Raw genomic sequence first — 72,089 nt, 5'->3', positions numbered from 1 at the left:
GCTTAAAAGTGGATGTGATTGATTCCGCGGTTACTTCGGAACTCGAGCACATGCTAATGTCTGATGCATTGGAAAAGGCCTTAGTGGGGGAATTTGACAGTGATGATGAAGATAGCAACGAGCAATTAAAATATCTGAACGCTTCTCCCTGGAAGCGAAAGCTGGACATACCATTTGAATCTCTTGGTACTTCTGACCTTAAGAATGCTGAAGGGAAGCTCAAACCATCAATAGAGGAAGCACCTATTTTGGAGCTCAAACCATTACCTGAACACTTGAGGTATGCTTTTTTAGGTGATTCATCTACGCTACCTGTTATTATTTCAGCTGACCTTTCAGGTATTGAGGAAGACAAGCTCTTAAGAATTTTGAGAGAATTCAAATCGGCTATAGGATGGACCATAGCAGACATCAAGGGGATAAGTCCTTCATATTGTATGCATAAAATTATGTTAGAGGAAGGTAGTAAGCCAACTGTGGAATAGCAGCGAAGACTGAACCCGATCATGAAGGAGGTGGTGAAGAAAGAAATTCTGAAATGGCTAGATGCAGGCATCATTTATCCTATTTCTGACAGCTCGTGGGTGAGCCCCGTACAATGTGTACCTAAGAAAGGAGGTATCACTGTGGTCGCAAATGAAAAGAATGAGCTCATCCCTACTCGAACAGTTACAGGATGGAGAGTGTGCATGGATTATAGGAAATTGAACAAAGCCACAAGGAAGGATCACTTTCCTCTTCCATTCATTGATCAAATGCTTGACAGATTGGCGGGACATGAGTATTTTTGTCTTCTGGATGGTTATTCCGGGTATAATTAGATTTGTATTGCACCAGAGGATCAGGAAAAGACTACCTTCACTTGTCCATTTGGCACATTTGCTTTTCGTAGAGTTTCGTTTGGGTCATGTGGCGCCCCGGCCACCTTTCAGAGATGTATGATGGCTATATTCTCTGACATGATTGGAAATAACGTCGAAGTGTTCATGGATGACTTCTCCGTCTTTGGACACTCATATGATGAATGTTTGAATAATCTGCGCGCCGTACTCAAAAGATGCGTGGAAACTAATTTGGTGCTTAATTGGGAGAAATGTCATTTTATGGTGCGTAAAGGCATTATCCTTGGCCATAAGGTCTCTAGCAAGGGTCTGGAGGTGGACAAGGCCAAGGTGGGAGTCATTGAAAATCTTCCCCCACCCAATTCTGTGAAAGGAATCCGTAGTTTTCTTGGTCATGCGGGTTTTTATCGGCGATTCATCAAGGACTTTTCAAAGATATCTAAGCCGTTGTGCAATTTGCTTGAGAAAGATGTGTCTTTCAAATTTGATGATGAATGTTTGGCAGCATTCGAGACTCTCAAGAAGAGTTTGATCACTGCACCAGTTATTACAGCACCAGATTGGACAGAACCGTTTGAGATGATGTGTGATGCGAGTGATTATGCGGTAGGTACAGTTCTGGGACAGCGCAAGAAAAATCTCTTCCATGTGGTCTACTATGCGAGTAAGACTTTAAATGGTGCCCAATTGAACTACACCACTACTGAGAAGGAGCTTTTGGCTATAGTCTTTGGCTTTGAGAAATTTCGATCTTATCTGCTTGGTACGAAAGTAACAGTATTCACTGATCATGCAGCTATTCGCTATTTGGTTTCTAAGAAGGATTCGAAGCCGAGACTCATTCGTTGGGTGCTTTTACTTCAGGAATTTGAGTTAGAGATCAAAGATAGAAAAGGTACCGAGAATCAAGTAGCTGACCATCTCTCTAGGTAGGAGAATCCCGATTCTACTTCACAAGATAGGACGTTAATCAATGAATCTTTTCCGGATGAGCAGTTGTTTGCAATTCAGGAGGAAGAACCATGGTTTGCAGATATTGTAAACTATCTTGTCAGCAATATAATGCCTCTTAATTTGACATCCGCGCAAAAGAAGAAGTTTCTGCATGAGGTGAAGTGGTATATGTGGGATGAACCATATTTGTTTAGACAGGGAGCTGACCAGATCATCAGGAGATGTATCCCGTTCTGTGAGACAGAGGGGATATTACGAGACTGCCATTCCACGGTTTATGGTGGACACTATGGAGGTGAGAAGACGGCAGCTCGTATTCTGCAAGCAGGCTTTTTCTGGCCTACTTTGTTCAAGGATGCTCATCAGTTTGTTTTAAGGTGTGATCGTTTCCAAAGAGTGGGAAATTTGTCAAGGAAGGATGAGATGCCATTAAATGTGATACTTGAAGTCGAGGTCTTTGATATGTGGGGAATCGATTTCATGGGGCCTTTTATCTCATCTTACAATAATCAGTACATCTTGCTGGCAGTCGATTATGTCTCAAAATGGGTCGAAGTTAAAGCTTTACCGACAAATGATGCAAAGGTAGTACTAAATTTTCTTCATAAGCAAATTTTCACAAGGTTTAGAACACCTCGGGTAATCATAAGTGATGAAGGATCGCATTTTTGCAACCGTAAGTTCACTTCTATGATGCAGCGTTATAATATGAATCATCGAGTAGCTACTGCCTATCATCCGCAAACAAATGGTCAAGCGGAAGTTTCTAACAGAGAGATAAAGCGCATTCTAGAGAAGGTTGTTTGTCCGTCAAGGAAGGATTGGTCTTTAAAGCTCGATGAAGCTGTTTGGGCTTACAGAACAGCATACAAAACTCCACTAGGGATGTCACCGTTTCAGTTGGTGTACGGTAAGGGATGTCATCTACCAGCGGAGCTTGAGCATAAGGCCTACTGGGCATTGAAGAAATTGAACCTGGATTTAGATGCAGCTGGTAAGAAAAGAATGCTTCAGCTTAATGAACTTGATGAATTTCGACTTCAAACGTATGAGAATAACAAAATGTATAAGGAAAAGGTGAAGAGGTGGCACGATAGGAAGCTACATCCTAAGTTATTTGTGCCAGGGCAACAAGTTCTTTTATTCAACTCTCGGCTCCGACTTTTTCCTGGGAAGTTGAAATCAAGGTGGTCTGGACCTTTTATTGTCAAAACTGTGTTTCCACATGGAGCGGTGGAAATTTTTGAGAATGATTCGGACCAAGCATTCAAGGTTAACGGTCAGCGGTTGAAGCACTACTATGGGGACATGGCAAACCGAGAGGTGGTTAGTGCCATTTTGTTAACTACTTGAGAAAGGTACGGAACGTCAAGCTAATGACGAAAAAGAAGCGCTGCGTGGGAGGCAACCCATGAATTGTTGTTACAGCTTGCTGCGTGCCCGCGCAGAAATGCTGAGCGGCCGCGCAGGGGTCGAGTTCCAGAAAATTTTTTGCAGTTCAGAAAAAAAAAATAATAATAATAATAAAAACACAAAAACAGTTTTAGCCCATAAACCCACGAATTGTTCCCACTACCCCATGATTTTATCCCTTAATTCCCAAACCCTAATCTAATCCAAACCCTATATATACATACACCTATCCTACATATCTCCCACAAAACTTCCTACACTTAAACCCTCTCACAAACATCAAAAATCAGTTCTTACACACTTCTATTCACGAATCAATGGCACCCAAGAGAGCACGCACTATTGACAGCAGCAGCACAGTTCCTACTGCTGATTCATCGAGGGGCACTGCTGCAAGGCCTCGGTTAACTGACAGAGCTGCGGAGGAGGAGTACACTAGGCTGTTGGGGAAGCCGATTCTGAAGGAGAGGGGGTTTTTACCATCAGGGAGGGATGGTGAGTTGTTGCCCATGATTGCAGAGAAGGGGTGGATAGCTTTTTGTGAGTCACCCGAAGCAGTACCGATGAGCGTTGTTCGCGAGTTCTACGCGAACGCGAAGGCTGAAAATAATGGGTTTTCTGTAGTCCGTGGGCTGACGGTTGATTATCATCCTGCGGCGATTCGCCGTGTGATTGGACAGCGAGAGAGGAAGCCCGAGGAGGAGAACTGGAATGAAAAGACTGCTGAGGATTTTGACTTGGATTTGATTTGTGCGACTCTCTGTCGACCGGGCACAGTTTGGAACCGCAGTCCAGCCAATAATGAGTATCGTCACTTTCCGGCGATCGCCATGAACAGGTATGCCCGTGCATGGAATGCATTTATATGTGCTAATATTTTTCCTTCTTCACATGCACACGAGGTCACAGTTGAGAGAGCACAGCTGTTTGGGGAATTCTGAATGAGGAATACTATGTGGACCTTGGTGAGTTTATCTACCAAGGGATTCTGAAGTTTTTGAGGGGAGCAAAGCATATGAACATCCCTTATGCATCCACGGTTACGAAGCTATGCCGAGCAGTGGGAGTGAACTGGCCGGCTCATGAGCAGTTGCAGTTGCCAGCAGCTCCGATAGATTCTGGCACTCTGAATGGGATGCAGAAGTGGACCGGTGGTGAGCCTGAGGAGCATGGGCTGGGTTATCGTCTTCCAGGAGGGCGTCCAGCACGAGGTGCTACTATGGCTAGGCCAGGGCATGGTGAGGCTGGTTCATCGAGAGCTCAGGAGGGTGCTGGGATGGGTGATGCCCAGTATAGGAGGCTTTCACGGCGGATGGATGCCATGTATGAGACGCAGAGTAGGTTTGCTCAGGAGCTCACCCTTGCGTTAGGGACTGCTTTTTGAGGCCTTGGAGCGGATATCCAGTGACCAGTTTTTGGTGAGGACTCTGCATACCCGCCGCCTGATACTCCACCCGCTGAGGGTGATGATGATGACTCCGAGTAGGTATACCCTGTGTTCCTTTCTACTACTTTCACTAAGGACAGTGAAGATTTTTAGTTTGGGGGTGGTAGTTAAAGGAATATTGTGTGTGTGTCATTTAGTTGCATATTCATGATAGTTAGTTCATATAGTTACATAATTTATGTCATATAGTTTTTTTTTTATGAATGTCATGTATCTCATGCATTTACTATGATCCCTTTTGCAATGATTTTTCGACTGAATTGTGATATTGATGCGAGTGTAGTGATAGCATTAAAGTGATATTAAGTTGTGTAGGTTGATATGCATGCTAGAAACAATTGTAAATCCACTGAGTCTTAAAGAATGCGTAAGGGCTAGATTGTTGTTATGATTTGGTTGTTTTCAAGGTCAATCTATTTATTATGCTTAGAATTCGATTATAGGTTCTTAGTGATAAAAACATGAAAAAGAAATATTTTTTGGAGAAAAAAAAATATGGAAGTTGTTGCTAGTTGTGGCTAGGCGTCAAATAGCTAGTAGCTGGCTCGCTTATGTTGCGAGTAGTCTAGGGTTGAGTAAGATGGAGCGAAACGCACTTGCTCAGAAGTTATGAAAAAAAAAAAATTCTGCATAATTGATCAAGAGTGGGCTCTTTGGTATTCGAGTTATTAAGTTCTTAGGGGACTTCGTGCCTAGTGACCTAAGGCTTTTAGAGTCTGGGATCCGCTAACCTAACGCTCGTTACATGGATACCATTGTATAAGTCTTTTGGGGACCTCACTCATTGCACGGTCAAATAAGCATTTGAGTTGTAAATAAAAAGCACAATTCCGTAGTAAGCTCCAGAGTTCTTGTAGTGTTGTATATCACTTTGTGCCTAGAATTTTTATTCTTTTTATTCTTTGTGCCTAGAGTTCCGTAGTAATTGGTCTAGTTCCGAAGCATATCTGTTAAGCATTTGCACACACCACGTTTCTGGCTGTTTGTCCGGTTGCATGAGTTTATTGATCTTTAGATGTCTAACTGCATTCGTTGAGATGTGACAATTTGGTTGGTTAATTGTAGTAAGGGGGATCGTTGCATTTTCATATAGATTGCATTCATGCATATTTTTATTTGTTTTGAGTTTGTGACGCTTGAGGACAAGCATCGATTTAAGTTTGGGGGTGTGATAAGTGGCATTTTATACCACTTAGAACGTCTTAAAATGACTTAAATTGGTGTCTTGAAATCAAGTATTTTGTGTATTTGATGCGTTTTTCTAGTGTTTATGCATTTCAGGGTATTAGTTGCATTTCGGGGGAGGAATCATCAAGAATAAGCCTTGGCATGTGTTCACCATTGCGAGAGGAAAGGAATGGGCAGATTACGGCGAAGAAACGGAGCAAGCTTGGAATTTTTCCAGTAGGGTCCTGCGCACCCGCGCAGCAATGCTGAGCGGCCGCGCAGCAGCCTGCGCGCCCGCGCAGAAATGCTGAGCGGCCGCGCAGGGTCGGGGGAAAAAGCTGAATTATTTTAGACTTCTACTTCTGTGTGGCTTCCAACTTCTATGTAATCTGAGTTTTATGGGACTATTATATAGGTAGATTTGAGACGTTTTCATAGAGAGTATTAAGGAGATTATGTTTTAGATTGTGTTTTACGCAAGGAGCAAAGGAGATAAGGAAGAAGACCGATTTAGCACACCGCAACGAAGAGGAAGCATATATTCTTGTGATTCTTGTTTCGTTGTAACGTTGGATGCTAGTTTTCTTGCTTTGACTTATTTACTCTTGTGACGTATTCTGTTTTAATATAATTAGTTTAGTTATTATTTTCTTGTGTTTGTTTATCATGATTTCATATGAACCCATGATGGCGATGAGTTCTATTATGGGCTAATCGTGATCATGGGGTTACAACGGATTTATTATGGAATTCTTTAGTTAATTGTTTAATACTTTAGTGTGTGATGATTGCATGATATCTAGTATTGGTTGTGCATATTCGTCTTATGTGCGTCGCGAACATATAAGATAGGGTGTTAATCTCTTGTGAAGCGACGGTGGATCTTGAGATTTAGAACTTGCCATGCTAGCATAGGTTCATGTACGTTGTGCATGATTAGTGGGTAACTCTAACAGTTTTATTTGCCCTATGTAATGAAAAGGAATAACTTGTGCTTAAATCGTTGTGTTGTCAATTTCTGTAGACATATAGGAACTCAACATAATTGATGACTATTCAACTTCTATCTTAATTGTGGATGCTTGGTAGAATGGTATTAGTACAATGAAAGTTGGCTTTTATCAGTTTCGTGTTATTCGATTAATGTCATCACTGTCACATGCTAAAGGTAATAACAATGGCTATAGAAGGAAGTAATAATGAAGTTGTGATCTCATGGGTGTTTTATTATTGATAAATTGAAGTGTGAGTTAAGTGGTTAATTAAGTAGTTAATTATAGTTAATATTTGATCAACAATTTTAAGTGTTATTATCTTAACATTGAGAAGTAATCATACATTGGTGAGTGAGTTTAATTAGACAATAAATTAGTCTGAGTCTCTGAGGGAACGAACTAGAAAGTATTCTATATTACTTGCGAACGCGTATACTTGCGTGAATATTAGTGTGTGTTTTCGCCCTAACAATATCATGCTATATTTTATGACAGATGGGAGGGTATTCCAAATTAGAAAGAATGCTATTCGTTTGAAGTACTTTGAAGAATTGCAACATGTGTTATTTCTACTTCAAGTGAAAAACAGATCAACAGATGGTGCTGCCAGTTACTTAAAATCTGATATTTAAAAGCAAAAAAAACTTTACTCTGGAGTTTGACAGGCCATACTATCCTAAGTACAGAGCTCACAATGGTGATATTCTTGAGATGAAGCCTAATACCGCCAAAATCATCACTATATTTCTTGGTATTAAGGGACTTGAATTCAATCTAGAGTCTGATAAAGCCTATGTCATTATACTGGATCAGGATATAAGGAAAGAAAAAATAAATGATCTCAGGGCTGCTATCTTTCAAACAGGTGAAGATACAGTTGAACTTAAAGATGCAAAAAGAAGGATGCAGAATGAACTTGAATATGCTGAGAGAAGTCTTTTGAAGAACTATCTCAGAACAACTCCTGATAATAGAGAGATTACACACTGAAGCCAAGTCAAGAACTACAACTGTTAAATTCTAAAGGTTATACATGCTAAAGCTGATATCAAACTTTAAGGATGGTAAAAGCTAAAAGGATTGTGAGTTGTAGTTACTTAGTCAAATTCTCATATGCATTTGTACTTAATGTTTTTGACATCATCAAATATCTATTGAACTTGTAAATTAGCATATTTGTGATATCATGTCTAATAATGATTTGTGTTTAGTTTTTAGATCTTAACTAACAGGACAAATCAGGACTTAACTGGAAATCAGTACTTATACTGAAGGTAGAACTTAAGATATCAGAACTTAAGTTATCAGAACTTAAGATATCAGAAGATATTTATCAAGAGATAATATCAGGACTTAAGAAGACATTCAGATGAGGACGATGACTGATTGAAGGATAGAAGATTAAGGCAAACATAAGAAGAGATATGCATGGAGAAGAATTCTATGAAGAATAGAATACTTGGAAGAAAAGATAACTAGTTGATATATTTTAGGATGCAGACTTATGTTCGATATTAATTAAAAGTTTATCTTGTAACTATGTGTCTATATAAACACAGCATAGGGTTTACACTATAAGTATTATCTTAATCGAGAATATTATTCATTGTAACCCTAGCAGCTCTCGTGATATTTGTTCATCACTGAGAGTGTGTGTGACCTAACAGAAGTTCAAGTTGGAGTCTTCCTGATCATATTCTTTGTCAACCAGAGACAATTCATTGATCAGCTTTTGAAATCTGTCATAGTTTTCAGTCCAAGACTCATCAAATTTTGAGTCAAAGTGTTCATACTCCTGAGTAAGTACTGGCTTTAAGTTCTTCTTAATAGCAGCGGTTCTTTGACACTTGACTTTCAAAGTGTCCCAATTTTTTTTGGCAATTTTACATCCAATAACTCTGCTAGACATAACACTATCAAGACTGTTGTGAAGAATATGTCTCACTTTTGCATCTTTCATAATATATGAAAGATCTTTAGGTGAATAGTCCTTCTTATCTTTATTAATCATCTTTTCTTCTTGGCCAACAACAACAACAGCTAGCTTCATTGGCCTATGAGGACCATCATAAATCATGTTCAGATATTCAGGATTTGTTGCTTCCAGACACATGGCCATCTTCACCTTCCAGATTGGATATTCATAGATCTTCGGGATTGGAACTTTGATAGACTTATATTTGCTTATATTATGATTGATCGGTTGATTGGCTGGTGAAGGAGGCGGAAATTCTGTTAAGGTTCTTTATCTGCCATTATAAATTAACTTTAGATCTTAAACTGTTTCTACATCAACAACAAGCTCTGATACCAATTGTTAGGTCCTTAATATAACTATAGAGGGGGTGAATACAGTTTATGAAGATAAATCGAATTAACTACTCAAAGGATGTACAATTTTGTATTGATTAATAAAAACTGATTACAAACTAGTCTCTCCAAGGATGAACACATATCCTTGATAGCTGCTAGGTTACACAAAAAGATATATCAATACACGACACATAAATTGTTAACCTAATATGTGCTTACATATTGCACAACTACACAATTAAATAAGAAAATCCAATTCTATTATGTTAGATATATTTGATAATGTCATGGCTAATATGTTTTATGTTTAGCTTTCAGATCTTACGTGAACAGGATAAATCAGTACTTAACTGTTGATCAGTACTTATACCGGAAGTCAGGACTTAAGGATATCAGTACTTATATTATCAGGAGATAATCATCAGAAGATAGATATCAGAACTTAAGTGCTGAAGGACAATCAGATAAGGACAGTAGCTGATTAAAGGAAAGAAGATCGAGATAAACATAAGAAGAGATATGCATGAAGAAGGAATTCCGTGAAGAATGGAATACTTGGAAGAAAAGATATCCGATTGATATATTTTAGGAAGCAGAATTATATTCCATATCAATTAGCGATTATCTTGTAACTGTGTAGTATATAAACACAGACATAGGGTTTACACTACAAGTGTTATCATTATTAGAAAAGATTATTCATTGTAACCCTTGCAGCTCTCGTGATATTTGTTCATCACTGAGAGGTAACAGTTCCATACTGTAACAGAGTTTATTGTTTCAATAAAGTTTGTTTTCTGTTACTTCAGTTCTTAAAGTTCGATTTGAGTGTACTATACATTGTATTCACCCCCTCTATAGTGTGTGTGTGACCTAACAATTGGTATCAGAGCCTATCTGTTAACATACATACAGTTAAAGATCCAAACACAATCATGTCGGACACAGAAACTCCAACTAAGCCTACCACAACTGAGGAACCACCAAAGACACAAATTCAGAGTCGGTATGAGACCATCAGAGTCCCCATACTGAGACCATCTGAATATCCCATATGGAAGGTAAGGATGACCATGTTCCTGGAAGCAACAGATCCAGAATACCTTGATAGAATCAAGGAAGGTCCTCACAAACCAACCAAACTCGCTGTTGCAGTTGCAGGTGAAGCAGCAAAGACCGTACCAAAGGAGAAGAGTGATTATACTACTGAGGACATAGCATCAATTGCTAAGGATGCTAAGGTACGACACTTACTGCATAGTTCCATTGATAATGTAATGTCAAACAGGGTAATCAACTGCAAGACTGCTAAGGAGATATGGGATGCTCTGGAAACAAGGTGTCAGGGAACTGACACAATTAAGAAGAACAGGAAGACAATACTCACTCAAGAGTATGAACACTTTGACTCAAACACTAATGAGTCATTGAATGATTTATATGATAGATTTGTCAAACTTTTGAATGATTTGTCATTGGTTGATAAAGAGTATGATCTTGAAGATTCAAACCTTAAGTTCCTGTTAGCTCTTCCTGAATGCTGGGATTTGAAGGCAACGACAATAAGAGACAACTACAATCTTGATGAAACAACTCTTGACGAAATCTATGGAATGCTCAAGACTCATGAGCTGGAGATGGAACAAAGAAACAAGAGGAAAGGAGGAAAGTCAAGGACAGTTGCTCTTAAGGCTGAAGAAGAATTCCCCAAAGCAGCTTCCTCAAAGAAAGACAAGGGTAAAGCTCTTTTCATAAAGTCTGATACTGAGTCATCAAGTTCTGAGAGTGATGATGACTCAGATTCTGAAAGCTTGCCTGAGACTGATGCTGATGAGGAGATGATGAAGCTGTGTGCTCTTATGGTGAAAGGAATCACAAAGATTGCATACAGGAAGTTCAGGAAGGGAAAGAAGTTTTCCAGGAAAAGCATAAGTTCTGATAAGAAGAATTTCAGAAGATCTGAAGGCAGAGGAGGAAAGTCTGACAAAGGAGATTACACCAATGTTAAATGCTATAACTGTGGTGAGAAAGGCCACATATCTCCTGACTACAAGAAGGTAAAGGGTGACAAAGGCAAGGCTCTTGTCACAAAGCAGAAAAGCTGGACAGACACCTCAGACTCTGAAAGTGAGGAAAACTATGCATTGATGGCAAATGCTGATAAAGAAAGTGCTGAGAGCAGTTCTGAAGCTGCTAAAACAAAGGTACCTCAAACTACTTATGCTTTTCATACTGATGATATTAATGAGTTGAGAAGATATCTTAAAACCATGTTTGTTAGCTATAGAGATCAAACTTTAACATGTGAAAGATTAACTTCTGAAAATCTTGCATTTAAGAAAAGGAATGATTTCTTAGAAAAAGAGTTAGTCATGTTCCATCAAACTCAGAAGGATAGAGATGATGCTTTTTATGTTAGGAATGAAGTGCTAAAATTAAATGAATCTCTAAAAACTGAGTTAGAAAAGGAAAGAGAGATTATCAGGACTTGGACTAACTCTGGCAAAACAACTCAAAATTTGTTAAGTAGTGGAAACTGGAAAGAGGGCTTAGGTTATGGAGAAGATAAGAATGATAAAGGAACTGAAGAAATTAAGCCTGTTGTTAAGAAAAAGCCAAAGTTTAAACCTGTTAAGTTTATAACTATAAAGTCTGAAAATGAGAAATTAGAAGTTAAAGAGGAATTAACTTCTGACAAACTAAAACAGGAAAAGACAGCTGAAGTGAACATAGGCTTAATGACAAAGAAGCAGCTTAAGCATAAGCTGAAAGATGTCAAGAATACAAACAAGGTAAAATCACCTAGGAAAAATAGGAATGGAAAGGAAGGTGTGAATAAAAGCAATGATTATAAACCTGTTCCTGATGCTCCTAGGAAAACATGTCATAACTGTGGAAGTTCTAACCATCTGGCTTCTTTTTGCAGGAAGAATAAGAATATTAACTCCTTACCTTCAAAATCAGGAGTTAAGAGTCAGTCTGTTAGCTACAAACCACAAAATCCTTGTTTTCATTGTGGTAGTTTATGGCATTCCATTTATACTTGTAAGGAATATCATAGTTTGTACTATGATTATTATCAAATAAAACCTTCTTTGAAGAAAGTTTCCATTGTTCCTTCTAGTGTAAATTCTGATTCAAAGTCTGATAGTGTAAGTTCTGATAAGAAAAATGTTAACATAAACTCTGATGCTAAATCCGCTGCAAATGTTAACAAACTTAATAAGGCCAAAGGATCCAAGCAAGTCTGGGTCCTTAAAACTAATAATTAGTGGTCTTTGTGATTGCAGGGCAACAGGAAAAATATTCTAGTTCTGGACAGTTGATGTTCAGGACATATGACTGGAAATAAGGCCCTGCTATCAGACTTTGTGGAGAAAGCTGGCCCAAGTGTTTCTTATGGAGATGGCAACATTGGAAAAACATTGGGATATGGCAATATCAATCTTGGAAATGTCATAATTAAACAAGTAGCTCTGGTCTCAGGACTTAAACACAACCTACTGAGTATAAGTCAAATCTGTGACAGAGGTTATCATGTTGATTTCTTTGAAGAACACTGTGAAATTGTGAGTAAATCTAAAGGCAAAGTTGTTCTGAAAGGATACAGACGTGGTAACATTTATGAAGCTAAGCTTTCAACAAGTACTGATGGTTCTGCAATCTGTCTGTTAAGTAGAGCATCAATTGAAGAAAGCTGGAATTGGCATAAGAAACTCTCTCATTTAAATTTCAACAATATAAATGAACTGGTCAAGAAAGATCTTGTGAGAGGATTGCCAAACACAGTATTTGCTCCTGATGGTCTTTGTGATTCATGTCAGAAAGCCAAACAAAGAAAATCTTCATTCAAGAGCAAGACTGATTCATCAATTCTTGAGCCTTATCATCTTATACATGTTGATCTATTTGGTCCAGTAAATGTCATGTCTATTGCAAAAAAGAAGTATGCGTTGGTCATAGTGGATGAGTTCACCAGATACACATGGGTGTATTTCTTGCACACAAAAAGTGAAACTGCATCTATCTTGATTGATCATGTCAAACAGCTGGATAAAATGGTCAAAGATTCTGTGAAAAATTTAAGGAGTGATAATGGCACTGAGTTCAAGAATTTGATAATGGAAGAGTTCTGCAAAAACCATGGAATAAAGCAGGAATTTTCTGCTCCTGGAACTTCACAGCAAAATGGAGTTGTTGAAAGGAAGAATAGAACTCTCATTGAAGCTGCACGTACAATGCTTGAAGAAGCAAAGCTTCCAACCTATTTCTGGGCTGAAGCTGTGCAGACTGCTTGTTTTACTCAAAATGCAACACTCATTAACAAGCATGGAAAAACACCATATGAGATGGTGAAGAAAAAGAAGCCAAATCTGAAATATTTATATGTATTTGGATGCAAGTGTTTTGTTCTCAAGACTCATCCTGAACATCTATCAAAGTTTGATCTAAAAGCTGATGAAGGAATCTTTGTTGGATATCCACTTTCCACAAAAGCCTTCAGAGTCTATAATTTGAGAACAAAAGTGATCATGGAATCTATCAATGTCTCTTTTGATGACAAGAAGATCACTGGTCTTAAAGAATTCATTGACCATGATCAGCTGAGATTTGAAAATGAAGACTCATATTCTGATACTGAAAATCCTGACAGTCTAAGTCCTGATACTGCAAACTCTGATGGATTAAACTCTGATGTTATTGAAACTGTGGTGACTACGTTAAAGGAAGATGCACCTATGCAGGGGGAGCATACTCAAGATTCTACCACATCTCAAGAAACATCAGAACATGCATCTGGCTCTTCAAGTTCTGATTCGTCAAGTTCTGATAAGCCAAGTTCTGATAGTGCTGAAAATCTAAATAATGAAGAATCCAACTCAGAGAGCATAGTTTCAGGGGGAGCATCAGAAAATGAAAATAAAGATAGCATGGATCATGGGGGAGCATCCAGTTCTAGAGAAAACCTTCCATCTGCAAGGAAGTGGATAAAATCACATACACCTGATTTGATAATTGGAAATCCTGATGCAGGTGTCAGAACTAGAACAGGTACTTCTAATGAGTGTCTTTACAATTCTTTTCTCTCTCAGACTGAGCCAAAGAAAGTGGAAGAAGCTCTTCAAGATGCTGATTGGGTGCAAGCAATGCAGGAAGAGTTGAATGAATTTGAAAGAAACAAAGTCTGGACCCTAGTGCCAAGACCAAAGAATAGATCTGTTGTTGGTACAAAGTGGGTATTCAGAGACAAAATTGACAGTGATGGCATAATTATAAGGAATAAGGCAAGACTGGTTGCAAAAGGATATTCTCAACAGGAGGGAGTTGATTATGATGAAACATTTGCACCAGTTGCTAGGTTAGAAGCCATAAGGATATTTTTGGCTTATACTGCTCACAAAAAGTTTACTGTCTTTCAAATGGATGTGAAAAGTGCTTTTCTCAATGGAGAATTGGAGGAAGAGGTATATGTTGAACAACCTCCAGGTTTTATAGATACCAAACATCCAGATTATGTCTACAGGCTTGATAAAGCACTTTATGGACTTAAGCAAGCTCCTAGAGCATGGTATGAGACTTTAGCTCAGTTTCTTCTGGAAAGTGGATTCAACAGAGGGATAATAGACAAAACACTGTTCTACCTCAACCATGGAAAGGACTTACTTCTAGTCCAGATTTATGTTGATGATATCATTTTTGGATCTACAAATGACAAACTTTGCAAGAAGTTTGCCAAACTAATGCAGTCAAGATATCAGATGAGTATGATGGGGGAACTTAGCTATTTTCTGGGCCTTCAAGTCAAGCAGAATGAGGAAGGCACTTTTATTTGTCAAACCAAGTACACCAGAAACTTGCTAAAGAAATTTGGAATGCAAGATTGTTCAAGTGCATCCATTCCAATGGCCAGTGCGACAAAACTGGATAAGGATACTGGTAAATCAGTAGATATTACTGACTACAGAGGTATGATTGGCTCTCTACTCTATCTAACTGCTAGTAGACCTGATATCATGTATGCTACCTGTCTTTGTGCAAGATTTCAAGCAGATCCAAGAGAACCTCACTTAACAGCTGTAAAAAGAATCTTTAAGTATCTTAAAGGAACAGCTGCTCTGGGATTATGGTATCCTAGAGAATCAGATTTTAAACTAATAGGTTACTCAGATGCAGATTTTGCATGTTGCAAAATTGACAGGAAAAGCATAAGTGGAAGCTGCCAATTTCTTGGAGGTAGATTGGTTTCTTGGTACAGCAAGAAACAAAAGTCAATTTCCACATCAACTGCAGAAGCAGAGTATATTGCTGTAGGAAGCTGTTGTGCACAGATTCTTTGGATGAAGAATCAGTTACTGGATTATGGGTTAACATATTTCAAAATCCCTATTTACTGTGATAATCAAAGTGCTATTGCTATGACAGGTAATCCAGTTCAACACTCAATGATAAAGCACATCAGCATCAGGTACCACTTCATCAGGGAACATGTGGATGAAGGTACAGTGGAATTGCATTTTGTTCCCACAGATCAACAATTGGCAGATATCTTCACAAAACCATTATGTGAAGCTACTTTCACAAGATTGGTAAATGAACTTGGAATGGTTTCAGGTTCTTTCTCTAAATCTGCTTAGACTTGTTCTGTGTTATCAGACTTTATGCTCAGTATTTACAGAATTAATTTCATTGTATATTCTGTGCTTAATTGATAAATGTCTTTAAGTACTGACTGTTGTCTGATATATGTTTCTAAACTCTGATAAGTGATATGTTTGTTCTAGTACCTATTCAATCCTATGAGGATAACTGTGCTAGATAACTGACCTAGTAGTCTTCAATAAATAAATGATTCCATGTAAGAAGTAATTATTTCGGTGGAAATCTTATGACACTAGCAAATTCTGATAATTGAGCTTAGTTAAGTTTACTTTGTATATCTTATTACTAAGTCACAAATTAGAATAATGCTACTCATCTGTTAAGTTCTGATACTAGTAAAACTGTTGAATGTACTAAGTGCTGATAAACCTCACTTATCAAAAGAAAAAGCAAAAAGATCAAAGAATAAAATCAGGTACTCCTTTGAGATCTAGAGTAAAAATGTGGACGGGACGACCCAAGTGCATTGCTGGTATTAAGTAAATATGCATTAGAAAAGCAAAATATTTTCTTGGTGACTTTTCACACTCTATGATTACTGGAGAAATACTCTGAAAATAGCATAAATTCTGATAAACAGTCGTGACTCACTTACACTGAGAAGCCACTGTAAAATAGAATTGCAAAAGATGCATAAAATTATCACAAAACAGTTGAGATGAACTCAAGCATGAACTCATTCATCAGTAGGTTTCAGGACAATGACAGATCTTTAGCAAAATTTTAGTTATGCCTTATTTCTAAGATGTACTGAAGTGAATCAGACTTTACTCTTTGTCTGTTTTTAGCTTAATGCACACACTAATCACTCCATCTGAATGATGAAAATTTCTGTGGTGGTCTATGTTATTTTAGATAAACAGTCATAGTGTCATTATTGCACAAATTTTGAGGACAAGTTCTAAGTTACACGTTCTGATGATTAAGTTCTGACATCCATAACTCAGAACTTGTATGAGTATTTACTAAGATGGGCATTCCTTTTTCGAGTTAAGAAATTATGTTTTGATGACTGTTAAGTTCTGGTATAGGTCTAAGTTCTAATTTCTCAGTCTAATCCTTTACTTGGCTTATCTGTGAATAAAATTTGATAACAGTCTCAGTTCGAACTAGAATATGTTGAAGTGGAAGATTAATAGTCACTATGATTAGGATTAATGGTATTTGTACTTGAGCAGTCCACTGTTTCTTGTGTCTTGTGCGGTCTAGACCATGATTCCTCTTTCCAATGACTGTTATTTTTTCAAAGTCTAGGGAGACGAGGTAGAATTAATTCTACCTGTCAGCATTAAATATCTTTGTGTCTCTTGGCATTCTCTTGCCTATATAAGCAACCACTTCACATAAGTCTTTCCATCATATTCTTCTTACACACTTATCCTCTTTTTTCTGTCAAAAACACAATGGTCCGATACAACATGTTTTTGAACTACCAAACCTTCAATATGGAGCTAAGTCGTGTCGAGTGGCAGCAGGAGTGGCATGTAACAGCCATTCCTGAGGAGATCTGGGATTCTATCCCACAGGAGGTGCTGACTCACCTTCTATTCTTCTATATGGATTACCATCGCCATCTGGAGCGATTGGAGGAGGAAAGGCGGGAAGCTATCCGTCAACAAGAGCGAATCATACGACTCGCCATCTTGTTCGTCGAAGATAGGAAGAGGAAGATGACTTAATCTTGTCTTCTTCCTGTTCTTCTTCATCCTCAGCTTTGTCAGGCTTCTTAGCTAGGACTAAAGCTGTTGATGTTAGGATTAGGAGCTTAGGGAAAATCTTGTATAAGTATTGATGTAATTTCCATTTCATAAATGTATTGTCTTGATATATTAATGAAAATTGTTTTTACTTCAAGATTTTGTCTCTGAGTTATTTTATCTTGTGTTGATAAATCCTGATTGATATTCTGATGACCATATAACTTTTGTTTTATATTAAGTTCTGATTCATTTTCAGCACTTACATATCTAATTTATCTTGGTCATTTTCATGTGATGTATTTTCAGAATTTCAATGATGTAGTGAAAAATAATTCAATCAGTGCTAACGGTTTAAATTTTGAATTAAAACTGTTTCTCTTGATAAATGGAACGGTTTTTCCTTGAAACTAGGCAACTGGGTAAGTAATGATTCCTGTTTTCTCGAGCCCAGTAACTGTTCGTTATTATTGCATGTCTGACAGGTGTCCAACGGTAACATTTTTTGTTCAGAGTATAAGTACAACAGAGAGAAGATTTCTTTAATCTTTTATTTTCTTTATACTTTATCTCTCTCCTTACTTTTACTCTCTTTCTCCTTCTTTCTCACGTTGGTTTTTCATACAGACATTATCTCAAACACCTAACAGGCATACTTGAATCTCAATATTTTTTCACATGGCACCAAAGGATTTAATCATTGATGGAGCAAAGTTTGTTCCAAACAACTATGCTACAATTCTTGATCATGTTGAAGCTCCATCTGAATTGCATTTTGTGCAAGATCTTCTTGCACGCAGTGAGATTGGGTACGCATTAACACAGCCTGAAGTCTTTTCGAGTCAACAAGTTCTGACGTTTTGGCGGACTGGGCACTTTGATGATGGTGGTAAACATGGCACTCCCAGTATTGTTTTTGAAGTGGGTGATTCATCTTATGTAGTCACTCCTGGTACAATACGCAAAGCTCTACATCTCCCAGAAAATTGTACTTTTTCAACTCCAGAGGAATCAGCACTTCAGGAGTTAATGGCTGATTTGGGATATGAAAAGAGTTTGGCAAAGCTTGGGCAGTTAAAAAGGGCTAATATCAGAAGAGAATGGAGTTTCTTCTTTGACTGCATCACCAAAGCTTTTGGGAACAAATGTTCGAATTTTGATGCTATCCCAATTCTGAGTCAGCACATAGGGTATGCCATTATTCATCAAACTCATTTTGATTTTGCAACTGGAATAATTGGTTTTATTGGGGATAGGATGACAGAGAATAGAAATATTGTCTATTTTGCTAGATTCTGTCAAATTCTATATACTTTTTGTACTGATGAACCTCAATTAGTCAGTTCCTCAACCCTACCTTTTAGAGTTGCAAAATGATACTTTAATGATCTGGTAAATGTTGATACAAAGAAAAAAGTGGTTAGACCATTACAGATTCCTCAGTCTGTAAAACAGATCCTAGTAAATGTTGATCCTGATACTTATAGATCTGTTTACTTTGATTTCCAACCAACCACAAACACCCAAAAACCATCTTCCTCAGCACCTACCACTCATTCTACTCAACCTACCCTTAGAACTTATCTCAAATCCTATCACTCCACTTCACAGACTGCTCAACCTTCTTCTTCAGCACCTACTGTGAAGCCTACATCCTCTAAGCCAAAGAGAACAAAGACTGTTCCTCAAACACCTCAAAAGAGGAGGAGAATTACTTTGAGAGATTAATCAGATTCTGAGGAACAGATTCCTTCTTCAGAACCTGTGGTAAATGAAGCTGAGAAAGCAACTTCTCAGAAGGATTTTGAAATTGGGGGTTCTAGGCTTTTCAAGAGGCTTAGACGAATGGTAGTTCCTGACACTCCCAAGGAATTCAAATCAACAAGGAAGTACAAGAAATAGAGGCCAGTTTCAGATGATGAGGAGGCAACAGCTAAGGAAGGGGATCAGGAATCTCTGATCTCACAAGACAAGGAATTTGCTCCAGTCACTTCTTCTCCATCAACTCCATCTCAGGAAGCTGTATCTGACAAGGCTAACTCACCATCTGTGTCTCTTGTTAATCCAAGCACAAGTGCTGAAATTGATATTCAAAACCTGGTTGTGCCTGAAATACTTTTCTTAGAAGCTCCAACAGCAAATAATCCTTCCACAACACTTGTTCCTGATGTTGTTCAAACTCCAGAGTTATCAACAACACCTTCTCTGCATCAAGATGCTGATGATCAGATTTTAGGTGAGCATCAGGATATGGCTGTTGATCAGAACTTAGTATCAGATCAGCAATTAGAGGATGTTGAAGCCTCCATTGCTACTCACACTGTTGTCTTATCAGAAGATACTGATTCTTTAAGTTCTGATGCTGCAAATCTTGGAGATACTGGTGAAGCTGCTCCAACTGTCGATGCTGATGAAGCAGGTCCTTCAGGACATACTCCACCACCGACTCTTCCTAAGTCTGAACTGGTAAAGGAGTTTGTTATCAGGGATGCACCAGTGCCTTGGAGTGAAACTCCTGCAGGTCAGGAGTGGACTAAGGAATGGAACTCAGTTTCATGTGTTCCAAATGCTTTACATCTTGCTGAGCACTTGACTAAAGCTGATGAAATGTTAAATTCTGATGATTTTAAAACCCAGCTTAGAGTCATTGCATTGAGTACTAAACATCTACAAGGTCTTCATTCAACTACTCATGCAGAGCTACACAAGATTCAGGAGAACTTTATCAAATAGGAACAAGTTTGGAAAATTGATAAGAAAAAGTTATTTCAACCTACCATTGATAGGATTGCTTATATTGAGAAAACTCAAGAGAAACAACAAGCTCAGATTGATCAAATTCTGACAAATCAAGCTTCTCAGCAATCGCAACTTACTGAAATCCAGACCTCAGTGGAACTAGTTATCTCTCTTTTACTACATGCTGATGCCAAAAAGGGGGAGAAGGTAATTAAGTCCAAATGCAAAACCAACAAGACACTGCAAGGAAAGGATGATGGAAAAGATGACCAAGGAAACTCTGGAATGGGTAGCGGTCATAGTCAAGGTAGAAGGTTTACATCAAGACAAGCTAGTCACAGAACAAGTTCTGATACTGGGAAAAGAATAAGTTCTGCTGCTGTAAAAGGATAAGTTCTGATGAACTTCTAGATCTTGATGAGGAAATGTCAAGACAGTTATTTCTTCAAGAAAATCCAGGAATGGACTTGGAAAGTTTAAAGGAAGAAGAAGCCAGACTTAAATCAGAGAAAGTCACATCTAAATCTGAAGCTTCTGGTAAAAAGTCACTTCCAAAACTTAAAGGCATTGTGATCAAAGAAAGGACACATACTGAAGCAACATTGGCTAGATCACAACCACAGATAGATCCAAGATCCAAGGGTAAAGAAAAGGTTGGTGAACCTATCAAGGCTTATGTACCTCCTAAGGGAGAAGATATTGCTGATGAAAAAGATGATCTTGCTCTGACTTCAAGAAAAGTTCTTAAAACAACCTCTGACATGGCTCAAATTGTTTAGAGTCAAGAAATTGTAAGTTCTGATATTCAGAAGAAGCAAGTAACCTCTGACAGAGCTCAAGTTAACTTGATATCAGAAAATAGATCAAAGACACTCCTACCAGGATTCACTAAAGCAAAACAGACTCAATCTTTGAAGACTACTGCAAGTGGTTTTGAAGCAAGAGTAGTTACTGGAAAGGAAGCTAGAGATAAAACTGGATTGGGAAGTGATGATGAAAGAAGAGTACACAACACTACCAATGATCCAACTTCCTTGAGTGAACCAGGTATTGGAGCAACTCCCGAGAGATTGAATCAACTGGAATCTGTACAGATGGTTTACCATACCTACTTGAAAGAATACATCATGTTGTATTTCATGACAGATGGTAGGGTTTATCATATAAGACAAAATGCCATTCCTTTGAAGTATTTTGAAGAATTGGAGCATGTACTTTTCTTACTTCAAGTGGATGACAGAATAACAGAGACTGCTGCAAACTACTTAAAAGAACATATTCAGAGATAGAAAAGGCTTTATTCTGTTAAGTCTGACAGCATATATGTTCCAAAGTACAGAGATCACAATGGTAATATTGTTGATATGAAGCCTAATACTGCACAGATCAGAACGTATCTTGGTATTAAGGGACTTGAATTCAATCTTGAGTCTGACAAAGCTTATGTCATAAGACTAGATCAGGAGTTGAGAAAAGCAAAGATTAATGATCTCAGAGCTGCAATCTTTCAAACTGGTGAAGATACTGCAGAGCTTAAAGATGTTAAAAGGAGAATGATTGATGGACTAAAAAATGCTGAGAAATGTTTGTTGAAGAACTATCTCAGAACAACTCCTGACATCAGAGAGATCAGAAAATGAAGAAGCCAAGTCGAAGATCTACAACTGCTTAAATTCTGGTATTTATACAGATTGAAGTTGTTATCAGAAGTTGAAATTGGTAAAAACTTTAAGGACTGTAAGTTGTAGTTATCTAGTCTATTTCTCATGTATTTGTACTTAATGTTTTTGACATCATCAAATATCTGTTAAACTTGTATATTTTGTTAATTTACAAGTTGGGGGAGATTGTTAGATATATTTGATAATGTCATGGCTAATATGTTTTATGTTTAGCTTTCAGATCTTACGTGAACAGGATAAATCAGTACTTAACTGTTGATCAGTACTTATACTGGAAGTCAGGACTTAAGGATATCAGTACTTATATTATCAGGAGATAATCATCAGAAGATAGATATCAGAACTTAAGTGCTGAAGGACAATCAGATAAGGACAGTAGCTGATTAAAGGAAAGAAGATCGAGATAAACATAAGAAGAGATATGCATGAAGAAGGAATTCCGTGAAGAATGGAATACTTGGAAGAAAAGATATCCGATTGATATATTTTAGGAAGCAGAATTATATTCCATATCAATTAGCGATTATCTTGTAACTGTGTAGTATATAAACACAGACATAGGGTTTACACTACAAGTGTTATCATTATTAGAAAAGATTATTCATTATAACCCTTGCAGCTCTCGTGATATTTGTTCATCACTGAGAGGTAACAGTTCCATACTGTAACAGAGTTTATTGTTTCAATAAAGTTTGTTTTCTGTTACTTAATTTCTTAAAGTTTGATTTGAGTGTACTATACTCTGTATTCACCCCCTTTACAGTGTGTGTGTGACCTAACATATTACAATAAGGAATCATAAAACATATCCTTGTTTTGATTGCCACTAGAAGTTAAGTCCTTCAGCGATTTGAATTCTGCAAATCCTTTCCTTCTTTGATATTTCCTAACTTTCAGATGAAGTGAATAAATATTGATATTAATTACTTATCAACAAATGTTGATGACATATGTTGATGAAGTCACCTTCTGCTAAACTCTGATATCAAAGGCTGATAATAAACTTTGATAGTTTATAAGCTGAAATCATCAATTTCTTCTAATAATATTATCACTTCTGTGGAAATAACCGGATGATTGAAGGTAAATTGTTAAGCTTATTTGGAAGATCTAAAGAAGAAGACCAGTATTGGTCAAGCTTTACGTATCAGGTTAGAATTGAAGCAGAAGTTGTTTCTCTAGTTGGAGGGACTCGGCACCTAAATTTTCCCAAGAGGCAAATTTGAGAACTTGGTAAATTGTTATTACGTGCATGCCTTCAGCAGAGACATTATATCAATTTCTAGTCATGATAAGAAATGTCTTTCAAATTTTTAAATAAACAACAGTTGTTTAGTCTATTTCAATGAGAAGGTTTATTATGTTGCACAACTAGTTAAGAATTTATATGTTCCAAGATGACTTAAATTAAACATTACCCCTAGCATATTCATTTAAGCCATTTTAATGAGAAATATATTTTTGAGTTACATATAGATGTATACTTGGATAAGTTTGATTTTGCATCATACGAAAGATGTAAACCTTATCTCATTGGCAAAATGAATAAAGCTTCTTTTTCCTGATAAGTTGAAAGGGCCACCGAACGATTAGGATTTATACAGAGTGATGTATGTGGTCCAATGCATACGATAGAAATGAGTGGCTTTTATTACTTCATAACATTTATAGATGACTTCAGTAAATATTAATTTATGTATCTTATGAAAAAAATCTGATTCCTTTGAAATGTTCAAATAATATCAGACCGAATTTGAAAATCAAACATGGGAAAGTATAATAGTTCTATGATCAGATCATGGTGGAGAATACTTAAACCTCAAATTTAAGAGTTTCTTAAGGGAGTGTGGTATTGTATGACAACTTACTCCTTCCGAAATGCCTCAACGGAAAAGAGTTTCTGAGAGGAGAAATCATACTTTGTTGGACATGGTGCGATCGATGATGAGTCTAGCAGATCTTCCAACAAGTTTATGGAGGTATGCTCTAAAAACGGCTGCATATACACTTAACCGACTCCTGATAATTTTTTTCAAAAGTCTCTAAATGAGATATGGACTGAGAAACATCATAGCATATCATATATGAAAATTTGTGGGCTTGAAGCATTTATGGAACTTTTAGCCTCTGGCAAGCTTGGACCAAAATCAGATAGATGTTATTTTGTAGGATACCCAATTGAGACTAAATGGTATAGTTTTATAATCCTTCCGAGAACAAAGTATTTTTTATCGGACCGCTGCATTTCTTGATGGAGAACTAATTTCTAAGAAAACAATGGGAGGATAATATATCTCGATGAAGATCGAGAACCACATGATAACATTGAACCAAATTTGGAACGAGATGATGATGTACATCAAATGTTGAAAGTAATCATGTTAGGAAAACACAGGTTGTTCGTAGATCTAGTACAATTCGTCATGAGATTTAGAGATACTATTGATTTCTCTTAACTCAAGATGGTGGTATGATGCGTATGGATAATGATGAGTGTGTCACTTACCAAGATGCTATGAACAGTCCAGACTCTGAGAGATGGATGGAGGCGAAGAAATCCGAGATGGAATCCATGTATCAATATAAAGAATTGACTTTAGTTGATCCACCTGAAAGGGTAAACTTATATGGTGCAAGTGGGTTTTCGAGAAGAAAACTGACATGGATGGTAAAGTACATACCTATAAAGACCGACTAGTGCAAAAAGGTTTAAGAAAACATTCATGGTATACACTATGAAGAGACCTTTTCACTAGTTATTATGGTCAAATCCATAAGAGATTTTTCTAGGAATAGCTGCTTAGTATGACTATAAGATCTGGAAAATGGATGTCAAAACCATTTTCTTAAATAAGTGCCTTGAAGAGGATGTATATCTAATATAACCTGAGGGTTTTGTCAATCCAAAGTTTGCTAAGATGGTCTGTAAGTTGCTAAGATGGCCTTGAAGAGGAGATGAGATATTTTTTTTGATTAAACAGTCAAGGAGCATGGATTTATTCAAAATGAATATGATCCACGTGTTTAAAAGAAGGTTAGTGGGAGCCATGTGGCATTCCTAATATTAAATGCAGATGACATATTACTAATATAGAATGACATACCATCTATAGGCTGTTAAGTCTTGGTTGGGAAATAGTTTCTCGATGAAAGATTTAAGCGATGCTACCTATATTTTAGGGATAAAGATTTATACAAATAAATCAAGGAGATTAATCGGCCTAAGTCAGAGCACATACATTAACAAAGTGTTGCATCATTTCGGAATGTAAGAGGCAAAGAAGGTATACGTCCCGATGTCTCATGGGATAGTGATCTCATATTATTGCCCTAAATCATTAGATGATAAGAGCCATCTTAGAAAAGTTCCATATGCTTTAGCAATTGGATCTATAATATGTGCATGTACTTATCTGAATATTTCATATGCTTTGAACATGACGAGAAGATACCAGTCTAATGCAGGTGAGGGTGACTAGATAGTTGTCAAGAATATTCTCAAGTACATAAAACAGACTAAAGATTCATTCTTGGTGTATGGAAAAGATAGGAAACTTGTTGTAAAGGGTTACACTGATGCTAGTTTCTGAAACTAATTTTTTGGAAAGACAAGGATAACTCTATGTCTAAGTATGGCTTTGTGTTTTGTTTAAATATAAGTAATGCTAGATGAAATAATTCAAAAAGGAGCATTGATGATTGTACAATGAAATTCGAGTACAATGATGCTTTCGAAACAACTAAGAAGACTGTTTGGGCATATTCTTAGGCGATATCACCTTTTTAATGAGATTAATAATCAATGAGATATACGTGTAAAGTGCAAAAAAATGATTATGTTATAGACCTACTGACTAAGGCTTGGGCGAAGCAGAAGCATGATGGTCATACTAGCTCCATGGGTATTTGATACACGAGTGACTGGCTCTAGTGTAAGGGGGAGTTTGTTAGTGTTTGTGCCCTAGAGACAACATTATTATATTTTAGTTTAAGACATTTGGATTATTAATGTTTATGTTCTATTGATTATTTTCTTTACTATTTATTATGTATTAACTTACTTCTATGTAAATGTTGAATTAATAAATGTCTTCTGAATATGATATGTATTCTATATTTCTCAGTACATGATTTAGAAATGAGATTACAAGAATATTCCTAAAGGTCCCTAGTCAAAAATTATTATTCAGGAACAATAATAATACATTAGGACTAATGTGTTTGTTGACTAATGATCACATCTTATTGATCATAGGTATAGTGATACTAAGTCAAAAACACAGGCAAATGTAAAAGTACATAGTGCTGGACATACCCAATGTTAGATTCTACATATCTATTATGTCATAAGTAATTCTCACAGTGATAATTATGTAATGGTCCTTAGACTTGAAATCATTATATTTATATACGAGAATTAATGTACTTTGATTACATTAAAAGTTACCTGTGACCGGGTAATGATAAAAGCATATTTTAGGTATATTATGAATCATATGAGAAATATGAATGATCTACAAAGAATTTAACCCTCCTATTTTAGTAGTGATATTATTGGCCTCTTGTGTGAGCTAGACTATGAAATGTGTGTTCGCGCTCAAATGTTGGTTTGTGATGATAGTCAATTTATTGATCAAGGAAACCTGGATTAAATTATGATGATGATAACACATTACATGCCTCAAGTTTAATCTTTAATATGTGGTTAAAGGGATTGTATTACATTGTACATTATTCATGAAAGGTTTAATCGATAACCGATTTAATTATTATTACTTGGATAACAATGATGTATTAATAGATGACGGTGATTGTTTACGATTTGAAATTACATTTAAAAATCGTTGACAACGTAATAATAACCTATAGAGTCACACACAAAGAATGATGGAAGGATTATTTGATTTAAATTTGATTTTAATTAAGTTAATGTAATTTGAATCATTTATAATATAATAAAATAGTAATTTGAAATGAATAATAACTTCTAATTACTTAAGAGTTATCATTTGGTTTTCCACTCTCTATATAATATTTATTGTGGTTAATTTTTTATGTGAAGACTTTTATTAAAAAAAATTCTAGCCACCAAGAGAAATGATGGAGAGAGCCAGAAGAAACGACTTTGGGCTGGTACACATCCAATCACTGAGTTCAAGCATTCATGTGGATACCGATAGAGCGTAGATTGCGAGAGCGAGATGTGTGATGATTGAACAAGTTTTGGATATCCATTAGTCAACCAATTTTTAAATCTTCTTAAGGTAAACAATCTAATCTATGAATTAAATATTTGTTTTTCGCATGGATCCTGCGTAAGGTTTCAAAAATTCTGAATTTTACGATTTTTAATAACAGTTCCGTTGCATTTTATGCATCGAAACCTTTCAGAGTACCCCAATGGAGTTAAGTGGATGACTTGCTTCCTAGAATGTTGTAATAAGATGAAACCACCTACAAACTTTTCCACCAATTATTTGTGTTAGTAAAATTGAACAAGGCACCTTTGCATGAGCTCCGTTTCCGGTCAGCTAAGTGTGGATATGGTATAGGCCGAGCGAAGCCGATCATGCAACATTCTTTGCTTAAATTTTGGAATTGGGAGCTAATTATGCTCAAGAGTCTAGACTTGGCCTATATTCCCCATATCAACCCTAGCCCAAAAATTGATGATTTTTGACCTGCCATCTTAGAGGGTCGAGCTTTGGAACAAATTCAAGAACTATGTGGGTGTCTCGGGTTCCAGATGATCCTGGATACTTTGATGGATCATGAAAATTTGTTTGGTTATAAGTAATTTTTTACCATGTGATTCAGACTTGTATGTAAATTTTTCTTATATACATTTTTGACTTTTGATTTTTCCCTCATTTCAGGTTTACCCTCTACAGTCCCAGTTTGAAAGCCATCATGACTTCATTTACGTATGCGTTTTTTTCTTTAATTTGGGTAGGGCTTTCAGGACTAAGAACCTGGACTCAACAGATGGGTCTGAATCCCAAGCTAAATCCCAAGCTAACCAGGAAGGAAAAGTGAAATCCTTGGCTCCTCAAAATTTGAATGACCTGATTAATTATGCCCTTGATGTTGATAAAATTTTAAATGATGGTCCGGAGGTTGAGGATGTGTGCCCGCCCAAGAGGGGAAAGAATTTTGAGTCTGGGTCCAGACCGCCCAAGGAGAAACAACCAGATATTAGAAAGGTTGTTTGTGATTCTGAAGGAAAGGGTCTAGAGGTTGAGCTAGTCCGGGTGGGCTCTCACTATTTGGATGAGCTTTCTGAGACAATGACCCAAATTCCCGCGGATGAGGACTGGATGGAGATGGAGGAGGCCGGACTCACTGCTGGTTTTAAGAGAATTGTCGGGCACTGAGTCTAGGTGAGTTCCTCTTTCTCATTATTGTATTAAAATGCCCAATCAAAACTTCCCCACAAACTAGTGCAAAAATTCTGGAAAAAATACAAACACTAACCAAACCCTTTCCACCTTAACTACCACTTATTAACCAAGCATCCAACCTTTACCAAAGCAAACCTAGTGCATCAACATCCTAAAATAGTGCCTCAACAGGAGTGGAGATCATCAATTCCCTAGAACACCTACATGCAAATAAAAATACAACATGCAATTCATGGAAAATACTTAATAAGGTTTCGACTAAACATGGAGTTTAAATTCTTGTAAATTCGACTTGAACCTATTACCCAACCTTAACAATCATGAAATATATCTTCTCTTAACTATTATTAAGCAATATATCATGGAAACAATCTATTTCAAGCACAAATAATTCGAATTTATAGGCTTTTAAACATGAAAACATGATTTTGAGAAGAGTAGCATACACAACATGGTTGATCATCATATTAACATCTTGAAACTAGCATGCATGGCTAAACATGATTATATAGTGAAATTTAAGTAGCATGCAAAGGTTTTTAAGGCATGGTTTCTCCATAAAACACTTGGTTAAAACATATATGAAATGTATCTCATAGAGAGCTCTTAAATTCACAAAAATCAAGAGTTTCTCTTTGGAGATCACACAAAAGCTACACATGCAACCATGAAACTTAATCTCCTAATCACAAAATTCTTGGGAAGTATATAAAATAAATGTAGGTAGGGGAATTACACTAGGGAAGATGAGAAATAGGATGGAAAAATGGAAGGGAGTGGGGATGGGGGATTTCGGCCGAGAGCAAGGAAGAGAGGGGGGAAGGAAAAGAAAAAGAGAGAAGTGAGTTGGAGTAGAATGAGTTTGGTTGAGTGTGAGATTGAGTGTGATCATGGAATTACTCATATACAACTTGTGAGTGGAGTGTGTTTTTACCCTTCCCTTTCTTCTTTTCTTGAAAACAAACTTGCATGCAAGGGTATTCTAGTAAAATGGCCTTGATAGGGGTGGTTAGTGGGGTGTTTATTGACTCTAGTGCCTTGAGTTGTATTAGAAGTGATTTGCATGCATGGGCAAAAGAGTAAAATGCAAATTAATTAAACAATTAGTTGTAAAGAATAATTTTTATAAATAAAATTAATATTTCCAAAATTATAAAAGTTGTACCATAAAATAACTTGGATTTTTAAAATTTTTATGAGATCACTTTTGAAATTTGTGAATGAAATCATTTTTAAAAGAGAATTTTCCAAGGTATAGAATATCCCTTATAAATCAAAAATAAAGGCAAATAATAAAACTCTTGCTTTGAAAAATTTATAATCTTCATAAAGCAACTTATAACGCAGCAAATTCCATTCACACAAACGTACAATCATTAAGTATATTTATAATTGGCTCTAATATTATACAAAGTTCACAAATAATATTACACAAAATGCCGGTCGTAACAAACAAGACCCACCGTACTAGATCGAACATCGGCCAGAATTTGGGAAAGATCTTGCGGTTTTGCCGGGTCCGGCGAACCCATTTAGACCCCCAAAACACAACGAATCGTATTGTTTTATCATCTTACTCCAGTCCTTACAATTCTAGAAACTCAAAGATACTAAAAACCATCACCAACAAACTGTGGTTTGTTAGTTTCGACCAGATTCACCATTGAATCCGACAAAAATATCGAACAAACCGGTGAAGCGATAATTCGCTCAAAACTCAACCAAACACGACGATACATGTTACAAATTGAAGTTTAAAATCATTCAAAACTACTCCAGTAAGAAGAACAAGCAGACCATTAATGAAATGGCTGGAAAATTAAGATAAAACCGGCAAAAAAATTAAAACTCCGATGGACCAAATTCACACATAAACCTTAACAAGACACACCAATCAATTGAAAATGATGAAATTAAACTATTTATGGCATCAAAATAAGTCGAAGATTACTCAATCAAAAGCCCCAATTTTTGAATATAAGTCTAAAAATTGAATAAACGATTTACCAATATTTGGAACATTTTGATGAAAGAATCTGATAGAGCTTCTCAAGAGCTTCAGATTGATTATAAACACGATATGGTTTGCTTTCCAGATCACCCTAGAATCACTGATTGATTCCAAGAACACTATATGAAACCTTAATGCAAAAATTAGCAAAAATTCCTCGAAATTTATGATCTTTTCAAAAATGTAAAATATTTGAAAGTCCCTCGATTTTTTAAAAATAAAAATAAAAATTTTGTGGGCTTTGACGTCCTGGTAGGGGCCCGGTCCGATAATTATTTGGGAACGAAATATTTTTTAAATGTGAAATAAACCCTGAAAACATATTTGATATATGCTAATGCACGCAGAACGAGACAAAATAGGTACCACATAATAAATGCAATTTATCATGCGCTCAAATAACATAAAATTTCATCAAATATCATTTTTAAACTCGTATCAAATATCTGAAAAATACTCTGGTCCTTACAGGATCGTGCACAAATATACCGCATGTTAAATCATGTCCAGCAGCATTTTAATTAATAATAAACACATAATAATTCATTTACGATGTAATAAAATAGTTTCAAAATATTATTTTCAGATATTTTCACAATTCACCTGTTATCCGGGTGAACCCGGATAAAATAATGACGTGGATAAAATATTCACTCGATCTCTGGAATTTTAAAGAGAACTCAGTTTACCGTTTTTTTATAAAATAATTGGCCCTTTTAAATAAAAGTTTTGAACATGGTAAAAGTAACTAAATACTTTCACAACACCAACAAATATTGACACAAACTATCAATTAGCACATTAAGCCATTTAATGACATGAACTCATCAAGCTGGAATAGAATATCCACAACTTTATTCCCTCAAATTTAAAAAAATTACATAAAATCAATCCAATTATAATAAATATAAATAATGAAAATCTGGGATATTACATGGGATCATTAATCACTGTATACAATTTGGCAAGATGTTCCTGATGATCATCGTTTTGCTGCACATGTGTCGTTATATCAATATTCACATAATCAGGACCCCCTTGAGCAGTATCAGGAAATGCCCTTTGAGTTGTGATGTCTGCAGTTTCACTTTGAGAATTCTTGTGTGACTTGAGCCTGAACATCTGTTGATTCCCTTTGAGAATCAGGTTCTTCTGTGTTGTTCTTTTTCTATGGAGATAGAAGCTTGGACTTCTTTCTCTTAAATACTGATTTGTCTTCAGCGTTTCTCTTTCCCAAAATATCAAGACTAACCTCCTTAGAATGTTGAGCCATCTTCTCAGCAGAAACTTCAATTATTTTAGATAGAGGAGTGTCTGGAATAACATGTTGTGCAAGACATGCATGTATTATAACAAGACTAAGTCACATTCATAACCCTAAAATTTAGTTGTTTGATAGTCTAAATCTGTATTTTGTATTGTATTACTTGAGTCTGTAAAAATGTGAAAGATCAGACTGGAGTATTTTTTGTGAAAAGTCTCAAGCTTAAGAATAAACTGTGGAAGAAGATCCACAAGATCATGCCTTAGAGAAAAGGTGAAGAAGCTTGGAGTTGAATAAATCTGTTTTAGAAAAAATGTTCTAAGTTAAGATATCTACAAGTCACAGATCAAGTCATATAGAGAAGTTATTCGAGAACTTCAGAATGACTTATCGAGAATTCCTAAATGGCTTATAGAGAAGTCCCAGAGATATCGATAAGTAAAATAAAGATATGAAGATTAGAGATATCGACAAGTCAATTTCTCATTAGAGATCCCAGAAATATCGACAAGTCAAAATTCATATAGAGATCTCAGAGATATCAACAAGTCATTTCTGCATATTGAGAACTCAGAGCTATCGACAAGTCAAAATGAAGATATAAAGATTGGAGATATCGACAAGTCATTTCTACATGCATAATGTATTGTGTGCAAGAATATTACTGCATTTCTAATCTGCTTTGTTAACCAAGTAATAAACATTCAAAAAACCTTAAAAATATCCAAAACAGATTCACCCCCCGCTCTGTGTTGTATTTATTACCTTACAAAGTACATTATGCGTGATAAGACTTTTGGTCCAAATAATTTCAAAGCCCCATTGTCTCATGCTCAGATTCATCCTTATTTTCATATGATTCAAAATTTTCTTGCACACAGTATATTATGCATGTAGAAATGACTTGTCGATATCTCCAATCTTCATGTCTTCATTTTGACTTTTTGATATCTATGAGCTCTCTAATGGAGAAATGAATTATCGATATCTTAGAGATCTCTATATACATTTTTACTTGTAGATATCTCTGAGATTTCTCATGTTAATTTGACTTGTCATTATCTCCAATATTCATATCTTCATTTGGCTTGTCGATATCTCTGAGACTTCTCTGAAAGCTATTTTGGACTTCTCGATAAGTCATTCTGGAGTTCTCGAATGACTTCTCTATATGACTTGATCTGTGACTTGTAGATATCTTGACTTAGAACATTTTTCCTAAAACAAATTTATTCAACTCCAAGCTTCTTCATAATTTCTCTGAGGCATGATCTTCTTGATCTTCTTCCAAAGTTTATTCTTACGCTTGAGGCTGTTTACAGAAAAATACTCCAGTCTAATCTTTCACATTTTTATAGACTCAAGTAGTACAATACAAAATACAAATTTAGATTATCATACAACTAATCCTTAGGGCTGTCAATTTGACTTAGTCTTGTTATGATATACGCATATCTTGCACAACAATCTCCCCCAATTTGTAAAAAGAATGTTTATCACAAATTCATGCCTGGTAACAAGACTAACCCCAAGTTACAAATGAATACATACAAATTGACATATTAATAAATAGAACTTTTATACACTAACAAATTACATTAGTTCAATAAGTACATTCATCACACAAATTTCTCATAGCCCGTTTCTTGTCTAATGAAGTCCTTTAAGTCTACAAGTACTTGCAGTTACTCTATGATTTGTGTCCCTCTTAGAGCTTCCATAAGCTTGAGCCAGTCATTTAATGAATAACTATTCAATTAATTTATTCTACATCTTGGGAATCTGCCAATTCTAATGTTTAGAAAATGTCCATCCTTAGATATTCTGCTCATCCCCTTTGCCGTGAGTTCTTCATATCTTTGCTCAAATATTTCTATCTCTTTAACATATTTTCTTTCCCTCTCCTCTCTTTCAGCCTTTTCTTTTTCCCTTATTTCTTCCCTTACTATCAACCATACACCCAATATAGACCTCCATGCCATTCTACTTGTATCCTTATCCTTCGATAAGCTAATCACCCTCTTAATTTCTGTGGTTAAAAATGTATCTTGATGGAGTTGATACAGTTTGACCCTGATGTCATTATTACTAGTTATTTACTGCTGGACAACTTCTTGTAAAGATACGAAGGATTCCCTCAGATTCTTGATGCTCTTGTCCACAGATGACAAGTCAAACTTGTCCATTTAATCTGTAAATCTAGAATTTTTTTGCTTGATTTCCATCTGTGAAGGAATTATCTCATCTAACTTGTCCTTGACAAGTTTTCTTGTCTTTTTTGATGATCATTCAAAGTTAGTTTTAGAGCTTTAACAATGAGGTGAAAGGCTTTAAGTTGAGCTTTATTGACATTTGTAATTGCATCATAGACTTCTTGTGGACTTAGAGTTTTGGCATTGCTCCCAAGGATGGTGATGTACTCTTCTCTAAATTTGGCCAAAACCTCATCATTCTCAATATGGAAGTTTTTATCCAACCATGCATCATAGTTTCCATCCTGTTCAGCTTCATTTACAATCTATGTTTTCTGTTCTTGAACATCTTTCTGATAGGAAAGCATGATAGCTTGATAATCTTGGTTAGACATATCTGATGTAAGAAGCTGTTGAGAAATTTGAGCAAGGCCAGACAGCTGATCAACCAGTAGATGATTTATTGTTGTTGGTTGATCTTCTGCTTCCTGCAGCCACTGAGAGATCAGATGAGGTTGTGGTTGAGTAGGATTAGAGGTGGATGGTTGGTTATTTGGATTTGAGGTGGAGGGTATAGACTCAATGGAACCACCTGTGACAGATGTCACAGTTTGACTCACAGGTTGAACTGTGGTTATGTCAGTTTGTTGTTCTCCACTTGTGGTGGAAATCTCCATTGGAATTAGAGGGGAGTTGACTAGGTTACTGTCATGTACCTTAGCCTCAAACCCTTGTACTTCTTTCAAAGCACTGTCACTTGACTGTGATGTACTTGCCTCCCACATAGCAGGATCATTGGAAATTGAACTCCTAGCTTCAATTGTGAGTGCAATTTCAGCTAGGGTTTTGAGGGGAGTTGTTCCTGCAAGAGGAACCTCCAATTGAATTGGAGAGGATTCAGATAGACCCTCCTCAGGAGTACTACCATCAAACCTTAAAACCTGTGAAGGTTGATTTTCACATGAAGGTGTATTTGAAACTACCTCAGGGTATTTAGTAAAAACAGATGAAACCCATATGTTTATGTTGGTGTCATCAAGGTCTAACCCATAGTGTAGCCTCTCAACAACTAAATTTGGGTCTTGGGTGGTGAGTATAGTCTCTTGAACCTTGTCACATGATGTTGGAAATACTTGAGAATCAGATTCAGGTGTTTGATTGAATAAAGAAAAAATTTGAGAGATTAGATTTTGAATTTCAGAATTGAGTGTTGGTAGCTCCCCCTGAATAGATGAGGGAGCTTCAAAAGATGTGCTCTCTTTGTGTGTGCCATCCTTATTTCTTCTTTCACACACTTGAATTTGTTCAAATATTGGTGCAGACTCTTTACATGGTGCACTAGGGAGAGTGCTCTTTTTAATAAAGACACCTTGTTGAGAGGATGCCCATAAAGTCTGTTTTAATCCCTCTTTTTCAACTACATCCTTTTAGGAGAATGCAGAGGTAGCTATAGTGGTCAACTCAGTTTGTTTTGCCTTCTTTGATTTCTTGACCAAGGTTGACCCTAGTTCTATTTGATCCGTACCACTCTCATTTATTACAGTTAATGGTGCTTGATTTCTCTTCTTTTTACTCACTTCATCCTTTTGAGAGGATAAAGTGGTTGGTTTCCTATCTTCTAATGGTAAGGAAGAAGGGGTCTCAGTATGGGAAGGTCCCTGGTGGTGTTCCTGTATTTGTTCTTCCACATGTATAGGGACCATCACTGCACTAGATACAATTGTAGACCTCATGTCAAGCACGGGGTAAGGGTAAGTCCTGAATCTCTCCAATATGAATGGAGTGAGTCTATGACTTATAGTTACCTTATTTTTAGTAGTAAGTGAACCAAATAGAAATTTGGAGACTTTCTTACAGTTGCCTATTGTGTGTTTTATCTATACCATATAACATGTGAATGTCATGCACTTTATAATTTAAAGCAGAGATTATGAATCCAGGAAGAAAGATTTCCTTACCTCTTGATGCCAAGAGCATTATGAGCCTAGTTCTCAGCTCCTCCATGATGAGATGACCTACATTGAGGTGTTTGTTGTGAGCCATTGAGAACACCAGCTTCTAGAAAACACTTGAGATGTTGTCATACCTTGTCTCTCTGTAAGTCAAGGCCCTCACAATAGAGTCATATAGAAAGGACCATCCCTCCTTAAGTTCTTCTTGTTCAGGCTTGCTAAGTTGATCTTTTCACTATAGCTGATGAAGTCCATGAACTCAGTTAGCTCTTCTTGAGTTGGAATCTCCACCATCTTATCAGTAGGGATGCCCAATGCCACATTGACATCATCCTCAAAAAATTCCACTTGTTGGCCTCTAATGGAGCAGTTAACCACAATAGATACAGCCTGGTTTTCATGCACCACAATCCTCACCATATCCGTCTTCCAAAAAACCCTGAGAACATCCAAGTACTGCATTGGATTTGCAGTTAGAGCACCTGCAAAGTATGTTTCAGAAAGAAACTTCACAAAACTCTTGAAATTATCAAGTGCCTGGTTTGCATCTGTAAATGCAAAATAATTGGTTCCTTCCGTTGGGATAATGGGTATAACTGTGTTTGATGCCATTGTAAGTGTTTGAATCTTAGTGGGTAGGAAAAATTAGAGAGAAAGAGTTTGAAATGAGAGAAAACAGTTTGGATTTGAAAAAATGAGGTTACTTAGAGATCTCGAAGGCGTAAAGAGGTGTATATCACGATGTCTGGGTATTTATAGTAAAAGGTAAATGACTTATCTAGAACTTAAAATAAATGTTTGGGGTTTGCTTATCAAGAAGTCATGTTTGTAAATAGATACATATCGATATATCATTTTTTGACTCTTATCGAGAACTATAAAATGACTTATCGAGATGTCAAATAAATACCCAGTTTGTCCTGAATGGACTAAGTTTTTCTTATTTTTATTTGAATAAATCAAAATACAATCATAATGATTTTGTTGAAAGGTATTTCACTAAAATAATTTATTAAGACAAATTATTTCAGTTCTAAGTATGGATAAGTCTAAGAATTATACTTATAGAGAACTCTGTGTGTTAACACTTATAGAGAACTCTGCAATGACTTATCGATAAGTCATAATAAGGCTTGTCTAGAATTCCTTCGAGAAGTTAGAAAAATTACTTATCGAGAAATCACTCGAGAAGTCTTAAAATGTCTTATTGAGAAGTCAATTAGACTTATCGAGAACTCAGTTCTCTATATACTTTTGTTCCTTTTGATTTTGTCTTATGTTAATTTTACATATTAAAAATATAAATCAACATTTAGACAGTTTTCTCAGAATTGAAAAATTCCAATCTAAATTTTGAATTTTGAAAAATAAATATACAGAGATTTCTGCAATATTTATAACTCATATTCCAGTTAATTTTCAATTAAATCAAATTAATTTTGATTTATTAGAAATCAATCTGTTGCAAAACATTAGCTGAGTTCTTGCCTTTAGGATGAAGAATTTAGCATTCCAATTTCACCTACAAGTCTGGTGAAAGTTGCTTCATCCAAAGGTTTAGTAAAAATATCAGCTAACTATTTTTCAGTTAGAACAAAAATGAGCTCAATGGTATAATTTGCATCATGTTCTCTAATAAAATGGTACCTTACATCAATGTGCTTTGTTATAGAATGATTAACAGGATTAGGCACAATGGATATAGCACTAGTATTGTCACACATAATTGGAATTTTGTGTAACACTAGGCCATAATCCATTAGCTGATTTCTAATCCAAAGCACTTGAGAACAACAACTTCCAGCAGCTATGTATTCAGCCTCAACTGTGGAAGTTGACACAGATTGTTGTTTCTTGCTATACCAGGATACAAGTCTTTTTCCAAAAAATTGACAGTTTCACCGGTGCTCTTTCTATCAACCCTGAATCCAGCAAAATTTGCTTATGTGTATCCAACAGCTTCAAAACATGTTCCCTTAGGATAACATAATCCCAAGTTTGGAGTTTCCTTTAAGTATCTGAAAATTCTCTTCTCAGCCATCAAATGTGATTCCTTTGGATTGGCTTGAAATCTTGCACATACAGACATGTTGCAAACATAATGTCTAGTCTACTAGCAGTCAAATACAACAAAGATCCAATCATCCCTCTATAACCTGAAATGTCTACACTTTTGCCCTCTTTATCTTCATCCCACTTTGTAGCTGTAGACATAGGTGTTGATGCAGGTGAACAACCAACCATACCAAACTTCTTCAATAAATCCTTGACATACTTAGTTTGGCTGATGAAGATTTCATCACTTCTTTCACTGAATCGAAGACCAGGAAAGTAACTCAACTCTCCCAGCATACTCATTTCATATTCACTCTGCATGAGCTTAGAGAATCTTTGGCATAACTTTTCATTAGTAGAACCAAAAATGATATCGTCCACATAGATCTGAACTAGGATCATATCACAACCATGTTGTTTGTAGAAGAGAGTCTTATTTATTGTTCCTCTGGTAAATTCATGTTTAAGTAAAAAATCTGACAGTGTGTCATACCAAGATCTAGGTGCTTGCTTTAGTCCATAGAGAGCCTTGAATAGTTTGTACACAAAGTTTGGAAATTCTGGATTTTCAAAGCCAGGTGGTTGTTGCACATAAACTTTTTCTTCCAACTCACCATTAAGGAATACACTTTTTACATCCATTTGATACACCTTAAAATTTGAGTGTGCAGCAAATGCAAGAAAGATCCTTATTGCTTCAAGTCTTGCAACTGGAGCAAAAGTTTCATCATAATCATTTCCTTCCTCCAGTGAGTAATCTTTTGCAACCAACCTTGCTTTGTTTCTAGTGACAATCCCATTTTCATCATTTTGTTCTTGAACACCCACTTTGTTCCAATTACACTTCTGTTCTTTGGTGCAGGAACCAACTCCCAAACTTTGTTTCTTTTAAACTGATTTAGCTCCTCTTGTATAACAGATATCCAATCAGGATCAAATAGAGCTTCCTCAGTTTTCTTAGGCTTAATTTATGAAAGAAAGCATGCATGTAGACATTCATTATAAGTTATACTTTTAGTCCTCACTCCAGCATTTGGATCACCAATTATTGCTTTTCTTTTGTGACCCCTATCCCATTTTATGGTGTGAGTTTGTTGACTTGAATTTTATGCATTTTTTCATCGTTGGCATGACTTGCAGAACTTTCTCCTCTTTCTCCCCCGGAGTTTGTGCTATCAAATTCAGGTATTTGAGATGAGCTTCCATTTTCATGATTCACTTGTTCAATTGACTCTTCATCTACTCTATTAACTTCAGCTTCATCTTCAGAATCACTATCAATATTGAGATTTTCAAACTGAAGAGCCTTAGCTTCATTTTCATCAAGGCATTCCAATCCTGGACACTTGTCATCATCAAAAGTCACATCAGTGCTTTCCATAATTTTCTTCTGTTCAAGCATACAGACTTTGTAGTTGTTCTCTCCAATGAATATCTTAGAAAAATTGCTTCAAAAACCTTAGAGTCAAATTTTCCTACATATTCCGAGTTGTCTTTCAAAATATAACACTTGCTTCCAAACACATGAAGATGCTTCACAGTTGGATTTCTTTTAGATAAGATTGAGTAGGGTGATTTTCCAAGATTCTTGTTAATGAGATATATGTTTTGAGTATAGAATGCAGTGTTGACAACTTCTTCCCAAAACTTGTTGGTAATTTGTCATCTTGTAGCATTGTTCTAGCAGCCTCTACTAGTGTTTTATTCTTTCTCTCAACTACCCCATTCTACTGAGGTGTTCTAGCAGCTGAGAATTCTTGAATAGTGCACTTGTCTTTGCAGAATTTAGTTAAAGTTGTATTTCTGAATTCTATGCCATTGTCACTCCTCAATCTTTTCACACAATTCTGATCTTCAGCCTGCTTCTTAATCTTCTTGATGTGTTCAATTATGATGTATGGAGTTTCATCCTTAGAGTGCATAAATTCTACCCGTGTGTACCTTGAGTATTCATCCACCATTATAAGTGCATACTTCTTTCTTGAAATTGATAAGACATTTACTGGTCCCAATAAGTCCAAGTGAATAAGTTGCAAAGGTGCACTTATGAAATTCACAGTTTTACTCTTGTGACTTCATTTCTTCATTTTTCCTTTTTAACAAGCCTCATAGACTTTATTTTGAGCAAAATCCAGATAATGCCCTCCAAACCCAGGTCAGAAGTTTGGGGTTCACAACACACACCCAATATATAAACCTTTATATAAAATATTATATGCATTGACCCTTTTTTACCCAACCACGAATCACAACAGGTTAAAGTATGAAAACAAGCCACAACCTTAACTTTTATTACATCATACCAAAATCCCAACTAGTTCAACTTATAATTGATAATGATAACGTTCTTACAATCTTACATAACTCATTTACAATATAAAGCTCCTGCTAGCTCGATCCAACTTAACCAGGAACCCTAGCTCACACACTAGACAGGGAATCCTCGTTACCAACAATTTTCTTTTCAACTGTCAAAAATATAAAAAGATTTGCAAGAGTGAGCTAACTAGCTCAAAAAGTCATAATAGCAATAACTGAGGTTAAATAATAACCAATTGAAATGATTCAGAATCAAGGTTCTTGAATAAGCAATGGTTAAAATTGGATATTCACTTTTCATTTTAAAAACCAAGGTTATGTTGATGATCAGTCACGCACTAACCCCGAGCAAGGCTCCCAGCTTTGCTCTACATACTGGATCCAAGGCACACTTTGGCCTATTATGACCATGAATCTGGTCCACATATATAAAACCATCCAATTCTAAAACAATTCAATATGATAACCAATATAATTCAATAAGCTGAATCATAAACAACATTTATCTTGAAGCATAGGGTGATTCACAATACCATGATGGTATAACAAGGAATTCAAAAAGATTTGCTTTCAATCAAGGAAAGAATCAGAAAGTAGAAGACCAAGCGTTCAAGGGTTCCAAGGATTGGTCTTCTGTTAAACAAGGAATTAAGGTCGGTATGTCAAGCAATTCAATATCAGAAATCAGTATGTGGTAGATATGTATTTGTGGAGTAGTATCGTATGTGTCTAGCTCGTATCTGGGAATTCAACAATCAATGGTTTATGAATAATAAGGCTTATGGCTCAAGATCAATAAGAATCAGGGCTCAAGGTTAAATAGGTTAAAGCGCTTGCAATATAAAACATAAGTTATTTGAATAATAGCGACATGTTATGAGATAGTTTGAAAATATATGCAATATATCTTAAAAAAGGTTCAGAAGTACTTGCCTTATCACCGATGATTTCAACTTTACTTGTACCCATCTTACAGTTTTATTTTTCCATCACTTTCCTTCTTTTTCTATGCCTTGCTTCCATTCATCATTCACTTTCCTTCTCTTTCTACGCCTCAATTCTATTTACGGATCACTTACTTTCTTTTTCTATACCTCGCTTACTCTGTTAGGCATCACAAGTATCCATCAATACTCAATCTCATATCATTCTAATCAACACAAAGATGTCATAAGCTTTTATCTTCCCTTCGTTTCACCCAAATCCGATTTACGGAATGAAAGTTATGACTAAAATAGTCAAACAATAATCACATAGGCATATAACACACCAATCAGATAGCACGTAGCACATAGAAAGCAAGATATTCGATCAAAATAATTTTTCAAAGAAGATTCGGGGTGAAAATAATTTTTTAGATATTTAATACGAATTTTTGAACATTTTTCAGAATTAAAACAGGACTCCGAATCATTTTATAATTAAATAACAGAGTTCAGACACCCGAATCTGACTTTAAAATAATTTGATAATAATTATTGAGCCTTGAAATTAATTGAAAATAATATTTTAAAGCTCGAAACTATTTTTCGGAATTTTTAAATCCAAACAAATAAATAAATCTAATTAAATATTTATTTAAAATTAATTAATAACTAATTAAATTAAGTAATTAGTTAATATTTAAATTAATTAAATAATTAAATAATTAATTATCAACTAAAATTAATTAAATAATTAATTAAGATTTATTTTGGAAGTAAAAATAATTTTCAGAATAAAAAATATTGATTTTTTGAATTTAAAATAAATAAAACCATTTTCCGAAAATAATTATAAAAAGAAAATACATTTTCTGAAAATTTTTAAACAGAAATCTGATTTTTGAATATTTTTAAAACATAAATTTGATTTTTAAAAGTTTTTAAAACAAGAATACTAAAGATGCAACGTTTGCAAAACTTGGGGGACTAAACTGTAAGTTTTATAGTCGTCTTCCCCAAGCTCGGCGGAGACGCCATGGTCGCCGGCCTGAAGTTTTTCCGGCAACCTGGTTCTCGCCCAGAAACGTTCCAAAATAACAGGACATGATGTTCTAGCTTCCAGAAGTCGATCTGTAGAATCAGAATGTTCGAAAAATCAACGAATCGAACGGAATATTCGACTGAAAATCTCGCCGCCGTTCGACCCGCTTTTCCGATTAACCCCTTACCGGAATCGTTTGTTGATTTCAAATACACCATTCGACTTGTTTTTCAACGGTCTACAATTCTGTGCAATCAATTTTATCTAATAACCCTTGCATCAAAAACGCCTAAAAATCAATTAAGAACATTCATAGCTATAAACCCTAGTTCTTCAATTCGAGAATAAAACATCAATTCGAACATGTTATTGAACTCCAAATCAGTCATATAATATACCAAAATGACCAGGAAGAAAATATCTACATGATTATGCCATCAAATCCCACAAACAACATCACGAAAAAAATTCATATTTTAATTCTTAATTAATTAAAATTAAAATAAATAAATAAGAAGAAAACCTTGATTTCTGACTTGAATAGATGGTGAAGATGGATAGAGTTTTTCGAGAGCTTCGATTTGGTATATAGCACGCTGGATTCCGAGTTCGGTAACGCCTTTATTTTAAAGTTTAATTATCAAGAACGCGACATGAATTCGACATTTTCTCTATATTTTACGGGATTTACTGGCTGATTATGATTATAAAAGGGCTATATATATTTATGGAATATTGGTTCGTGTTGGATCATATTGGATCGATAAATTAGTTACTTAGCCTCTAAGTAACTGCAAAGACGATCTGAATTGATACCCGTATTGGATAATCATCCAAACTCGACTTCTTATAATACACTTTATACGAAAATAATGTAATAACATCCCGTCTTTCGAGAATACGGGTTTTGTTGATTCACCAAAATGATTATCATATCAAAAATCTTGCGTCGAGCCGCGCACGGGTCAAACCGTAATCCAGATTGAAAAAGTTAAAACACGGAAAATGTCCGGAATTACCAGATTAGGTTATGAAGGAGTTTTTGGAAGAGTTCCGGGTTATAAAAAAGTAAAAACAGTTGAAGTTGTATGATTCCCGACTTTATAAAATAATTTTATAATTATTCAGAAAATAATTAATAAATTCATAAATCTACATAAAATCATATAACAGTCCAAAATTTACCAGAAAAATACCTTAATTATCTATATTTTATTCTGGTCATAATAAAATTAACATACTTATACTTTACCACATATCAACATCCAAATGACAACACCAATCGTCAAATAATTCACCAAAAATCACATAATAATCATTTATCGATAAAATAATTACACGATATGTCCCGAATATTACATCCTTCCCACCTTAAAAGGATTTTGTCCTCAGAATCACACTAAGCATCATATAATGATATATCCAAATATCTCTCATTCATTTTTTCAGGTTGATCCCTGAACCTTACAACTTTTCATAAACGTTTACTCGCAGCATCACACATTACTTAACAGCCTCTCGCTGACATCATATTCTATTAGTTGCTCGTATAACTCAACTCATGTCTCCATTTTATATATGATGGAGCTAAATTACTCTTCCTGAGTATACACATATAAGTACCTTATGAATTTGCTAAACGTGTGGCGGTGAAGCCAACTCGCTTATACTTATCTTGCCTCTTTTTCTGTTTCAAAAAGGACTAGCATAACGCATATAAATTTTCTTTTCTTTATAATTCTAGTAATTCGTGCTTATGAATATTTCCAATAGTTATTGATGGTTGAATTTCATTCCCATATGTCTCTCTATTCAATCAACCTAGTTCGTAATCGCTTCCAATTGTATTCAAGGTTCTTTCATCGTTCTCTTAATCTTCTTGTCCATCTGTGAATGATATACTGCAACCACGGCGTATTCAATTTCTAACGCTCTGGAAATTACTCCAGAATTAAGAATTAATGAGAAAATCTTGACTGAAAATGATTGACGTACAAAATTATCACCATATCTTATTTTCCTTGAATCACAGTCGAGTATATTTGCCGAGCGAACATCTCTTACTACTTAGAAGACAATTTACTAATCTGGAGGCATCATCCGCATACTCTAACCTATATTATCATTTACTTTGGTTTTAGTAAGTTCTCATACGAAATAGGCTGCACTGCTCCCCTTGATGTTTAGTCACATATAACACTTATTCTTTTTTTGTGCCTTACTATCAGAAAATCTTTTTTGACATCTATGTCTTATATCATATCCTCGGAGTAGCTTGTATCTCTTGAGTTATCGATGTTTAACCAAATTCCTATCTTTTTAGTTCCGCCTTAGTTAATGCCCGTTAATCTAGGAGTGGTATATACTATTCTAGTTTGACATAATTCATCGTATTTTGAATATTCCTGTCAAATCTCAAATCACATAATATTGATCATTTATAATAAATTTTTGGATCCGGTGACGTACCACCATTTCTTCAAGCAGCAACTAACCCACTTATTGGACAAATTGTTTATTAATAACAGAGAATGATTAGGTTTGGATAACCTATCAATAATGATACAATTAACGCTTTCCTCACCTTGGGTTCTCAGGTGACATCACTATGATGTTTCTTGGCGAAATACATCCATCTAGTCTTTGATGTCCCGCCTTAATTCCTTGACACGTGTAACATTTGCTAATCTATATCACAATTTCCCTCTTCATATCTGGTCACTAATAATTTTCCTTTAAATCTCTATACATATTGGTAATCCATGGATGGATTGAATATCTTGAGTTGTGAGCTTCTTGTAAAATTCCATTCTTGAATTATGTCACTGGTGGAATCCCAAATTCTGGAATAAAATATGGGAATACCTTGATCATCCTTTTGAATATATTTTTTTTCTTCTTCTAACGATTAATATCTGGGTCCATTATTTCCCCTAGATATTTCTTTACCTTCTCTAGAAATCCTGGATGAAAAGTCATACTATACATCTTTGCATTGTTAGTCTTGCAAACTCTGACTTCCAATTCCAACTTTTGAAATTCCTTGTATAATTCTTCTGATACTGTCAACATGTTCAGTCCTTCCTTTCTGCTTAATGCATCTGCTACTACGTATACTTTTCCTGGGTGATAGTTAATCGTGCAGTCATAGTCCTTGCTCAACTCCAGCCATCTTTGTTGTCTTTCATATTACCCATATCTTACCTATATCCTGGCATCTTATAAAGTTTCTTTGTCACCCTTTTGATTTCACTTCCTTTCCTATCTCTGTTCTTCATTCTCATAGCTCCTTCAAAACCGAACTCTTGACATTAATACTCATTTTGTTGTCATATCAAATTAGATATTAACACGAACATTGATGCTCACAATATTCCATTCTTAAGTAAACATCAATCATCTATATTAATACCACTTTCGATATTTAACAACCTAAGTATCAATATCAATCGGAAACTGAATTAAAACTGTATCTCACACTTTATCCAAAACAGAAATACTTGACAAATCATTTATTGTATGATTATCAAAACAATTTAGAAACAAGATGTCCTTTGATAAAACTTTGTTGCAGATGAATAAAATCTCCTTGACTGCCTAAAAAAATCCATATTGGTGTGATTATTAATCCCTTCTTTATTCCACCTCCCTTCTCCCTTTCCAACCTTCTCTTTGCTCTATCTTCAATCTTTAGTTCTTGACAACATTTTTCTCACTTGTCCATACAAATATCTTTTTATTTCTCTTGTCCATTATGAAGGGCATATTCATCCAAGTAAAAACTCACATATCTGCAGCAATTTCTAAATTCTACCAGCGTCCATACTTTTCTCCAATTCCTCATTGTTTTGATTTTGGATTTGAAAGTCACATCAAAATTTGACTTAATCTAATTGGAATTGATCTCCATGTAACTGACCATTAATTGGTAAAATTAGCCAATTAACTCACTTAATTGATCAATTACACCAAGTGATGACTAGCTAAATGAAATCAAAGACCAATTATATATAGTCGGATTAGATGTAACAACATCTTTCAAAAACCGAGATCACAATTATTTTGAGTATCAACAGGAATATCAATAAAACACAAAAGTATACTTTCTATTTTTAAGAGTAGAGTATTTCCCGAAAAATTTGGGCAGCATCTCCTTTATATCATTGAGTACCAGTCGGACTCAAGCCGACACCAACAATCAATTACACAACCAACAATTACCCCGGAAGTAGACCAATCGACTTCCACCTTCTAAACTTACCATTTCACCACCATACATAATACTAATCAGTATAACTCATATCTTTAGTTCAACTTAAGATTATAGCGAACAATTCTTATTATGCCATTTTTTTCATATCTTAAAAATTATTGCAGCCAAACCACCATACCTTCATCTCCCCTTATGTCCTTCTATACTGAACCTTCTTTGCTGACCCAATCATAAGTATCAAATTAATTATAACCCACTTACTTGAGTGGGGAAAGCCCAACCATTCCTTGATGAAAGCACTCAAAGTTTATTCGTAACTTGCATTTCTTCGATCTTGAATCTTCATGAAAAATATCTCCCACATGATTGAGGTATGCTTCATTTTCACAACGTGTTAATCAATTATCTGGTTATTATTAAGAATTTCTTCATTCGTCTCCGTTATCCAATCAATCATTTGCCTTATCCGATATACGCAGCTTTACTTTCTTATTCTTCTAGTTAATTTACCTCATACGATTTACTAACTACCTCAATTCACGCCAAAATCTCAGACTCAAAATGTATCATGCATATAGATTTCCGCCTCTAATTTGATGTCCTCGTACTACCACGTCATTGGCATAATGATTCTTCTCTGTATGTATATGTCCATCATTTATTGGCTTGCGATTGTCCACATAAGTCCCTCTGCTATACAGGTTCATTTCACTTCTTTTTAAGATATTCAAAGAATAGATCTTACACAAGAAGCAATTTGTGTATATGATTCTGATTGAAAACTTTTTGGAAGGGATAAGAGTACAAGGAAACAATCTGAAGGATTCATGAATCAACAAATCATGATTCAAGAAGAAATAATGAGTGATGATTTGGATATGAGTGAGACAACCAAATTTGTACTCAAGATGGTCAGTCTTCCATACTATATGGCATACATCACATGATTTGGTGGCATCCCACCAGACTCTTTGTCATTTCGGCAAAGCATCACACCATAACACTGCTTGTCCCAATCAGAAAACAATATTTTAAAAAAGGAATGATTTGAAAGGGACTCCACAATCACCTTATAGAGATGATCATGAAAGAAGTTCACACTTTACTCAAGATTTGTAAGGATTATAGAAAAGAATGATATCATTGGTCGTCATCCATATTTTATCTGTTTACAGCTTCAACGCTTGTCCAATCAATAGATCCCATTCTGAGTCATATATCAACTTTAGAAAGTTCTCAGAAATGCTTTCTTGAATCAATCATTATAATAATTTCCAATTCATTAGATCTTGTATCTTTAGCGTCATGCTTCCACATTCAATATTTCTATAATTCGACCCTACTTGCACTCTTTACGAGATTTACAATCACCACTTCAAATTCCGCTTACACTACTGATCATTTAACACATCCACTCCTTTGATAATAACATTCTTCCTTTATAAAGTCTGGAGATTTCCTTAATCTTCTTTGCTCGTACTCGGCTTCTTGTGAATCGACATATTCTTCGAACTCTAATCGCCTCAGAAATTGGATGAGCAGTTTCTCCGTACATTGGTTCTGTCGTTAAATTTATCACACAAGATTTGTACTCTTCTGCTAGGAACAAACAAATCTCCTCCGTAATAGCGGGTCTACTTGGCCTTCTAAACGAACCATACTAACTTCTAGAACAAGTATTCTTCTAGATAATCTGAATCTTATAACAAACAAGAAACTCAAATAGTAATTGAACAACCAAGTTTTTAAAACTTATTTTGTTTAAAGGACTTTTAGAAAAATATTTGTTAAGAAAATCTCTTTCGAAAACTGGTTTAAAATTTTAAAAATCATACACCTGGTCGTCATTACTATATGAGTTGGTTGTCATCCTTCTCAACTATCACAAGGAATCCAATTAGGAAGATAATTGGATAAGAGCCCATTCATTTCCAGAAATCCTCTATATAACGACTCGTATATTTTATTATTTAAATGTGTAATTGTTAAATGATTAATAAATAAAATATGTGTATTGGTAATGTCAGCAGTGTATTGTGTGTTACTATTTTTATGTGTGACTGTGGATGTACAGGGATTATTTGTGTAATAAATAGTAAGTGGTATTGTTCTGTTCCACTTTAAAAAGTGGATTGAATTGCATATTTATTCCCGTAAATATTTGGATGATCTCTAAAATTGGTTTTATAATTTTATAATTACAATAATTATTTTTGGGACTTTCTAATATTGAGAAATCAATATTTCAGTAATTATTTATTTTTAAATAATTTTCTGAGTGTGTTTAATGGTAAAATCCATATTTAGTTATGGAAATTTTCAATAATTATAAAACTTATATTTTATTAAGTTCGTATTATTCTGAGAATTTTAAAATTATCTTAGAAATTTTCGGAGTTAGTTTCACCCGCGCGTCATTTCGTTATTTGTTAAAAAGCGGGTATAAGTGACGTTTCAGAAATTATTTTAAAAATTATAAAATTTATGTTTTTATTAACTGTTAGGTCACACTCACTGTAGAGGGGGTGAATACAGTGTATAATACAATCAAATCGAACTTTAATATCGTAAGTAACAGAAAACAAACTTTATTAAAACAATAAACTCTGTTACAGTATGGAACTGTTACCTCTCAGTGATGAACAAATATCACGAGAGCTGCTAGGGTTACAATGAATAATCTTCTCGAATAATGATAACACTTATAGTGTAAACCCTATGTCTGTGTTTATATACTACACAGTTACAAGATATTCGCTAATTGATATGGAATATAATTATGCTTCCTAAAATATATCAATCAGATATCTTTTCTTCCAAGTATTCCATTCTTCACGGAACTCCTTCTTCATGCATATCTCTTTTTATGTTTATCTCGATCTTCTTTCCTTTAATCAACTACTTCCCTTATCTAATCGTCCTTCAGCACTTAAGTTCTGATATCCAACTTCTGATGATTATCTCCTGATAATATAAGTACTGATATCCTTAAGTCCTGACTTCCAGTATAAGTACTGATTCCCAGTTAAGTACTGATTTGTCCTGTTAAGTAAGATCTGAAAACTAAACATAAAATATATTAGCCATGACATTATCAAATATATCTAACAATCTCCCCCAACTTGTAAATTAGCATAATATACAAGTTTAAAAGATATTTGATGATGTCAAAAACATTAAGTACAAATGCATTAGACTAGATAACTACAACTTACGGTCCTTAAAGCTTTACCAATATTTAACTTCTGATAACAACTTCAGTCTGTACAAATATCAGAATTTAAGCAGTTGTAGATCTTTGACTTGGCTTCATTTTCTGATCTCTCTGATGTCAGGAGTTGTTCTGAGATAGTTCTTTAACAAACATCTCTCAGCATATCTAAGTTCATCAATCATTCTCCTTTTGGCATCTTTAAGCTCTGCAGTGTCTTCACCAATTTGAAAGATTGCAGCCCTGAGATCATTAATCTTTGCTTTTCTTATATCCTGATCCAGTCTGATCAAATAAGCTTTATCCGACTCAAGATTGAATTCCACAGCCCTGTACCCTAGAAAGGTAGTTATAATTTGAGCAGAATTGAGCTTCATTTCAACTATATCACCCTTCTGATCTCTGTACTTTGGAACATATATGTTGTCAGACTTAACAAAATAAAGCCTTTTCTGTCTCTGAATCTGATCCTTCAAATAGTTTGCAGCAGTTCCTGTCAATCTGTCATCCACTTGAAGTAAGAATAGTACATGCTCCAGTTCTTCAAAATACTTCAATGGAATGGCATTTTGCCTTATATAATAAACCCTACCATCTGTCATGAAGTACAATAAGATGTAATCTTTCAAGTAGGTATGGTAAACCATTTGTACAGATTCTAGTTGATTCAATCTCTCAGGAGTTGCTCCAATACCTGGTTCACTCAAGGAAGTTGGATAATTGGTAGTGTTCTGTATTCTTCTTTCATCAGCACTTCCCAATCCAGTTTTATCTCTTGCTTCCTTTCCAGTAACTACTCTAGCTTCAAAACCACTTGCAGTAGACTTCAAAGGTTGAGTCTGTTTTGCTTTAGTGAATCCTGGTAGGAGTGTCTTTGGTCTATCTTCTGATATCAAGTTAACTTGAGCTATATCAGAGGTTACTTGCTTCTTCAAAATATCAGAACTCACAGTTTCTTGACTCTGAATAACTTGAGCCATGTTAGAGGTTGTTTTAAGAACTTTTCTTGAAGTTAGAGCAAGATCATCCTTTTCATCAGTAATTTCTTCATCCTCAGGAGGCACATAAACCTTGATAGGTTCACCAACCTTTTCTTTACCCTTGGATCTTGGATCTATCTGCGGTTGTGATCTAGCCAATGTTGCTTCAGTATTTGTCCTTTCTTTGATCACAATGCCTTTGAGTTTTGGAAGTGGCTTTTTACCAGAAGCTTCAGATTTAGATGTGACTTTCTCTGATTTAAGCTTGGCTTCTTCTTCCATTAAACTCTCCAAGTCCATTCCTGGATTTTCCTGAAGAAATAACTGTCTTGACATTTCCTCATCAAGATCTAAAAGTTCATCAGAACTTATCCTTTTACCAGTAGCAGAACTTATTCTTTTCCCAGTATCAGAACTTGTCCTGTGACTTGTGATTTCAGCTTTTCTTGATGTGAATCCTCTACCTTGACTATGACCTCTACCCATACCAGAGCTTCCTTGATCATCTTTTCCATCATCCTTCCCTTTCAGTGTCTTGTCAGTCTTGCATTTAGACTTAATTACTTTCTCCCCCTTTTTGGCATCAGCAGGTAATAGGAGAGAGACAAGCAATTCTACCGAGGATTGGATTTCAGTAAGTTGAGATTGCTGAGAAGCTTGATTTGTCAAAATATCATTAATCTGAGCTTGTTATTTTTCTTGAGTCTTCTCAATATTAGCAATCCTGTCAAAGGTAGGTTGGAAGAACCTTTTCTTGTCAAGTTTCCAAACTTCTCCTTGCTTAATAAATTCTTCCTGAATCTTGTGTAGCTCTGCATGAGTAGTTGAATGAAGACCTTGTAGATGTCTAGTACTCAATGCAGTGACGTGAAGCTGGGTTTTGAAATCATCAGAATTTAACATTTCATCAGCTTTAGTCAAGTGCTCAGCAAGATGAATCTCATTTGGAACACAGGAAACTGAGTTCCATTCCTTAGTCCACTCCCGTCCTGCAGGAGTTTCACTCCAAGGCACTGGTGCTTCTCTGGTAACAAACTTCTTAACCAGTTCAGACTTAAGAATAGTTTGTTGAGGAGCATGTCCTGAAGGACCTGCTTCTTCAGCATCTGCATTTGGAGCAGCATCACCAGTAACTCCAGCATTTGCAGCATCAGAACTTACAGAATCTGTATCCTCTGATAAAACAACAGTGTGAGTAGCAATGGAGGCTTCAGCATCCTCTAATTGCTGATCTGGTTCTAAGTTCTGATCAACAGCCATATCCTGATGCTCACCTAAAGTCTGATCATCAGCATCTTGATGCAGAGAAGGTGTTGTAGAGAACTCTGGAGTTTGAACAGCATCAGTAACAGGTGTTGTTGAAGGATTAGTTGCTATTGGAGCTTCTAAGAGAATTACTTCAGGCACAACCAAGTTTTGAACATCAATATCAGCACTTGTGCCTGGATCAACAGGAGATACAGAGGATGTGTTGACCTTTTCAGAAATAGCTTCCTTAGATGGAGTTGATGGAGAAGAAGTGACTTTAGCAAATTTCTTTTCTTGTGAGATCAGAGATTCCTGATCCCCTTCATTAGCTGCTTCCTCTTCATCATCTGAAACTGGCCTATTTGCCCTCTGTTTCTTGTATCTCTTTGAAGATTTGGATTCCTTGGGAGTTTCAGAAACTGTCATTCTTCTAAGCCTCTTGAGAAGCCTAGATCCCCCAATTCCAGAATCCTTCTGAGAAGTCACTTTCTCAGCTTCTTTTACAACAGGTTCTGAAGAAGGAACCTGGTCCTCAGTATCAGATTCATCTCTCAAGGCAATCCTTCTTCTCTTTTAAGGTGTTTGAGAAACAGTCTTTGTCCTCTTAGGTTTGGAAGATGAAGACTTCACAGTAGATACTGAGGGATGAGGTTCTGATAGTTGAACATCAGAATAAAGTGCAGTGTACTTAACAGGGTCATAGGTGATTAATGCTTGTTTGACAGATAAAGGTATTAAGAGGGGTCTTAACATAACCTTCTTATTATCAGTAGATAATAAATCAGTGAAAGCTCTTTTAGCTAATCGAAAGGATGGAATTAAATCACAAAAACTTTGGGGCTGATTACAACAGAACCTATGAATAAGCTGACAAAATCTGGCAAAATATACAGTATTTCGATCTTCTGTCATCCTATCCCCAATAAAACCTAAGATAGCACTTGCATATTCAAAATCAGTGTGATTTATAAGAGCATACCCGATTTGTTGGCTGAATATGGGAATTGCATCGAAATTTGAGCATTTGTTAGCAAAAGCCTTGGTAATGCAGTCAAAGAAGAAACTCCATTTCCTCCTTATAAAAGATCTCTTCAACTTGCCAAGTTTTGCCAATGTTCCCTCATATCCTAGACTGGCCATCATGTTCTGAAGAATCGGTTCGTCAACAGTAGAATAAACACAGTTCTCAGGTAGCTGCAGTGCTTGTCGAACCGTAGACAAAGTCACAACATACTCATTGTCCCCTGATGAAAAGATAATACTCGGGGACCCTTGAGCACCACCATCATCATATACTCCACTCCTCCAGAACTCCAGTACTTGAACTCCAGAGACTGATTCAGGCTCAGTTAGAGCATACCCAATATCAGAACTAGTGAGAAAATCCTGAATGAAATAAAGTTCAAAGGGTGCCTCTGATGTGTGAAGTATAGCAGAGAAGTTATTAGGAACAAACTTTGCTCCATTGAAGATTATATCCTTGGGTGCCATGTGAAAAGTTGAGATTGAAGAGTGCCTGGTAGGTGTTTGATAAAATGTCTGTATGAAAAAAAATGTGAGAAGAAGAGAGAGAGAGAGTAAAAGCAAGTAGAGAAAAAAGGTATGAAAGGAAATAAAAGATTAAAAAATCCTCTCTCTGTCGTACTTATACTCTGAAAAAAAATGTTACCGTTGGACACCTGTCAGACATGCAATAATAACGGATAGTTACTGGGCGCGAGAAAACAATAATCATTACTTACCCACTTGCAGTTTTTCAAGGAAAAACCGTTCCACTTACCCAGATATTCCATTAATCAAGGTGAAACAGTTTTAATTCAAAATTGAAACCGTTCCCACTGATTTAATTATTTTTCACTGCATCATTAATATTCTGAAAATAAAACAAGTGAAAATGACCATGATAAATCAGGTGAGTAAGTACTGAAAAAGGAAAATCATAACTTAAATTAAAACAAGATTTATATGGTCATCAGAATATGAATCGTTATCAGGATTTATCAATGCATTACAAAATAACTTAGAGACAAAATCTTGAAACAAAAACAAATTTCATTAATATATCAAGTGAATACATTCATGAAATTGAAATTACATCATAATTTATACAAGATTTCCCTAAGCTGCTAGACCTAACATCAACAGCCTTAGTCCTAGCTCAAGAAGCAGGGCAAGGCTGATGATGAAGAAAAACAGGAAGAAGAAAATAAATCATTTCTTCTTCCTACTCTAGAGGGGGTGAATACAGTGTATAATACAATCAAATCGAACTTTAATATCGTAAGTAACAGAAAACAAACTTTATTGAAACAATAAACTCTGTTACAGTATGGAACTGTTACCTCTCAGTGATGAACAAATATCACGAGAGCTGCTAGGGTTACAATGAATAATCTTCTCGAATAATGATAACACTTATAGTGTAAACCCTATGTCTGTGTTTATATACTACACAGTTACAAGATATTCGCTAATTGATATGGAATATAATTCTGCTTCCTAAAATATATCAATCAGATATCTTTTCTTCCAAGTATTCCAGTCTTCACGGAACTCCTTCTTCATGCATATCTCTTCTTATGTTTATCTCGATCTTCTTTCCTTTAATCAGCTACTTCCCTTATCTAATCGTCCTTCAGCACTTAAGTTCTGATATCCAACTTCTGATGGTTATCTCCTGATAATATAAGTACTGAAATCCTTAAGTCCTGACTTCCAGTATAAGTACTGATTCCCAGTTTAGTACAGATTTGTCTTGTTAAGTAAGATCTGAAAAATAAACATAAATCATATTAGCCATGACATTATCAAATATATATCTAACAATCTCCCCCAACTTGTAAATTAGCATAATATACAAGTTTAACAGATATTTGATGATGTCAAAAACATTAAGTACAAATGCATGAGAATTAGACTAGATAGCTACAACTTATAGTCCTTAAAGCTTTACCAATTTTTAACTTCTGATAACAAGTTCAGTCTGTACAAATATCAGAATTTAAGCAGTTGTAGATCTTTGACTTGGCTTCATTTTCTGATCTCTCTGATGTCAGGAGTTGTTCTGAGATAGTTCTTCAACAAACATCTCTCAGCATATCTAAGTTCATCAATCATTCTCCTTTTGGCATCTTTAAGCTCTGCAGTATCTTCACCAATTTGAAAGATTGCAGCCCTGAGATCATTAATCTTTGCTTTTCTTATATCCTGATCCATTCTGATCAAATAAGCTTTATCAGACTCAAGATTGAATTCCACAGCCCTATACCCTAGAAAGGTAGTTATAATTTGAGCAGAATTGGGCTTCATTTCAACTATATCATCCTTGTGATCTCTGTACTTTGGAACATATATGCTGTCAGACTTAACAGAATAAAGCCTTTTCTGTCTCTGAATCTGATCCTTCAAATAGTTTGCAGCAGTTCCTGTTATTCTGTCATCCACTTGAAGTAAGAATAGTACATGCTCCAGTTCTTCAAAATACTTCAATGGAATGGCATTTTGTCTTATATGATAAACCCTACCATCTGTCATGAAATACAACAAGATGTATTCTTTCAAGTAGGTATGGTAAACCATTTGTACAGATTCTAGTTGATTCAATCTCTCAGGAGTTGCTCCAATACCTGGTTCACTCAAGGAAGTTGGATCATTGGTAGTGTTCTGTATTCTTCTTTCATCAGCACTTCCCAATCCAGTTTTATCTCTTGCTTCCTTTCCAGTAACTACTCTAGATTCAAAACCACTTGCAGTAGACTTCAAAGGTTGAGTCTGTTTTGCTTTAGTGAATCCTGGTAGGAGTGTCTTTGGTCTATCTTCTGATATCAAGTTAACTTGAGCTATGTCAGAGGTTACTTGCTTCTTCAAAATATCAGAACTCACAGTTTCTTGACTCTGAACAACTTGAGCCACGTCAGAGGTTGTTTTAAGAACTTTTCTTGAAGTCAGAGCAAGATCATCCTTTTCATCAGTAATTTCTTCATCCTCAGGAGGCACATAAACCTTGATAGGTTCATCAACCTTTTCTTTACCCTTGGATCTTGGATCTATCTGCGGTTGTGATCTAGCCAATGTTGCTTCAGTATTTGTCCTTTCTTTGATCACAATGCCTTTGAGTTTTGGAAGTGGCTTTTTACCAGAAGCTTCAGATTTAGATGTGACTTTCTCTGATTTAAGCCTGGCTTCTTCTTCCATTAAACTCTCCAAGTCCATTCCTGGATTTTCCTGAAGAAATAACTGTCTTGACATTTCCTCATCAAAATCTAAAAGTTCATCAGAACTTATCCTTTTACCAGTAGCAGAACTTATTCTTTTCCCAGTATCAGAACTTGTCCTGTGACTTGTGATTTCAGCTTTTCTTGATGTGAATCCTCTACCTTGACTATGACCTCTACCCATTCCAGAGCTTCCTTGATCATCTTTTCCATCATCCTTCCCTTTCAGTGTCTTGTCAGTCTTGCATTTGGACTTAATTACTTTCTCCCCCTTTTTGGCATCAGCAGGTAATAGGAGAGAGACACGCAATTCTACCGAGGATTGGATTTCAGTAAGTTGAGATTGCTGAGAAGCTTGATTTGTCAAAATATCATTAATCTGAGCTTGTTGTTTTTCTTGAGTCTTCTCAATATTAGTAATCCTGTCAAAGGTAGGTTGGAAAAACCTTTTCTTGTCAAGTTTCCAAACTTCTCCTTGCTTAATAAATTCTTCCTGAATCTTGTGTAGCTCTGCATGAGTAGTTGAATGAAGACCTTGTAGATGTCTAGTACTCAATGCAGTGACGCGAAGCTGGGTTTTGAAATCATCAGAATTTAATATTTCATCAGCTTTAGTCAAGTGCTCAGCAAGATGAATCTCATTTGGAACACAGGAAACTGAGTTCCATTCCTTAGTCCACTCCCGTCCTGCAGGAGTTTCACTCCAAGGCACTGGTGCTTCTCTGGTAACAAACTTCTTAACCAGTTCAGACTTAAGAATAGTCTGTTGAGGAGCATGTCCTAAAGGACCTGCTTCTTCAGCATCTGCATTTGGAGCAGCATCACCAGTAACTCCAGCATTTACAGCATCAGAACTTACAGAATCAGTATCCTCTGATAAAACAACAGTGTGAGTAGCAATGGAGGCTTCAACATCCTCTAATTGCTGATCTGGTTCTAAGTTCCGATCAACAGCCATATCCTGATGCTCGCCTAAAGTCTGATCATCAGCATCTTGATGCAGAGAAGGTGTTGTAGAGAACTCTGGAGTTTGAACAGCATCAGTAACAGGTGTTGTTGAAGGATTAGTTGCTGTTGGAGCTTCTAAGAGAATTAATTCAGGCACAACCAAGTTTTGAACATCAATATCAGCACTTGTGCCTGGATCAACAGGAGATACAGAGGATGTGTTGACCTTTTCAGAAACAGCTTCCTTAGATGGAGTTGATGGAGAAGAAGTGACTTTAGCAAATTCCTTTTCTTGTGAGATCAGAGATTCCTGATCCCCTTCCTTAGCTGCTTCCTCTTCATCATCTGTAACTGGCCTATTTGCCCTCTATTTTTTGTATCTCTTTGAAGATTTGGATTCCTTGGGAGTTTCAGAAACTGTCATTCTTCTAAGCCTCTTGAGAAGCCTAGATCCCCCAATTCCAGAATCCTTCTGAGAAGTCACTTTCTCAGCTTCTTTTACAACAGGTTCTGAAGAAGGAACCTGGTCCTCAGTATCAGATTCATCTCTCAAGGCAATCCTTCTTCTCTTTTGAGGTGTTTGAGGAACAATCTTTGTCCTCTTAGGTTTGGAAGATGAAGACTTCACAGTAGATACTGAGGTATGAGGTTCTGATGGTTGAACATCAGAATAAAGTGCAGTGTACTTAATAGGGTCATAGGTGATTAATGCTTGTTTGACAGATAATGGTATTAAGAGGGGTCTTAACACAGCCTTCTTATTATCAGTAGATAATAAATCAGTGAAAGCTCTTTTAGCTAGTCGAAAGGATGGAATTAAATCATCAAAACTTTGGGGCTGATTACAACAGAACCTATGAATAAGCTGACAAAGTCTGGCAAAATATACAGTATTTCGATCTTTTGTCATCCTATCCCCAATAAAACTTAAGACAACACTTGCATAATCAAAATCAGTGTGATTTATAAGAGCATACCCAATTTGTTGGCTGAATATGGGAATTACATCGAAATTTTAGCATTTGTTAGCAAAAGCATTGGTAATGCAGTCAAAGAAGAAACTCCATTCCCTCCTTATGAAAGATCTCTTCAACTTGCCAAGCTTTGCCAATGTTCCCTCATATCCTAGACTGGCCATCATATTCTGAAGAACCGGTTCATCAACAGTAGAATAAACACAGTTCTCAGGTAGCTGCAGTGCTTGTCGAACCGTAGACAAAGTCACAACATACTCATTGTCCCCTGATGAAAAGATAATACTTGGGGACCCTTGAGCACCACCATCATCATATACTCCACTCCTCCAGAACTCCAGTACTTGAACTCCAGAGATTTGCTCCATTGAAGATTATGTCCTTGGGTGCCATGTGAAAAGTTAAGATTGAAGAGTGCCTGGTAGGTGTTTGATAAAATATCTGTATGAAAAAAAAACGTGAGAAGAAGAGAGAGAGAGAGAGAGTAAAAGCAAGTAGAGAGAAAAGGTATGAAAGGAAATAAAAGATTAAAAAATCCTCTCTCTGTCGTACTTATACTCTGAAAAAAAATGTTACCGTTGGACATCTGTCAGACATGCAGTAATAACGGATAGTTACTGGGCGCGAGAAAACAGTAATCATTACTTACCCACTTGCAGTTTTTCAAGGAAAAACCGTTCCACTTACCCAGATATTCCATTAATCAAGGTGAAACAGTTTTAATTCAAAATTGAAACCGTTCCCACTGATTTAATTATTTTTCACTGCATCATTAATATTCTGAAAATAAAACAAGTGAAAATGACCAAGATAAATCAGGTGAGTAAGTACTGAAAAAGGAAAATCAGAACTTAAATTAAAACAGAATTTATATGGTCATCAGAATATGAATCGTTATCAGGATTTATCAATGCATTACAAAATAACTTAGAGACAAAATCTTGAAACAAAAACAAATTTCATTAATATATCAAGTGAATACATTCATGAAATTGAAATTCATCAAAATTTATACAAGATTTCCCTAAGCTGCTAGACCTAACATCAACAGCCTTAGTCCTAGCTCAAGAAGCAGGGCAAGGCTGATGATGAAGAAAAATAGGAAGAAGAAAATAAATCATTTCTTCTTCCTACTCTCGACAAACAGAATGGCGAGTCGAATGATTCGCTCTTGCTGGCGGAGAGCTTCTAGCCTTTCCTCCTCCAATCGCTCCAGATGGCGATGGTAGTCCATATAGAAGAACAGGAGGTGGGTGAGTACCTCCTGTGGGACAGAGTCCCATATCTCATCAGGAATGGCAGTGACGTGCCATTCATGCTGCCAATCGGCACAGCTGAGCTCCATATTGAAGGTTTCGTAGTTCAAAAACATGTTGTTTCTGACCATGGTAATTTTGATAGAAAAAGTATGAAGGTAAATTGATGTTGAGAGAAAAGATTTGATGGAAAGGCTGATGTGAAGTGGTTGCTTATATAGGCAAGAGAATGCCAGGAGACGCAAAGTAATTTAATTTTGACAGATAGAATTTATTCTACCTCATCTCCCCAGACTTGGAAAAAGAAAAGCATCCATTGGAAAGAGAAAACATGGTTTAATGCGCACAAGAAGCAAGTAAAAGTTGACTGTTCAAGTACGAATACCATTAACCCTAACCATAGTGACTATTAATCTTCCACTTCAACATAAATCTAGTTTGAACCGAGACTGTTATTAAATTTTATCCACAGATAAGTCAAGTAAAGAATTAGACTGGAATATCAGAACTTAGACTTATATCAGAACTTAACAGACATCAGAACATAATTTCTTAACTCGAAAAAGGAATGCCTATCTTAGTAAGTCCTCATACAAGTTCTAAGTAATATTTTTCAGAGCCTAATCATCAGAACATGCAACCAGAACTTGTCCTCTGAATTTGTGCAAAGTGACACAATGACTGTTTATCTAAAACAACACAGACCACCACAGTAACTTTCATCATTCTTATGGAGTGATTAGTGTATGCATTAAGCTAAATTTCAGACAAAGAATAAAGTCTGATTCACTTCAGTACATCTTAGAAATAAGGCATAATTAAAACTTTGCTAAAGAGCTGTCATTATTCTGTAACCTAATGTTGAATGAGTTCATGCTAGAGTCCACCTCAACTATTTTGTGCTAATTTTATGCATCTTTTTGAATTCCATTTTACAGTGGCTTCTCAGTGTAAGTGAGTCGCGACTGCTTATCAGAATTTATGCTATTATCAGAGTATTTCTCCAGTAATCATAGAGTGTAAAAAGTCACCAAGAAAATATTTTGCTTTTCTAATGCATATTTACTTAACACCAGCAATGCACTTGGGTCGTCCCTTCCACATTTTTACTCTAGATCTCAAAGGACTACCTGATTTTATTCTTTGATCCTTTTGCTTTTTCTTTTTGATAGGAGAGGTTTATCAGCACTTAGTGCATTCAGCAGAATTACTAGTATCAGAACTTAACAGATGAGTAGCATTATTCTAATTTGTGACTTAGTAATAAGATAAACAAAGTAAACTCAACTTAGCTCTATTATCAGAATTTGCTTGTGTCAATAGATTTCCATAAAAATAATTACTTCTTACATGGGATCATTTGTTTATTGAAGACTGCTAGGTCAGCATCTAGCACAGTTATCCTCATAGGATTGAATGGTTACTTAAACAGACATATCACTTATCAGAGTTTAGAAACATATATCAGACAACAGTCAGTACTTAAACACATTTATCAATTAATCACAGAATACACAAAGAGATTAAATTCTATAAATACTGATCATAAAGTCTGATAACACAGAACAAGACTAAGCAGATTTAGAGAAAGAACCTGAAATCATTCCAAGTTCATTTACCAATCTTGTAAAAGTGGCTTCACACAATGGTTTTGTGAAGATATCTGCTAGTTGTTGATTTGTTGGAACAAAGTGCAATTCCACTGTACCTTCATCCACATGTTCCCTTATGAAGTGGTACCTGATGCTGATGTGCTTTGTCATAAAGTGTTGAATTGGATTACCTGTCATAGCAATAGCACTTTGATTATCACAGTAAATAGGGATTTTGAAATATGTTAACCCATAATCCAGTAGCTGATTCTTCATCCAAAGAATCTGTGCACAACAGCTTCCTGCAGCAATATACTCTGCTTCTGCAGTTGATGTGGAAATTGACTTTTGTTTCTTGCTGAACCAAGAAACCAATCTGCCTCCAAGAAATTGGCAGCTTCCACTTGTGCTTTTTCTGTCAATTTTGCAACCTGCAAAATCTGCATCTGAGTAACCTATTAGTTTAAAATCTGATTCTCTAGGATACCACAATCCCAGATCAGCTGTTCCTTTAAGATACTTAAAAATTCTTTTCACAGCTGTTAAGTGAGGTTCTCTTGGATCTTCTTGAAATCTTGCACAAAGACAGGTAGCATACATGATATCAGGTCTACTAGCAGTTAGATAGAGTAGAGAGCCAATCATACCTCTATAATCAGTAATATCTACTGATTTACCAGTATCCTTATCCAGTTTTGTTGCAGTGGCCATGGGAGTGGATGCACTTGAACAATCTTGCATTGCAAATTTCTTCAGCAAGTTTCTGGTGTACTTAGTTTGACAAATAAAAGTGCCTTCTTCATTCTGCTTGACTTGAAGGCCCAGAAAATAGCTAAGTTCCCCCATCATACTCATCTGATACCTTGACTGCATCAGTTTGGCAAACTTCTTGTAAAGTCTGTCATTTGTAGACCCAAAGATGATATCATCAACATAAATCTGGACCAAAAGTAAGTCCTTTCCATGGTTGAGGTAGAACAGTGTTTTGTCTATTGTTCCTCTGTTGAATCCACTTTCCAGAAGAAACTGAGCTAAAGTCTCATACCATGCTCTAGGAGCTTGTTTAAGTCCATAAAGTGCTTTATCAAGCCTGTAGACATAATCTGGATGTTTGGAGTCTACAAAGCCTGGAGGTTGTTCAAAATATACTTCCTCCTCCAATTCTCCATTGAGAAAAGCACTTTTCACATCCATTTGAAAGATAGTAAACTTTTTGTGAGAAGCATAAGCCAAAAATATCCTTATGGCTTCTAACCTAGCAACTGGTGCAAATGTTTCATCATAATCAATTCCCTCCTGTTGAGAATATCCTTTTGCAACCAGCCTTGCCTTATTCCTTGTAATTATGCCATCACTGTCAGTTTTGTTTCTGAATACCCACTTTGTACCAACAACAGATCTATTCTTTGGTCTTGGCACTAGGGTCCAGACTTTGTTTCTTTCAAATTCATTTAACTCTTCCAGCATTGCTTGCACCCAATCAGCATCTTGAAGTGCTTCTTCCACTTTCTTTGGCTCAGTCTGAGAGAGAAAAGAATTGTAAAGACATTCATCTGAAGTACCTGTTCTAGTTCTGACACCTGCATCAGGATTTCCAATTATCAAATCAGGTGTATATGATTTTTTCCACTTCCTTGCAGATGGAAGGTTTTCTTTAGAACTGGATGCTCCTCCATGATCCATACTGTCTTCATTTTCATTTTTTGATGCTCCCCCTGAAACTATGCTATCTGAGTTGAATTCTTCAGTATTTAGATTTTCAGCACTATCAGAACTTGGCTTATCAGAACTTGACGAATAAGAACTTGAAGAGCCAGATGTACGTTCTGATGTTTCTTGAGATGTGGTAAGATCTTGAGTATGCTCCCCCTGCATAGGTGCATTTTCCTTTGGCGTAGTCACCACAGTTTCAATAACATCAGAGTTTAATCCATCAGAGTTTTCAGTATCAGGACTTAGACTGTCAGGATTTTCAGTATCAGAATTTGAGTCTTCATTTTCAAATCTCAGCTGATCATGGTCAATAAAATCTTCAAGACCAGTAATCTTCTTGTCATCAAAAGAGACATTGATAGACTCTATGACCACTTTTGTTCTCAAATTATAGACTCTGAAGGCTTTTGTGGAAAGTGGATATCCAACAAAGATTCCTTCATCAGCTTTTAGATCAAACTTTGATAGCTGTTCAGGATGAGTCTTGAGAACATAACACTTGCATCCAAATACATAAAAGTACTTCAGATTTGGCTTCTTTTTCTTCACCATCTCATATGGTGTTTTTCCATGCTTGTTAATGAGTGTTGCATTTTGAGTAAAACAAGCAGTCTGCACAGCTTCAGCCCAGAAATAGGTTGGAAGCTTTGCTTCTTCAAGCATTGTACGTGCAGCTTCAATGAGAGTTCTATTCTTCCTTTCAACAACTCCATTTTGATGTGGAGTTCCAGGAGCAGAAAATTCCTTCTTAATTCTATGGTTTTTGCAGAACCCGTCCATTATCAAATTCTTGAACTCAGTGCCATTATCACTCCTTAAGATTTTCATAGAATCTTTGACCAATTTATCCAAATGTTTGACATGATCAATCAAGATAGATGCAGTTTCACTTTTTGTGTGCAAGAAATACACCCATGTGTATCTAGTGAACTCATCCACTATGACCAATGCATATTTCTTCTTTGCAATAGACATGACATTTACTGGACCAAATAGATCAACATGTAGTAGATGGTAAGGCTCAAGAATTGATGATTCAGTTTTGCTCTTGAATGTAGATTTTCTTTGTTTGGCCTTCTGACAAGAATCACAAAGACCATCAGGAGCAAATACTGACTTTGGCAGTCCTCTCACAAGATCCTTTTTGACCAGTTCATTTATATTGTTGAAATTTAAATGAGAGAGTTTCTTGTGCCAATTCCAGCTTTCTTCAATTGATGCTCTACTTATCAGACATATTACAGAACCATTTGTTAAGTCACACTCACTGTAGAGGGGGTGAATACAGTGTATAATACAATCAAATCGAACTTTAATATCGTAAGTAACAGAAAACAAACTTTATTGAAATAATAAACTCTGTTACAATATGGAACTGTTACCTCTCAGTGATGAACAAATATCACGAGAGCTGCTAGGGTTACAATGAATAATCTTCTCGAATAATGATAACACTTTCCAGAAGAAACTGAGCTAAAGTCTCATACCATGCTCTAGGAGCTTGCTTAAGTCCATAAAGTGCTTTATCAAGCTTGTAGACATAATCTGGATGTTTGGAGTCTACAAAGCCTGGAGGTTGTTCAACATATACTTCCTCCTCCAATTCTCCATTGAGAAAAGCATTTTTCACATCCATTTGAAAGACAGTAAACTTTTTGTGAGCAGCATAAGCCAAAAATATCCTTATGGCTTCTAACCTAGCAACTGGTGCAAATGTTTCATCATAATCAATTCCCTCCTATTGAGAATATCCTTTTGCAACCAGCCTTGCCTTATTCCTTGTAATTATGCCATCACTGTCAGTTTTATTTCTGAATACCCACTTTGTACCAACAACAGATCTATTCTTTGGTCTTGGCACTAGGGTCCAGACTTTGTTTCTTTCAAATTCATTTAACTCTTCCTGCATTGCTTGCACCCAATCAGCATCTTGAAGAGCTTCTTCCACTTTCTTTGGCTCAGTCTGAGAGAGAAAAGAATTGTAAAGACATTCATTTGAAGTACCTATTCTAGTTATGACACCTGCATCAGGATTTCCAATTATTAAATCAGGTGTATGTGATTTTGTCCACTTCCTTGCAGATGGAAGGTTTTCTTTAGAACTGGATGCTCCTCCATGATCCATACTGTCTTCATTTTCATTTTCTGATGCTCCCCCTGAAACTATGCTCTCTGAGTTGAATTCTTCAGTATTTAGATTTTCAGCACTATCAGAACTTGGCTTATCAGAACTTGACGAATCAGAACTTGAAGAGCCAGATATATGTTCTGATGTTTCTTGAGATGTGGTAAGATCTTGAGTATGCTCCCCCTGCATAGGTGCATTTTCCTTTGGCGTAGTCACCACAGTTTCAATAACATCAGAGTTTAATCCATCAGAGTTTTCAGTATCAGGACTTAGACTGTCAGGATTTTCAGTATCAGAATTTGAGTCTTCATTTTCAAATCTCAACTGATCATGGTCAATAAAATCTTTAAGACCAGTAATCTTCTTGTCATTAAAAGAGACATTGATAGATTCTATGACCACTTTTGTTCTCAAATTATAGACTCTGAAGGCTTTTGTGGAAAGTGGATATCCAACAAAGATCCCTTCATCAGCTTTTAGATCAAACTTTGATAGCTGTTCAGGATGAGTCTTGAGAACAACACACTTGCATCCAAATACATGAAAATACTTCAGATTTGGCTTCTTTTTCTTCACCATCTCATATGGTGTTTTTCCATGCTTGTTAATGAGTGTTGCATTTTGAGTAAAACAAGCAGTCTACACAGCTTCAGCCCAGAAATAGGTTGGAAGCTTTGCTTCTTCAAGCATTGTACGTGCAGCTTCAATGAGAGTTCTATTCTTCCTTTTAACAACTCCATTTTGCTGTGGAGTTCCAGGAGCAGAAAATTCCTGCTTAATTCCATGGTTTTTGCAGAACTCTTCCATTATCAAATTCTTGAACTCAGTGCCATTATCACTCCTTAAGATTTTCACAGAATCTTTGACCAATTTATCCAGATGTTTGACATGATCAATCAAGATAGATGCAGTTTCACTTTTTGTGTGCAAGAAATACACCCATGTGTATCTAGTGAACTCATCCACTATGACCAATGCATATTTCTTCTTTGCAATAGACATGACATTTACTGGACCAAATAGATCAACATGTAGTAGATGATAAGGCTCAAGAATTGATGATTCAGTTTTGCTCTTGAATGTAGATTTTCTTTGTTTGGCCTTCTGACAAGAATCACAAAGACCATCAGAAGCAAATACTGACTTTGGCAGTCCTCTCACAAGATCCTTTTTGACCAGTTCATTTATATTGTTGAAATTTAAATGAGAGAGTTTCTTGTGCCAATTCCAGCTTTCTTCAATTGATGTTCTACTTATCAGACAGATTGCAGAACCATCAGTACTTGTTGAAATCTTAGCTTCATAAATGTTACCACGCCTGTATCCTTTCAGAACAACTTTGCCTTTAGATTTACTCACAACTTCACAGTGTTCTTCAAAGAAATCAACATGATAACCTCTGTCACAGATTTGACTTATACTCAGCAGATTGTGTTTATGTCCTGAGACCAGAGCTACTTCTTTAATGATGACATTCCCAAGATTGATATTGCCATATCCCAATGTTTTTCCAATGTTGCCATCTCCATAAGAAACACTTGGGCCAGCTTTCTCCACAAAATCTGATAGCAGGGCCTTATTTCCAGTCATATGTCCTGAACATCCACTGTCCAGAACTAGAATATTTTTCCTGTTGCCCTGCAATCACAAAGACCACTAATTATTAGTTTTAAGGACCCAGACTTGCTTGGATCCTTTGGCCTTATTAAGTTTGTTAACATTTGCAGCGGATTTAGCATCAGAGTTTATGTTAACATTTTTCTTATCAGAACTGACACTATCAGAATTTGAATCAGAATTTATACTAGAAGGAACAATGGAAACTTTCTTCAAAGAAGGTTTTAATTGATAATAATCATAGTACAAACTATGATATTCCTTACAAGTATAAATGGAATGCCATAAACTACCACAATGAAAACAAGGATTTTGTGGTTTATATCTAACAAACTGACTCTTAACTCCTGATTTTGAAGGTAAGGAGTTAATGTTTTTATTCTTCCTGCAAAAAGAAGCCAGATGGTTAGAACTTCCACCGTTATGACATGTTTTCCAAGGAGCATCAGGAACAGGTTTATAATCATTAGTTTTATTCACACCTTCCTTTCCATTCCTATTTTTCCCAGGCGATTTTACCTTGTTTGCATTCTTAACATCTTTCAGCTTATGCGTAAGCTGCTTCTTAGTCATTAAGCCTATGTTTACTTCAGCTGTCTTTTCCTATTTTAGTTTGTCAGAAGTTAATTCCTCTTTAACTTCTGATTTCTCATTGTCAGACTTTACAGTTACAAACTTAACAGGTTTTAACTTTGGCTTTTGCTTAACAACAGGCTTAATTTCTTCAGTTCCTTTATCATTCTTATCCTCTCTATAACCTAAGCCCTCTTTCCAATTTTCACTACTTAGCAAATTTTGAGTTGTTCTGCCAGAGTTAGTCCAAGTCCTGATTATCTCTCTTTCCTTTTCTAACTCAGTTTTTAGAGATCCATTCATTTTTAGCACTTCATCCCTAACATAAAAAGCATCATCTCTATCCTTCTGAGTTTGATGGAATATAACTAACTCTTTTTCTAAGAAATCATTTCTTTTCTTAAAAGCAAGATTTTCTGAAGTTAATCTTTCACATGTTAAGGTTTGATCTCTATAACTAACAAACATGGTTTTAAGATATCTTCTCAACTCATTAATATCATCAGTATGAAAAGCATAAGTAGTCTGAGGTACCTTTGTTTCAGCAGCTTCAGAACTGCTCTCAGCACTTTCTTTATCAACATTTGCCATCAATGCATAGTTCTCCTCACTTTCAGAGTCTGAGGTGTCTGTCCAGCTTTTCTGCTTTGTGATAAGAGCCTTGCCTTTGTCACCCTTCACTTTCTTGCAATCAGGAGATATGTGGCCTTTCTCACCATAGTTATAGCATTTAACATTGGTATAATCTCCTCTGTCAGACTTTCCTCCTCTGCCTTCAGATCTTCTGAAATTCTTCTTATCAGAACTTGTGCCTTTCCTGGAAAACTTCTTTCCCTTCCTGAACTTTCTGTATGCAATCTTTGTGATTCCTTTCACCATAAGAGCACACAGCTTCATCATCTCCTCATCAGCATCAGTCTCAGGCAAGCTTTCAGAATCTGAGTCATCATCAGTTTCAGAACTTGATGACTCAGTATCAGACTTTGTCAAAAGAGCTTTACCCTTGTCTTTCCTTGAGGAAGCTGCTTTGGGGGATTCTTCTTCAGCCTTAAGAGCGACTGTTCTTGACTTTCCTCCTTTCCTCTTGCTTCTTTGTTCCATCTCAAGTTCATGAGTCTTGAGCATTCCATAGATTTCATCAAGAGTTGTTTCATCAAGACTGTAGTTGTCTCTTATTGTTGTTGCCTTCAAATCCCAACATTCAGGAAGAGCTAACAAGAATTTAAGGTTTGTATCTTCAAGATCATACTCCTTATTAACCAGTGACATATCATTCAAGAGTTTGACAAATCTATCATATAAATCAGTCAATGATTCATTAGCCTTTGAATCAAAGTGTTCATACTCTTGAGTGAGTATTGTCTTCCTGTTCTTCTTAATTGTGTCGGTTCCCTGACACCTTGTTTCCAGAGCATCCCATATCTCCTTAGCAGTCTTGCAGTTAATGTAATAACCCCAATTTTTGGAAATTTTTGAAACCCTTATGAATAGTGATTTTGCAGATTATGCTGAATGAGAAAACTTTTCATGCCACACTATGTAGGGGTTCTGGTATGGATATTCTGAGATTTTATTAGTACTCTATATGATATATAAGTGTATGTAAAGATCGTCAGAATCCAATTCCGAACACTTTGATTTTTCCCGAAAATCCACTAGATACGAAAAGAATTGAGTATAAGGTAACAAGATAAGAAGGATTTAAATTAAAGGATTATAAGAGAGGATCATAAAAGGAATATAATATATTGAGAAAGGTTAAGGGAACCTAAGTAATAGGATCCCGGGTATGATCCCTTAAACGATAAACGAAAACGAAAGTTAAGCGAACCGTATAACAGATCAGCGGTCATTGGGCAAACAATTAGGAAGTTAATCAAAGAGATTAGAGGGGATGATGTCATCCAACCAATGGGAAAAGGACAAAGAGGGGAGGATGACATCACATGATGACATAAGCATGACATAGGGAAGAAGGAGATGTGGTTGGTTTATAACCACACAAAGTCAAGGTTAGAAAGGTAATTACCCAAAAACAAATCAAAAACAACCAACCAAAGAATCAAATCAAAGCAAAAACACAAAAATCTCTCTTTCTTCCAAGCTTGCTCTCGGCTTTTCTTCTTTTTCAAAGAAGAAATTTCCAAAAATCAAGTTCCAAGCATTGTTAAATCACAAGGTAATTATCTAAGGTTCCTTGTACATAGATATGGATATCCTATAAGTTTAAGCTCCTAATTCCTTCACAATCTCTTCCAATAAATCAAGGAAAAAGATGGTGAATAGTAACCTTCAAGAAATAACTTTAGTTTTCTTGAATTTTTATGAAAGTTTAAGGTTATACAAGCAAGGATCAAGGTTCTTTAGGCATTCAAAGCTCTTGTGTTGTGTTAAGAAGCTTCAAGGAAGGTATAATCTCTTAACCAAGCTTTGTTATTGAATGTTAAGAGCATAATATGAGTATTCTAGTTCATGAGAGGCTTGATGGTTGTGTATGTAGAGATTAGTTGGTTTTGGGATGTTTTTGGAGTTGTAAATCTTGGTTGTTGATTAATGAACTTAAGTGTAGTTTAAATTCATGATAAAGAATAGTATAAATTGTTAATGTTGAGTTGTTGGGGCTGTTATGATAAAGTATGGATGGAGTTTTGATTGGGTTGTGATTGTGGGTTGATTGTGAGATGATTTGGAGTGGTTTAAAATTGGGTAATCGCGTAAATATAGCCGTTGTAATGCCCGATTTACCGTAGACTGTTTTTGTTCTTAAGATCAGAACCCTTGAACTCACTGCTAGATTTTGACCATTGCCATGTTTAGAAAGTTCATGTTATGAGCTTCGTTTTGATATGTAGTTCGTTTGATTCCGATGTACGGTTTAGAAGAAACGATCGTTTTAAGTAACGACGTTTCGCGACCGAACCATTACCCCTCGCCTTACTTTGAAACCTTGGTTAAAGACTTTAAAGGACTAATTGGAGTATAAAACAATTATGTTAAGTGGATTAGGCAGTTGGTAAGGCACTCGCGAAAGAATCGCTTTAAAACTCGTAATGGGTAATTTATTAAAAATGGTGGAGCCGAGGGTACTCGAGCGACTTAAGTAAATCGTTAAGCACGAAAGCGAACGTTAGGACTCTAAATGGTTAAAGTCTAGTTTCTTAAGCGACCGGGGTTTAATTCCGACTTATGTTGTTGTTCATAGGTTATCGGACCCACTCTAAGCTTAAGTCTATCCGGGAGCACTCAGGCAAGTTTTCTATCCGTTATACTGTTGTTGTGATGTATACACTGGTATATGCATTATCTTGTAATAGATGCATGATGGTTATATTAGCAAATTCTTGCGATATATTGTAGCATGTGATATGGTACATATGCATGCCTGTTTCGTATTCTTGCCATATATATCTGTTGGTTCAGTTGATAATACCTATGCTAGAGAATAGCGGTAATTTGCATATACCCTTAGTATAGGGACCCAAAGGTGAAAACATTTTCTAAAACCGGGAGTCGAGGATCCCGAGTAGATTATATATATATATATTTATATATATATGGTTATAGTTTTCACAACTATTAATCGAATAAGGGTTATTCGATAACTTTATATTATTTATTGAATATTATTTCGAATATTCATTCGAGGGCTTATGACTCCTTTTATTTTATTAATTGAATATTATTTGAATATTCATTTGAGGATGTATGACTCCTTTATTTTATTTAATGAATATTATTTATAATATTCATTCGAGGTATTATGACTCCGCTTATTACTGAAATATATTCTTTATTTTATTAAAGAATAAGGTGTCAATAATCAAACTTATTTTCGATTATTCAAATAAAGATAGTACTTTCATATAAGTATATCTTTGGTTATTTAATATCCATTTCAAGTATAAGTTTTAAAACTTCTACTTCGATTATTTTTATAAGGATTATCTTTATGAGAATATTATTTAAATAATAATATTCAGATATTTTCTAATATATCGGGACTGATTTATTTTAATAAATCAGCAGTACTCCAAACATTCTTAAAAATGTTTTCGAGTCTTCAAAATGATTTTTAAAGTTAGAGTGGACCCCAAAACTCATTTTTATATTTAAGATCTTCCTTTCAAAGGTGATTTAAATACTCGCTCAAAACCTGGGGGATCCAGCTCTGTGGTGCATTTTACATTCACAACGTGGTTGCTGTTTTGAGAAAACAAAGGAATTGATTACTTACCCAACGTTCGGGAAGTAAGCCCATCTAATTGAGTCGGCATAAGCGACAGGCCGGGGTACGGTCTATCAAAGTGTAAGTGGCTGGGTGGCAGTCCATCAACGCGTAAGAGGCCGGGTGGCGGTCCAGCACAAGGTCCTTATGTGGCCAGGGTGATGACCGGTGGGGGATTCATCCATCTACTAGTAGAAAAGGTTACTTATTGGTATCTTTGCCTGATCAGCAAGATATCAGGTTTATGCCAAAATTCTTTTCTTTCCAAATTCATTGGATATTACAACTCTGTTCATACTTTACATGACATAGATTTTCTGGAAATGTATGAGATATATATATATATATATATATGGATATATATCAGGACTTAATGAAGTATCTCGTAACTTCATTATTTATAATGATATTTCAAAGATTGAATCTATTCAAGTCTTATAGTCTCATCTGGGTGATGAACTTTGAAACTGATTATAACTTGAACGGTGGTAGTTCAAGTAGTATTCAGATATAAGTATATTGGAGTATCTTGTAACTTCATCTTTTAAACTTATATCTAGTAAATGATTATCTTATGCATGACAAAGATTTTCAGAAAAACGTTGAGACAAGGTTAGATATATGAGATCACCTTGCAACGATATTTTTATACAGTTATAAACTGGAACTCTGTGCATATTATGCATGGAAGAGGACTTCCAAGATTTTGAAAAGTATATATACATATATGCTGAATATTTTGCGACTTGGTCACGTTAAGATATCAATTTGGTTCATTTCTTCTTGACCAAGACTTTCATGAGTACTATGAGAATGCTCATATATTGTAAATCACTATACATATTATTTTGGTGGGCTTGCTGCTCACCCTTGCTTTCTTCTTTCATCACACAACATCATATAGATAAGATGAACAGGACCAAGCTCCCAATTCGCAAGCGGATAGGAAACGTTTCGCAGCTTTCTAGAAGCGTTGAGGCCGTTGTAGCTGAGGTAGAAATTACCAATAGGCTAAGTTTTCAACTAATGATGTACCAGACTTATACATTATGAGTTGTAATAATGGCAAAGAAATGTAAATTTATTCAGAAACCTTTTAAGGTGTATTGGCAGATAATTGTGGAATAAA

Source organism: Apium graveolens, chromosome 4 (assembly GCF_009905375.1).
Source record: "Apium graveolens cultivar Ventura chromosome 4, ASM990537v1, whole genome shotgun sequence".
Classification (NCBI taxonomy): domain Eukaryota; kingdom Viridiplantae; phylum Streptophyta; class Magnoliopsida; order Apiales; family Apiaceae; genus Apium; species Apium graveolens.
The sequence above is the reverse complement of the archived record's forward strand: the minus strand, read 5'-3'. Positions refer to the sequence as shown.